The 71,613-nt window shown below is 46.1% G+C and overlaps 1 protein-coding gene and 1 long non-coding RNA gene across 4 annotated transcripts; one reads left to right on the top strand and one right to left on the bottom strand.

Moving 5' to 3' along the window:
- Positions 1-12,189: 12,189 nt before the first annotated feature.
- Pdpn (podoplanin) lies at positions 12,190-49,134 on the bottom strand. 2 transcript variants are annotated; one of them, XM_027399973.2, is made up of 6 exons: positions 48,803-49,133; positions 21,219-21,355; positions 18,762-18,903; positions 15,577-15,615; positions 14,107-14,218; positions 12,190-13,280 (listed from the first exon to the last, which is right to left on the bottom strand). In XM_027399973.2, the coding sequence occupies exons 1-6, from the start codon at positions 48,867-48,869 to the stop codon at positions 13,274-13,276; spliced, it is 504 nt and encodes a 167-aa protein (XP_027255774.1). In that variant the 5' UTR covers positions 48,870-49,133; the 3' UTR covers positions 12,190-13,273. The 2 variants fall into 2 exon arrangements, with proteins under 2 accessions (XP_027255774.1, XP_027255776.1); XM_027399975.2 differs by lacking the exon at positions 12,190-13,280 and having other exon boundaries at positions 14,103-14,218; positions 48,803-49,134.
- On the top strand, positions 36,096-38,757 carry LOC103158804. Of its 2 annotated transcripts, none has more exons than XR_003482085.2 (3): positions 36,096-36,750; positions 37,086-37,179; positions 37,963-38,757. It is a non-coding gene; the product is annotated as an uncharacterized LOC103158804 (long non-coding RNA). The 2 variants fall into 2 exon arrangements; XR_003482083.2 differs by having other exon boundaries at positions 37,062-37,179.
- Positions 49,135-71,613: the final 22,479 nt, after the last annotated feature.

The raw sequence follows: 71,613 nt of genomic DNA, 5'->3' as shown, positions 1-71,613 counted from the left end.
TATAAACATGTGGGTGCAAGTTACCCTTAGGGGCCAAAACAGGGTGATAGTTTTCCTCTGGAGTTGGAATTATAGGCAGTTGTGAGCTGCCTATCTTGGGTTCTGGGAGCCAAACTCTGGACCAAACTCTTAAGCTCTCAAAACCAAAGCTCTAGTTTAATGTCCAGTCCTTTAAAGTTTTGATTCTTCTGCCTCTGCCTCTCTTGTGCTGGGATTAGTGTTTCGCTGTACCTGGTTCTATGTTTTATTTATTCATTTGCCCACCAATAGGTGTCTAGATAGATCCCCTATCTTAGCTATTGTGAATAGGGTTTGCAATAAGCCTGGGATACAAACTTCTCTTCTGATTACAAGGTCCTCTTCTCTGGAGGTTGTCCGAGTTACTGTGTTATTGCTGTGAGGAGATACAATGACCAGAGCATTTAATTGGGGGCTGGGCTTACAGTTTCAGAGAATCAGTCCATTATCATCATGGCGGGAAGCCTGGCCTCAGGTAGGCATTCTAGAGAAATAGTTGAGAATTCACATCTGATCCACAGGATGCAGGCCAAAAAAGAGAGACTGGACCTGACATAGGATTTTGAAACCTCAAATCCAACCCCCAATGACATGCCTCCTCCAACAAGGACACCTCTCCTCCAAGACCACACCTCCTAATCCTTCCCAAACACTTCCACTAACTGGAAGCAAGACATTCATGTTTCCCAAATATCTGAATTTTATTAATGAAATTAACAATACCAAAGGAAATGTGTAAATGTATTGGCAATCTAAGAGTGGAGAAGTTATTGTTTGTTTGGAGACAGGGTTTCACACTGTAGCTCAGGCTGACCTTTTGTCAACTATCTTCCCTCCTCAGACTCCTAAGTACTGGACTGATAGACAAAAGTCACCAAAGCCTGACTCAGAAATTACTATGCTCCAGAACAGCCAAGGCTACACAGAGAAACCCTGTCTCAAAAAAACAAAAAGAAAAGAATATTATCATGATTTGCAATGTGGAAACAATAAGAATGATGGGGGTTCAACTATTAAAGAGTAACAATAGAATTATTTGAATGGCATTGGTACTACCAAAAAGCACCACACAGTAAACAGAAAAAAAAAAAAAACTGTGGGAAATGTTTGGTATGTTACAAAGAATATTAACAAAAGTGTCTTGTTGCTGAAAAAAGAAAGTTGCAACTCACAGAAAATCAAGGCAAGTTTTTTGTTTGTTTGTTTGTTTTCCACAGGGGACAGATTCCAGAGCTCTCTGCATCTTAGGAAAGAATTTGTTCACCAAGTGAATCCATATCTAGCAATTGTTCTTCCTTCCTTTTTTCCACCCTTCCATTTCTTCCTTTCAACAAGGTCTTACAGTAGTTAATCCTCCTGCCTCTGCCTGCCAAGGGCTGGGATTAAAGGTGAGTGCCACCATAACTAGAGCGAATAATCTTTAAATACACAAAGAGGTTCTACAACTCAGTCACAGCAGAAGAAATGAAAAATTACTGTTCCTCACTTCTTGGACTGGTAACTCTGTAGATGAGGCTGTGGAAGGAACAAGGAAAGACATGGTTAGTGGGTGTGGAGGTTGGCTGGGTCTGCAATAAACCAAATGTAAGCCAGAGGGCATTCCTGGGAGGGATTTTCATCATCAGATTATTGGTGCAGTAAAACTCACCCTAAATCTAGACAACAGCTTCTGGTGGCAGCCCACAAAAATAGACCATGGATGAAGGAAACTGCTTTTCGCCTGCTTGTCCTCAGTCTTGCTGGCAAATCCATCTATCCTGTGGCTGCATCACCCCTTTACCCACATTAGAAGCAACTTCTTTGGGATTCCAGCATAGACAGAATATCAACAGCTCCCCAGGAATCCCTCAGGCCTTCAGTACCAGATTGGGACTGCTAACATATGCAGCCTCATGAACTGAACGACTGCTTATTCTTATCAGCTCTGTTCCTTTAGAATACAGAATACAATGAAGTCGATAAAGGAGAATTCAGCAACATCTAACAAAATCCCAGATGCATTTATCCCTTAACTCAGCAACACTATTTTGAGGTTTATTTCCCAGGGTTGTTTGTGTGTGTATCGCACAGATAGTCAGAATGACATATTAAGTTATTGACTACAACAACATTTATAAGAATAAGATATTGAGCCAGGAGGTGGTGGCCCACACCTTTAAGCCCAGCACTTAGGAGGCAAAGACAGGCAGATCTCTGTGAGTTCGAAGCCAGCCTGCTCTACAGAGTGAGTTCCAGGACAGGCTCCAAAGCAATACAGAGAAACCCTGTCTTGGAAAAAAAGAAAGAAAGAAAAGAAAAAAGAAAAAGAACAGACAAACAAAAAACAAAAAAAGAATAAGATATTGGTGACAACCTAACGTCCACCACTAGAGAAATGATTGGCTGACATACGGAAGAGGCACGTGACAGAGACTCAAAGGGAAATGTGGAATACATATGTGCACATGAGGTGTTAAAAGAAGCACTGCAGATGAAACAAACTTGACAGAAGTGTCTGAGCCAAGAGCAGCTGGCAGAGAAGTGGATCAGAGAGCCCAGCCCAGCGAGTAAGCAGTGAGCGTCTGTTTACCTGATTACACAGCTGGGTGGTTGCTTTCCATGGGGATGGTCTGATGGGAGGTTCTTAGTTGTGTAACCAATTGACTAGCTGAGTGTTTGTAATTGGGGGAGTCACCCTCCGCCCCGAACTGCATGCTAGGTCAGATAGTAGACATGCCTTCTTGTTCTGGTGCCCTTACATGAGAGATCCAGGCCTTAAAACTATGCCAGGCTGACCTCCTTTCAGTGGAGTTAGTGGGAGTGTTAGTCAAAGGTATTTCCGTAGAAGAAACTTAAACCCACAAGATGTATGTCTGGTATAACAAACAGAGAGAGAAAGAAGCCAGGCATGGTGGCACACTCTTTTTGTATTTTGGGGAGTGGTCCCCATTGCCCAGCTCCCAAATAAATCACACAGAGTCTACCTGCCTCTGCCAGCATTCAGGAGGGAGATACAGGAAGATCTTTGAGTTCAAGGCCAGCCTGTTCTACGTAGGAAGTTCCAGGACAGCCAGAGCTATGCAGAGAAACTCTGTGTCAAAAAGCAAAACAAACAGAAACAGAAACAGAAGGGGAAAGAACACGGATGCCCACATGCATGTACAGAAATGTTTTCTCATATTTTCAAAAGCAAACAAGAAATATCAGCCAGAAGAAGGATGGCAGGGGGCGGAGGGAGGGAGGAAATAAGGTATTTCTGGATGTATCTTTCTGGAAAGCTTTGATTTTGGAATTGCTTAAAAATTTTATGCATTCAAAATTTTCAGAGTAAGTCAAAAGGAAGAGAAGAAAGCATTGCCTAAGAACTGAAAAGAAGTCAAAACAAGTACTAAATTATGTATCAAGTTGATGGTGTACTCTTAAGATGAAAGGCTTGTTTCAAGTTTCGTTCAGAACCAGCCTGTAGAGTGCCCATCATTAGTGGAATACATTCCAGGGCCGAAAGAGAGCTGCAAAGAAGATGTCAGCTGCCAGCAGCAGTCTTCATCAGTGGCAAAGCTGAAGTTTGCAGCCACTGTGTGCAAACAGCAGGTTCATAACTCATTTCAGCAATTAAAACTATTTAGGAATCAAAAATTTAGTCTCACCAGGTGGTGGTGGCACACACCTTTAATCCCAGTACTTGGGAGGCAAAGTCAGGTGGATCTCTGCGAGTTCAAGACCAGCCTGCTCTACAGAGTGAGTTCCAGGACAGCCACAGCTACACAAAAGAAGGAGGAAGAGGAAGAAGAAGAATTTAGAGTCGCAGAAAAGCCATACAAATGTAATATGCTGAAGTGACAGAGTCAGACTTCAGGTCAGATGTTAGGTTTGAAGAGGAAATGTTAACATGAAGTTTTGAGACCTTTGTATTTTGAAAACCAGTTAGTCTATAGAAGCAATAAAGACTCAGTAACAATGAGTACAATGTCCTCGCCCAAGCAGACCAGAGCACCTAGAGAGATGGTGTAGTCTGAATTGGAGACAGGATGCTTTGAGTTTTTCTGGGGCTGCTTCTTGTATAAAAAAAACCCAGGATGTTGAAACTGGAAAGAGGGCTCGGTGATTAAGAGCACTGGCCTCTCTCCTGGGTTCAGTTCCCAGCACCCACAAGGCAGCTCACATCTGTCTGTAACTCCAGTTCTGGGAGAACCCAGTACCCCCTCTGGCCTCTGTGGACACTGTATACACATAGTGCACTTAACATACATTCTGACACTCCCAAATATACATACAATAAAAATAAATAATGTTTTTTAAGTCAGGATAAAAAAAAAAAAAAAAAAAAAAAAAGACAAGGTGGTGGAGCCAGAGATACAAGGCATCTATAAAGTGTTCTTGCAAAGGGGGTTGAGCCTATGACACCCAATTTAAGTGAAAAATGATCCCATACCAAAACGGCAAACAAATGCAATGAGTGTCACAGACAGAGAGATTGATCCAGTTTCTAAAATGAGTCAAGAGCGTATGCAAAGCAAGGGTGAGACAGAGGTGGGGGACATGGAGCAAAAGCCCCAAGAGCCACGGAAATGCACCGAGGGGGGAAGTATGTGTATGTATTGGTTACCCATTCTTATTTAGTAATGTTAAAAGATTTTAAATTTTTAATTTGTGCGTGTGTGTGTGTGTGTGTGTATGTGTGTGTGTGTGTGTGCGCGCGCGCGCGTGCGCGCGCGCGTGAGCGTGCGTGTGCACACATGAATGCGCATGCATTTGCCCAGGTACATGGGCACACCAGTGCAGGTGCCCACTATGGCCAGAGGCATCAGATCCCCCAGAGCTAGAGTTATAGGTGGTGGTTAGATTCCACAGTCCTCCCAAACAGCACTCCAGCTGGGGACCAAGTATTCAAACACGTGAGTTGGGGGAAGGGGTTGTATTCAAACTACAGCATACAGCCTGATGTCCTGAGTTACTTGTCATGTGGACTCTGTCTTCATAAATTAGTGAGTTATCACCGGAGTGGATTTGTCATGCAATCAAAGTCTCTGGCGTGCTTGCTCTGTTTCCAAACATGTTGTCCTCATGTTACGTTGCGATGCAGCGAGAAGACCTCCCAAGACGCTGGCACCATGCTCATGAACTTCCCAGTCTCCATGGCATGACTGAGTCTGTGGTATTCAGTGACACTAACAGAAAAACAAAACAAAATTAACAAGCAAGCAAAAACCGGAAATACTAACTTTCCTGTACAAAGAGATCCAGGGCCCTGGAACTCAGTGCCTGTGGACCTTGTCTTCTCTTGGACACAGCGAGAATAGGACACACAGTTAGGTCCTGCATTCAGGAGTCTAATGCCCAGAATGTGTGAATGTTATCTTTTATGCCAAAAGAGGCAATTAATAAGGTTGATCAAGTTCATTTGTGTATGCATGGGGGTGGTTCATGTGTGTGTGTATGTATGCACATATGTGCATGAATACTCGTGTGTGTTGGTGTAGGTGTATGTGTGCACATCTGTGCACGTGTTCCTGGAGGTCAGAAGACAAGCCCAGGTGACATTCCTCAGGGGCTTTTTCCCTTTTTGTTTGAGGCAGGGTTTCTCATTGGCCTGGGACTTTCCTGAGTAGGCTAAGCTAACTGACCAGTGAGCGTCGGGAGTCTGTCTGTCTGTCTCTGCTTCCCTTCATGGTTCAGATTATAAACATCTGCACTGTGCCCAGCTTTTTATATGGGTTCTGAGAATCGAACTCGGGTCCTCACTATTACAAGACGAGTGCTTTACCTATTGAGTCATCTCCACAGCCCCAAATTAAGGCTCTTGAGGGGAAGAGCTTGGCCTGGGTGGTCTGAGTGGGGCTTCAGTGCAGGCACCTGTGTTCTGAGGAGGGTGATGAGGAGGAAGTTTGGGGACACACACAGGGGACAAGCACACAGAGAATAGGCAGATTGGAGAGTGGAGCAATACAGCCACAGGCCAAAGAACACCAGCAACAGCCAGACACTGACAGAGACTAGAGTCTCCCCGGTCTCCAATGGGACGGCAGCCCTGCTAACACCATGAATTCAGACCCATGGCCTCTGGAGCTGTAAAAGGACAAAATCTTGTTGTTTAAGGCTTTCCAATGGCCTTTTTGTTGCACTGGCCATAGGAAATTAATATGGGAATTTAGAGTCCAGCTGGGGAAAGGATATCGCATGAGTAAGCACCCAGAAAATCACAAGCACACAGCAGTGACAGTAGCTGTGAAGAAGCAGGGTGTGTTTATGCCTCTGAAGAGAACAGTAGAGAGGACTTTGAGGAAGTGACACTGAGAGACAGCAGAGTCAGAGGCTAATAGCTGGGTTCAAATCTCATCAAGTCAAGCAGATAGGAGCTCTGATCCCTGCAGCCTAGAGATTTACACTGTGCAGAATATGACCACAAGCACTGTGTAGTTGTTCCAGGTGTGGTCTTCCGAGCTGGCCTGTGACAGTATTCCTATTTTACAGACAGGAAATGCACTGTACATAAGCGGCACTCGAGTCTGCCGTACCCGACTCTGCTCTCTCTACTTACTCTCCCTTTAGCAGGATCCATTGGCAACCTACTGAAGATGGTGGGCTCCTGGCACCAGGCAACACCAGGAGTCCAAGGACAGTAGGGACCAATCAAGTGGAGAGGAAGGCAGCAAGGAAGTTCTCCTTGGCTTTTAGAGCCATCTTCACAAATGATCATTTCGTTAACTGTCTCATCCTGACTGGCTTTGTTTTCTCTGCCAATTAAGGCATCAAAAGGCAGTAAGCACCTTAAGCACAGAAGGCCACAAACTATTAAAAGGGAGGAAGCACCCATGCACACACACGGATGGACAGACTCCCCACAAATAGACAAGGGATTCAGAAACACAAAGCAGAGTCTGTCTGGAGGGCCTGGGTCTTTTAAGTACCTTTTGGTGTAAGGTGGGTCTCCCTCTCTTGATTTGGATTGGTCAGCTTAGACAAAGACAAGGGATCTGGTAGACATGCAGTTCTATGCAAGCTAAGACTCTCCTGGGCTGACCTTGGAGACATTGTGACCCATCAGGGGGAAGGGAGACCCTGCCAGTGGCACCTTGTTTTGAGTGAAGAAGCTAGAAGGTTGCCAAATTGCTTACCCTTGGCCTCTTTATCTGTCTTCCTGTCAGGGTGTTTATTTATATTCAGCTGTATGCTCCATGGCCTGGGCAGTCAACAATCACTTTTACAAGTTCACCTACTGAGGGCTTTGTGAATGAAGAAATTCCTCGTCCCTGAGAAACTTGCCTGTTAGCCACAGACCCAAAGGACAAGGGGTCCCACACACTTTGATTAGAATATGCCATTTCATCACTAACACCTTTGACATTGGACCTTAGGCAGTAACTGTTGAGTGCTTGTTGAGTCGATGTTGGAATTTTATTTACATCAGAATGTTTCATGGCATGACTCATACATTCAAACAGAGCTTTGACCAGGGACGATGACAAGTATAGAAGTTGGTGCAGTTTTGTCTACCCTGAATTCTACTACCCATTACAGGGTTGGCTATGCCTATTGTTCTAGGCCATATGTCTTTCAACATAGATTCCTCCGCCATTAACAATAAATTGGAATGACAGTCCGGTAAAGCCTAGTCAACATCTGTCGGTCACAAAGGAAGTACAATGCCTGCCAGCCCATTGTTTGGAAGCATCAGGTGAGTGGCTCAAGGTCAGAGGTGAAGAGGTTAGGATTGCTTTCCATCTGGGATGGGCTGGACAGGAGTGGGGAGCTTCCTCCCTGGAGGTGGGTTACTCACAGGGGTGTTGACTTCCCAGGGCATCTGTGACAGATGGCAACAGAATGAGTGGGGTGGAAACAACAGGAGTTTTCTCTCTCCCATTTCCGGAGGATGCGCACCTGCAGTTAAGAGTGGGCAGAACAGGGGCTCTAGGAAAGTGGTCCAGGCACATCTAGTTACTCTAGAGTTACACAAGAGTCAGTTTGTGATAGCCTTCCTCCTTTCCTGACATGGGATATCTTTCTCAATGACTATTTGTATTTTGAGACAAGGTCGCCTGTTCAACTAGGAGCCAACAGGCCCCAGGAATCCTCTCATCTTCACCCGCCCCCCCTTTCAACCCTCCCCATATTGCTGACATTACAGGTGCCCGATACTATGCCTGACTTTTTTGTTCTTTTTGTTTAATTTTATTGAATACTGTATTTATATCATTTCCACCCCTTCCCTCTCCAAATTCTCCTTGCCCCACCCTGCTCCCTTTTAAATCCGTAACCTCTTCTTCTATAATTATTAGTGTTACATTATACACCTAACCTAGAGAGTTCATCTGGTGTTGATTGTAGGTACTATTGAGGGTTGACCGCTTGGGATTAGACAACCTAACAGGACACTCATCCCTGGAAGAAAATCTATCTGTGAGAGTATGGATGAATATTTAGAACAGAGCTAAATGCTGCATTGATTTAGGAATGTGACAGTAGTATTTCTTCCTTTAGTGTCTGTGACCTCTGTAGCCAGATTTACTGTACCAGGCATGAATTCATGAATTTGATCAGTTAGCTGTTTGTTATACCCCAAACATAAGGGCCACTGCTGCACCTTTGGAGCTATGGTACTAGGCCCGTCATTGCTGTGGTTTGCTGGGTGGGACTAGAGTTTGCTTTTCTCCCTTGGCAGCTTGCTTGGCACTTTCTGATTCCCTGAGAGCTAGTCCTGAGAAAGAAGGCTTCCAGGTCAGTTCCTGCTCAATTCCTCCGTGTTCTGTGTTACACCACACAAATTCTCTCTCTCTCTCTCTCTCTCTCTCTCTCTCTCTCTCTCTCTCTCTCTCACACACACACACACACACACACACAACCCCTATGAAACTAAAGAAAATCTCTCCCAGTTTTTGATAAATTATACTTTAAAAGCAAATGCAGTCCTTCAATTTCACTAAGTTGTAATTATATTAAATTACCAGCTCAAAATAAATCTTATGGAATGTCAATGAGACATTTCTATCATTTTGAAAAGAAATAATAAGCATGTTTTATCCAAATAATTTCATATAAAAAGTCACACAGATATTCATATGCCGGGAACTAGAAAGGAGAAAGGATCATTATAAAGTTATTAGCTGTGGAAATCAAATTAATTCAGACCTTAGGAGCAAGCTTACAAGAAAGATGTTGAATATGTAATTTTATTTATTTATTTTAGTTGTGTGGCAGGTGCTGGAGATGGCTCAGCAGTTAGGAACACTTTTTGCTCTTACAGAGGACCTGAGCTCAGTTCCTGACAACCACCTGTAACTTCAGCTCCAGGGGATTCAACACTCTCTTTTGATTTCTGTAGGCACAAGATCACATGTACACAGACGTGTTGTGGGAACTTATTTAGCCAGTAGTCTTTGAGGTACCAGCTCCTTGGGGCCAGGTCTCTCAGGTGCTACATGAGCTTGGAGCAGATGGCAGCATCCATCACCTAAAGGCAGGAGACCTCTGTGGTTCTCTACCTTGCTTTGTTATTGATGAGATTCCTCAATAAATACCTGACTTCCCTTTATCCGGACTTTTGTGGATGTTATTACAATGGCACATGTCTGGGATGGAGGAGTAGACAAAGTCATTACCTTAAACATCCCACACCCTTGGAAGGCTGTTGTTCTGCTTTCTTGCACTCCCCTAGAGTGTTTACAATGGAAGACAAAAGCACACTAGACAAACAGGAGGGCCCCCTTTCCCTTTGGGGGCTGTGAGAGTAGGAGGCATGGTTCATCTTCCATGAGACAAGACCTTTCTGCATTATCTCCAGAAGTAGTTATAAATGAACCCCAAAGGTTAAATGGCCTGCCCAAGAAGTTGTGTCTATAAAAAAAGGCAATGGGTGGACCAAAATCTTAGTATTCCTTGGGAAACCAGGCACCAGGGATTCCTGATGTCCACAAATTCAACAGCCCCAAGTGAATAAAACCTGAGGACAGGTTGAGCATTTCAAACTTTGAAATCTGAAATGTAAAACAAACAAAAAAAACCAAACAAACAAAAAAACAAAACCCCGAAAAAGTGTATCAAGTTGACGTTATACATTAGAGTACCATAGATCTCAGAGTTTTAGGTTAAAGATACAATGAAAATATTCCACAGTCTAATGTCTGGAGCCAGGCATAGTGCCTATAGCCTTAGAACGGGGAATGCTGAGGTAGGAGGATTGTGAGTACAAGAGCAACCTAGGTTATGAGACAAGACTCTATCTCAAGGGGCTGGAGAGATGGCTCAGCGGTTAAGAGCACTGGCTGCTCTTCCAGAGGACCTGGGTTCAATCAATCCCCAACAAGCACTATGACAGCTCACTACAATCTAACTCCAGTTCTAGAGGATCCCATGCCCTCTTCTGGATTCCACAGGCACCAGGCACATACGCAGTGCAGATATACAGGTATACATGCTGGCAAAACATATACACACAAAAATAATAAACAATTTTTAGAATATAAATTTATGTCAAAACAATGGCCTCAAAAGCCTTAACACTTAGGATCCTAGGCATTTCAGATATAAGGGATATCCAATCTGTATTTCTCTTACTGATTTAAAACTTCCTTTATTATTGTGTGCATTTGTGAGTATGAGTGGTTACCAGAGGGATCCGCTCTCTCTTTCCCCCCTGGGTGCCAAATAGCAAACTCCTGTCCTCTGGCTTCTGTAGAATGTGCCTTTGCCCACCGAGCCATCTCAGCAGCCCCTGTCTTCACTCATTTTCAAAGAGGCATGTATGGAGAGGTACTGCCGACCACGCCGGCTTGGGGCTGGGCACAGGTACCGCTGACCACGCCCACTTGGGTTTAAAAAGTTGGGAGGCACGAAGGCGGGCATTTTTTTCTCTCCTCCACCTGACTGAGCAGACAAGCAAGCATCCAGTGTAAACCTGATCACTGACTCGGTTGCATGAGTACTTTCTTTATAAACTATCTGTTATCAATCTAGTTCTGACTCCACTTGGGCGTTTGGCTTTAGAGGCAAAAAGCCACTACTGCTAACATTCAACTTTTACAAGTGACCTTGCAGAAGGTCAACAATGTAACAACAGAATCCCAGCAGAGTGGTTAGGTACAGAGGGATGACTGACAGAAAGGGACCAGCCCCCTGTCTGGGACAGTCTTGTGTAGGGGGAACAAGTGAGAAGTGGGTTCAGGATGGAGGTATTGCTGGCCAGGTCTGTGGGGCCTTCCCTTCTGTCATTTCCTGTTCTTGGACAGCTGAGCCCTGGATCCAAAGTCAGGTTCCTAGGGAGGCCCTGAGTGTCCAAGGCAAGATAAAATTGCTCAAGACCCAAGATGTAACCTGGCTTTCATCCTATTTCTCTCCTTGGCCTTGGACTCTCTACTTCAGTAGAGATACTGGTGAAAGCCGTGGTTGTGTTTCTTTCCTGGGGATAAACTTCCTGTGATCATGGATACTCTCTCTCTCCCTTAAGTCAACAGGCAGCTGGATATAAAAGATATAATCTTAGCCGGCCGTGTTCAAAGCCAGCCTGGTCTACAAAGCAAGTTCCAGGATAGGCAGGGGCTACACAGAGAAACCCTGTCTCAAAAATCCATAAGCAAATAAATAAATGTGTGTTGTAATATTAGCAGAAATGACATCCAGACTCGGTGGATTTATCCCAAGGTTGGACTCATGTTTGTACACAATCATGTTTTATTTGAAAAGATTTCTACACTGTATTGAGAGCAACACAGGTGACCAAGACACCACAGCCCTGTCCCGGCAGGCACTGACTCCCATGTATAGCTTGGATTGGACTGTTATTTTTCTACAGTGAGGGGGTGGGGTGGAGGTGGGAAGGGAAAAGATAGAAAGAAGAAATGGGCATTCTTTCTAGCTCCAGTTTGGAATCTGACTGACGAGAAGGAAGATGATTCATTCACAGGATCCCTCTAATCTGCTTCTCTTAGCCAGGTGATGGGCGAGAGTCTGTAACCTGCTGGGCCAGCTGGGCCGGGTCAACACACAGGCACATTGGTCCACTTTTCTCCCCATCTTGTGAACTCTTCCTAGGCTAGAGGATGTAAGGATCATATCACAGCCTTCAGGCTAGTCCAGTGCAGACACAGTGCAGAAGAACTCAATACATCCACAGGAAGACAAGTGCCAAGCTGGGTGGAAAAGGCAGGGCGTCCCCGTGGACTCATTATTTGGACCTTTTCAATTGAACCCACAGAAAGATGGGGTATGTCATGAATATTGGAAGCATCTTTTATTTTAAAATCAGACCTTGGCATCCAGCCGCATAAAAGCAACTAAGATTACAAGAGATTATTTTTGCTTTCCCTGTTTTTCCTCAGAGGCAGAAGGCAGATGCTAGAAACTGGTTGGTTTATTCCCTACACCAGACCCCTACACAGGGGTCTCTTCTGCTTAAGGACCAAGTCTGTTCTTGGGGCTACAGTTGCTGAGCCTCTGGCAACCTGTGACATCCAACAGCCTTTTCAACATCTGGAATAAGATCTCCACAGTCCAGAAAGAAGCAGCTCATCCAACGTTTGAGTCTAGGGAGGTGAGGATGTGACTCCTTAACCTGGGGTTTCCATCACCCAAGGGAAGCGGAGGGGACAGACCTCTGGGCCATGAAGGCATCATGGCTTAGAGATGGTTTAGAGAATTGTAAACAGTGAAGTATCTTCCTGGAACTGAAGCCACAATGGATGCTTCTGAAATGGTCCAACTAGACTCCCATAAGGGGCAGCTCATCATGCCTGACTTTAAGTTTACATTTTCAACTCTATGACTCAAACACATTTAAACACAGACCCCACTACCCGAAATGTGTACATATCAACAGGTCAGCAACTGTAAAAAAGCCCGAGCCTCTTTGACGTAACACCGGAGCCAACTACTCCACAGATTCAATAAACATTTCCAGACTCCTTTGCCTCTTAACAGTAGTAGAGAATGGCCAGGATGAAGCCATGGTTACAGTCACTAAAGCCAACTGGTGATGCTGTCTTGGTTACAAGTCAGTTTAACATGGTTTTGTTCCATTTTCTATGCATGGTGTCTTTTGAATCATTTATTACAAAACATATATTAAAAATGTCTGTTTTCCAAAGGCATATGCTTTGAGGGGCCATGGCTTGTCATGTGTCTGTCCTTTGGCACCTCTGGCAAGTGGAGGAGTCGCCATGGCTGTGGGTGAGGGGGGCGTTCCATGGGTCATCTTCCTCCATAAGCAGAGGATGGGAAGCAGGGGATGTTGGAAGCACTCTTATTTTCAGGTATGTTGGGAGAACAGCTTGATCTGTTCAGCTCTTCAGGGCCTGTGAAAATAAAGAGAATTATTACTCCTTTTACTGTTGTTGGGACTAGTCACTCCCTGCCCTATAGTCATTGAGCCTATTGGCCTGTTCTGTGGTTTCTGTCCCAGAACCCTGTGTCCTTCTTCCCCAGACATTCCCTTCCACACCTAACCCTTACAAAGGCAGGGTCAGGAGTCCAGACATTTCCAAACACAATGCACTGACAGCTGCAGATCAGCCGCCTCCCAGTGGCAGATGGCTCATCCTCTCCCCTCCCCAACCAGCATCATCTTTCTCTGGTTTTTCCCTGGTGCTGAGTTGGAACAGTGCGAAGGAAGCTTAGCCAGGAGTAAGGCTCTTCCCTCCTAAAGTCAATGTCACTAAGATGCAATGACCTGATCTGTGTGGTGGTAGGGTGTGCAGGACAGGTGTGATGGAGTGATATAAATACAAAAGACACCCCCCCAACACACACACACACACACACACACACACACACACACACACACACACACTCCACAGGGGCCTGGCACTGTGACAGGTGCTTTCCCCCAGCACAAGGAGATTAGGAAACAAGTTAAAACTAGGTTTGGATTTTCTTTCAAGTTTGGGTTGAAAGTTAAGATGAGCGATCCAATTTGCTCAGACCTCAAAGGGAAGTCAGTTGGGGGCTCTGAGTGTGTTTTTAGAAACTCCTAAAGCCAACACTGATGTCTGTCCCTGGAAAACATCAGAGGCTGCACCTGTGGAGGTGATGAGTGCTGAAGACGACCTTGTGCAGAGGTTTCTAGAGTGGTAAGCAGGACTGCCTATGTTCGTGTATCACATGGGAGAAGAGGTTACTTACGAGAACCTTCCAGAAATTTTCCTCATAACCACAATGATGATCACTCCAACAAAGCCGATGGCTAGTAGGACTCCAACTATGATTCCAACCAGAGTCACTACTGCCAAGCCATCTGAATGGAAGGGAAAAGAACCATGACTCCCAGGAATTAATAGATGCAAGCTATGGCACTACCCTGCTGCGCTCAGCACTGAGTTGTCTCTGCTCATCTCCCAAGTACAGCTGAACCCGAGTCAAGTGTGGAAGCCATTTTTCTCTTCTTGGTGCCAGGGAGTAAATCCCGGCCTTGAGTGTGCTAGTCAAGCACCAGGCCACCAAGCCCCAGCCCCTGCCCCGCTCTAATCCCATCTTGTGAATCAAGAGATTTCAGAGTCTCTGAATTTGTCACAGATAATACGCTGGCTTCACTGTTGATGGCCATGCTTCTTTATGGCTTGTCAATGACAAAAGCCCCAGAAAACAGGAACATATTTCAACATAATGAAGGCTCTGTATGACAAACCTAGAGCTAACATTATTTAAGTGGGAAAACCTCAAATTATTCCCATAACAATGAAGAACAAGGATGCCAGCTTATTCAATACAATAAATAACACTAAACTGTGGTGTGTTGTCATTCTCCACAGCGGCCATTAAGTAAATGCACTGTGTGTGTGTGTGTGTGTGTGTGTGTGTGTGTGTGTGTGTGTGTGTGTGTGTGAGAGAGAGAGAGAGAGAGAGAGAGAGAGAGGGGAGGGAGAGGGAGAGGGAGAGGGAGAGGTGTCTGTGTTTGTGTGTGTGTGTGAGAGAGGTGTATGTGTGAGAGAGAAAGGTGTGTCTGTCTGTGTGTGAGAGAGAGTTGTATGTGTGTGAGAGAGACAGAGGAAGTTGTATGTGTGAGAGAGAGACAGAGAGAGAGAAAGGTGTGTCTGTGTCTGTCTGTGTGAGAGAGAGACAAAGATGTGTGAGAGAGAGGTGGGGGCAGAGAGAGAGAGTGTGTACGGGTTTGTGTAGTACTGGGGTCCTGTACTATCAAAGTGCTTTACAACTGCATTATGCCTGCAGTCCTACTTGTTTTGGATATATGGAATTTCCTTTTCTCTCTTAATAATTATAAAATTGAAGGTGCTAGGCCTGCAAGTCAGTCCTATAATCCCAGCTATCTGTGAAGATGAGGCAGGGGGATTGCAAATTCAATGCCAGCCTGGGCAAAACTTAGTGATACTCTGTCTCAAAGTAAAAAAGTTAAAGTGGGTTGGGGATGTTACTTAGTGGCAGAGCATCAGTTTAGTATGTATAAGGTGCTGGGTTGAATTCCCAGCACTTCCAAAATCAGGGAGGGAGGGAGGGAGGGAGGGAGTCATCTGTTTTGGAAGATGGTCCATTCTGTTCTTGTTTGACTGAGATCCAAGAAAGAATGGAATTCTTCTCAAAAATTAGGTTCAGAGTAAACTTTCTTTTTAGCTCCCAAAGGACCAAACTCTCATTTACCTCTCTTATCTGTTGTCTGTGTTTCATCAGCTGTGTTATCTGGAAAGAGAAAAATGCCATGATAGAGAACCATTAGGATCTAATGACTATAATTTAACAGTTGGCAGATGAATTTACCTTAAGTGGAATGTAACAAAACATATGCAAAGAGGGTAATTTCCTCAACAACCCTGATAGCGGGTTCAGAAGCCAGCTCTGACAGATTGCTGTCTTTATCGTCAATTTGCAACTGTTACTTCCCACCTACAGGTTCTTTTGCACCCATTGGATTTTATCAGTGTCAAGGTCACTGAGCTACAGAGCTGTGAAATAAAGTGGTTGGGAACTTTGAGACCCTGGGAGAGCAAAGGAATGCAGGTGTGGCTACTTCCTTCACCTTTTATCAAGATCCTGGCAAACCCAGGAAGCATAAGGTCATCTAACCATTTTCAGAGCAGGCTGTAAATTTGGGAAGAAGTGGCCCTGGCTGTGGGTCATCTGTTATCTATTCCCCTGCTCTTCTTTGGTGGTCAGTTCTGTACTTCGTGGGGCAGCAGCCTGCCCTGCTAGGATGAATGAAAACTGGTCCTTTGTGACTCCCACCTGTTATGTGAGGGTTCCACCAGCATTCTAATCCAGCCTGATAGCCACAATACAAGCACTCTCCACCCGAGTTCCTCGTGAAGAGTTTCCCACACTCCTCTTTCAGAACAAAGCTGCTTTACTTAATTTCTCCCATTACCCACTTTACACAGAGCCCCTTAATTCTGGGGAGTTGAGGGCGGCTGTTTTCCTCAGCTGTAGATAATGTCCACCATCCAGTGAAAAGCTGGAGAGACAGGAAGATCAGACTTTCCCTACAATCTTAGCTGACAGCTTTCAAAAATACCCAACGGGAGCTGGGCGTTGGTGGCGCACACCTTTAATCCCAGGGCTCGGAAGGCAGAGGCAGGTGGATCTCTATGAGTTCAAGACCAGCCTGGTCTACAAGAGTGAGAGCCAGGATAGGCTCCAAAGCCACAGAGAAACCCTGTCTCAAAAAACAAAACAAAACAAAACAAAAAAACCCAAAGGGGTCACATATCAGATATTTACATTACAATTCATAACAGTAGCAAAATTAGTTATGAAGTAGATATGAAATAATTTAGTGGTTGGAGTCACCACAACATGAGGAACTGTATTAAAGGGTCACAGCATTAGGAAGGTTGAGAAGCAGTGCCCTAGAGAGTCAACACTTTTCAAAAGTAAAACAAGCTGTGATGTGATATGGGGGGTGGGGGGCAAAGCTTTCCTCACAGGCGAAGGATACAGTGCAGCGATACAGTGCTGAGTTAGCATCCTAGCATGCCAAGCGCATCTCAGACTTAGCACCACACATGTGAGAAAAAAAAAAGTCCTAACTAAATGTAGTGGTTTGGATGTGAAGTCTCCCCAATAGGCTGGGGAGTTTGACACTGTCCCCCCATCCCCGCCTTTGGTGGCATCATTAGGGAAGTTGTGAAATCTTTAGGGCACAAGGCTTTGCTAGAGGAAGTTGTTTACTAACTCACTCCACTGCCCATCTGCGCTCTGTCTCCTACCTGCGGATGCAATATGGCTAGCTAGCATCCTACCCCTCCTGCCTCCACGCCTTGCCTGCCACAATGGACCACATCCCCTTGACCTGTAAGCAAACCCGTCTTCCCTCAAGCTGCTTCTCTCAGATAGTTTGAGCCAGCAATGAGTAACAATTAATCCAAACTCTAACCCTGCCCCCAGTTTTTCTATCTTGGAACAGACCATAAAGAAATTCTCTCTCCTTTTGTGTCATAGCAAGTTTTTTTGTTTTTGTTTTTGTTTTTGTTTTGGGGTTTTTTTTTGTTTTTGTTTTTGTTTTTTTTTTGTCTGGTTTTTCTAGAGAAGCTTTCTCTGCCTAACAGTCCTTGGCTGTCCTGGAACTCACTTTGTAGACCATACTGCCCTCCAATTCACAGAGATCTATCTGTCTCTACCTCCTGAGTGCAGGGATTAAAGCTGTGGACTACCATGCCTGGCCAACATTAATTCTTGGAAGCGTGCAGCTTAGTCATGTACAATCATCACCTCCATCCATTTACTGGACTTTTGTATGTGTGTGCCAGGGCTCGGACCCAGGACCTGGACCAGGCTAGGTAAACATTCTGCTACTGAACCACATTCTCAAAAACATGGATCCTTCCCATTTGCAAAGTGGAAACATTACACACACTAAATAGTAACTCTTCATGTACCCCTCCTTAGCTCCTAGAAGCCACCACTCTGCTATCTCCATCTACTGATTTCAGCACCTCTAGGTACCTCATGCAAGTGGGCTCACACCATATTGTCCTTGGTGTCTGGCTGAACTCGCCTCACGTATATTATAGCATCTGTAAGCATTTATTTCTCTTTTGGGGCTAAGTAATATCCCACTGTGTGTACATATTATATTTTTTCTCCATTCATTTGTTTGGGAATACTGAGTTGCTTCCATGTGTTAAATGTTGTGGATAGTGATCTGTACACAGGCATACCAATCTGCAAGGTTTTGTTTTGCACTTGAAGCAGCATCTCCTGCAGTCCCATGCTATTATTTTGTTTTGACAAATAAAGTCTTACTGGGTAGCCCAGGCTAGTGTCCAATTTGCAATCCTTGTGCCTCAGAAAATGAGCGTTATGGACATGTGCTACCACACCTGGATGTAAAATCATTTTGTAAATCCTTGCAAGTACTGTAGAGTTCTTAAAGCCAGACTGGCACCTGCACCTGGAAGTATGCATTAACACAAGAGTCTTTTTGGTTCTTCAAGGCAGGGTTTCTCTGTGGCTTTGGAGCCTATCCTGGAACTAGTTCTTGTAGACCAGTCTGGTCTCGAACTCATAGAGATCCACCTGCCTCTGCCTCTGCCTCTGCCTCTGCCTCTGCCTCCAGAGTGCTGGGATTAAAGGCGTGCACCACCAATGCCCGGCTAACACAAGAATCTTAACTCGGGGTCAGCAACGCAACACCCAGAGCCAGCGGCTGGCCCTTGCAGGGAGTTGCCACTAGTTACAATTCAAGGTTGAGAGATAGTCCCAGAAAGCCAGTAAACTAAAGTTGATATTGGATTCTGTACCCAGCACACAAAGCTTGGCATGGAATTTATACTTTCAGTCTCTGACTCTTCTGCTTCTGGGTTTCATGGGTTCCGTAAGAGTGGACCCACCTTTGTTGGGGTGACTTGTTTCCTTATCTGCAGAGTGGCTAGTCACCATTCTGACAGTGGTTGTACTCTTATGTTCTTCTCCATCAGGGTCTGAGGTTCCTGGAGTTGGCAGTTCCTCAAAGGGAATCTTTGTGTGTGGTACCTGTTAGGAGTGAGCAAGGCAAAAGAGAAAATAAAGGCTCGTATTTAAGACATACAGTGTTGCCGGGCATTGGTGGCGCACGCCTTTAATCCCAGCACTCAGGAGGCAGGGGCAGCTGGATCTCTGTGAGTTCCAGGCCAGCCTGGTCTACAGCGTGAGTTCCAGGTCAACCTCCAAAGCAATACAGAGAAACCCTGTTTCGAAAAACCAAAAAACCATACAGTGTCTGACTTCCTAAAGGAAATATTTTAAGGTAGCATGTATTCAAAACACACAAGAATAAATCCCAGATGCAAACAAACAAGAGTGCAGGTGGAGCTGGGCAGTGGTGCTGCAGGCCTTTGGGAGGCAGGGGCAGGTGGATCTCTAGGAGTTCAAGGCCAGCGTGGTCTACAGAGTGAGTTCCAGGACCACCAGAGCTGTTAAACAGAGAAACCCTGTTCTCGACAAGAAAGAGTAGAGATAGGGGTAAAACCAGGTTCAGTCCAGAAATGAACTTTTAAATGTTGGGCATGCAGACTTCCTGTCCCTTAGCTCTTGAAAACAAAACAAAACAAACAAACAAAAAAACAAAACAAAACAAAAAAACAAACTGGCTCACCTAATATTTTCTCTCCCTAGAATTGGAATAGCACTTTCCTCTTGTAGCACCGATTTGGCAGAACTACGTGGAGGGGGACAGCTCACTGTCGCCGACAGCTTCCTTTGTACCAGGCCCTTTAAATACGTTCTCAATATTCTCAGTAGACCACAGGCAACTTTCTAAAGTAAATTCAATGAACAAAGCTGAAGAGGTTTCATAATGTGAGCTGACTTCCTGCAGGAAAGATCCCTCACAGCCATTCCATGACGGCAGAGGCTAGGAAGTGGTTCTGGTTTTAAGAGTAAACGTATGTAGGGGAGGGGGTGAAGTGTTGTGGAAATTTCCTTCACACTGTGTAAAGATATGTCACTGTGATTGGTTTAACAAGGAGCTGAATGGCCAATAGCTAGGCAGGAAGAGGTTAGGCAGGACTTCCAGGCAGAGAGAGAGAAAAGGAGAGGGCACGAGAGAGACATGGGGAGACTGAGAGGAAACAGGAGGAGCAAGACGGAAGGGAGGTTACAAAGCCACAAGACATTGGGCTGCAGAGATGGCTCAGAGGTTAAGAGAACTGACTGCTCTTCCAGAGGTCCTGAGTTCAATTCCCAGAAACCACATGGTGGCTCCCAACCATCTATAATGAGGTCCTGTGCCCTCTTCAGGCGTGCAGGGATACATGCAGACAGAATGTTGTATACATAATAAATAAATCTTTAAAAAAAAAAAGAAAAGCCATGAGACAAAATGTAGATTCATAAAAATGGGCTCATTTAAGTTGTAAGAGTTATTGGGATAATCCTAAGCTCTAGGCCAAGTTTTCATAATTAATAAGTCTCCATGTCTTTTTTTTTTTTTTTTTTTTTGAGCTGGTGGCCCAAAGGAAAAAAAAAAATCATTCTACACAGTGGATGTGTGTGAATGTGTGTTTGTTGTTTCAAGAGACAGGACTCTCACTGTCTTGGGGCATGCTTATTGGGCTAGGCTAGCTGGCCAGCAGACCCCAGGGATTCTCCTTTCTCAGTATCTCCAGAGCGAGGGTTACAAGCAGGTACCATCCCCTCTAACTTTTACATGGGTTTTAGGGATCAAACGCAGGTCCTCATGATGGCAAGGCATGCATGCTACTGACTGAGCCATTTCCCCAGCCCAGTGTTGGCTTTTTAACTTTTTTATTGCTCATCACTGAGGATAGAGCAAATGATCTGGGTGAAGAGATACACAGTTAGGTATATAGTAACTGGCTTGGGGCTTTCATGCTCCCTCTAGGTGACCCCCTCCCACCTCCCCAGGAACCTACCAAACCTCCCGGAATCTAGTCCTTTTTAGCTTGTTTGTTTGTTTAATTGACAGAGCTTCACTATGTAGCTCTGGCTGTCCTGGAACTCGCCATGTAGACCAGGCTGGCCCATATTTACAGAGCTCTGCCTGCTTCTGCCTCCTGGGTACTGGGATTAAACACATGTGCCAAAACACCTGGCCTCATGAGGCTCAGGTTTGCAAACACTAAACTGATTTCTTACTACTTTGAGAAGATGTGTTCTACTGCTCTCAGATTGTCTGTGCCCACCACACCAGCTCCCTTGTCCCTGGATGAGACTTGGATGTACCTTCTGTCCTGAGCCATGCCACTATTTTGTTGTACAGCCGCTGATTTCACATATAAGTATACATCATACTGTGGCATGTCACAGCCTGCCTTTGGCGCCAACTCCCCCTGTCCCTAGGCACTCACCAGAGGTCCCTTGCCAGTAGATTCATCCAGTCTTCCAGTAGCCCCTGTGGTTGCTATTCTGTCTTCTAGACCTGGGGTCACCAGGCCATCTCTTGTACCCGGGGTCACAATATCATCTTCTAGTGGGCCTATGGCCGCTGAAAAAGAAAGGCCAGTCAGGGATTCAGTTTGCAAAGGATATGGGTGGAGCCAATTGGCCACCTACAGCCACACCCAATTATGTTTCTTACAGTGTGTACAGTGTGGTCCTTTCTGACCAGTCACAGTACCAGGGCCCACACCAGTGTCCTTGTGGAGCCTCTGACACACCCCATGATCTGGTTGTCTCCACTGAGATGCAAAGGAAAACGGAGACACATGGTGAAGCTGCCAGCTGGGGCTGGACATGTACATGCCTACCCTTCCCTTTCCGGTAAAGAGCCAGTGTCTTCCCAACTAAAGCATTCAGTTGGGCATCCTGTGTAGACCAGAAAAGCTCCATAGGATCATTTGAAAAGTTTTTAAAACATACCTGGCTGCATATTCTGTGTAAACCCACGATGTCCACCAAAATAAACGTCTGTTCGATTTTTACAATCAAACTCTCAGGGTGAGGGGTGCAGCCTAGCAGTAGAGCACATGCTTGCTTTGCCCAAGGCACTGGTCTCAATTCCCAGCACCAAAACATTAATTAATCAGTCAAAAAAAAATCATAGGGCTGGCAAGATGGCTGAGAAGGTAAAGGTGCTTGCTGCTAAGCTTGACAATCTGAGTTCAAACCTAGGACCCAACTTTTGCAAGTTGTTCTCCGATGGTCACATGTTGCCATGGCAATGCCCCTCCCCAATAAAGAAATAAGATGTAATAAAATTTAAAACAACAACAATGATCCTAATCTCCATAACCATTTAATTGAGATTGCTGCTCACTTGGATAATTCGTATCACCAACCCACTGACCTCATAGATTGATTTCAGCTTTTTTGAGACAGGGTTTCTCTATACATCTGTCCTGGAACCCATCATGTAGATCAGGCTGACCTTGAACTCACAGAGAACCATCTGCCTCTGCCTCTGCCTCTTGAGTGCTGGGATTAAGTACATGCACCTCCAAATTACATATGGAGTCAGCAGTATACTTAAAGATGTTGCAATTCCAGCAGGATGCTTAGTATCAAAAGCTAAACTTATCTGACCCCACTGCCCTAGCTTGTGTGTGTGTGTGTGTGTGTGTGTGTGTGTGTGTGTGTGTGTGTGTGTGTGGTGTGTAGGCAAGTATATGCCATGCCGCGTGTGTAGAGCTCAGAGGACAGCCCCAGGTGTCACTTCTCTACTTCTACGTGGTTTGAGACAGGGTCTTTTATTGTTTGCTACTGTTTAAGTTGAGCTAGCTGACCTGTGAGTTGTGGATTCTCCTGTCTCCACCTCCGATCTCTTTGTGGAAGCACTAAAGCCACAGATATGCACTACTGCATCTGGCTTTCTGTGGGCTTTGGGGCTTCAAACTCAGATCGCCATGCTAGCATGGCCTGCTAGTTGGTTTCTGTCAATCTGACACACAGCAGAGTCGCCCAGGAAAAGGGAATCTCAAACTAGGAATCGCCTCTGTCAGACTGGCCTGTGTGCATGTCTCAGGGCATTTTCTTGGTTAAAGGTTGATGTGGGATAGTCCAGTATACTGTGGATGGTGCTACCCCTGGGCAGATAGTCCTGGGTTGTACAAGAAGGCAGATTGAGGCCTACATAGGGACTTCCTGGCCAGCTAGGGGCTACACAGCAAGACCCTGTCTTTTTCTTATTTTTCGAGACAAGGTTTCCCTGTGTAGTCCTGGCTCTCCTGGAACTCACAAAGATATGCCTGTCTCTGCCTCCCAAGTGCTGGTGGGATTAAAGATGTGTGCCACCATCACCCAGAAACCCTGTTTTAGAAGAAAAGGGGGGGTAGAAAATGAGCCTTGGAGAGCAAGCCAGTAAGCAGTGAGGCAGCAGGGCTCCTGTGTCTGCTTCAGTTCCAGCCTCTAGGCTTCTGCCTTGAAGTATCCCTTGATGATAGTTGCAACACGTAGGCCGAATAAACCCTTTCCTCTCCACACTGGACTTTGGTCAATGTTTTAGCACAACAGCAGCGAGGCAAACTGAGACACATGGCAAGTGCTTCATCCACTCAGTCTTCTCCCCAGCTCTGCCCCTGACTTGTCTGAACTCACACTTGGATGGCAGAGTGGGGACTGGTGGATGGGGTGAGGCAGCCACAGGTTGAATTCCATTGAGATGGGGTGCCACAGCTTGCATCTATCTCCCCAGATCCCATGGGCTAGGAATTGAATTCCCAGATTCATAGGTCAACGGTGTTTGAAGCCAGGGCTTGGGAGGGTGGGTCATGAGGATTGAATGAGGTCCTCAGGATGGGGTCTGCAAGAGGTTGACCGGTGGGTAAGAGGAAGGTAGATCTGACTGACCTGACACATCCACTCTCACTGTGACATCTTCTGCAAAGTTATGACCTTAAGAAGGTGCTAGACACAGGCACCATGCTCATGAACTTCCCAGCCTTCAGAGCCATAGGGAGAAGAAACATCTGGTCTTCATAAATTACATGGTTTGGGGTGTTTTGTTACAGCAATGGGAAATAAGATGGACTCAAATGGTGTGCGAGATGAGAGCGTCCTCCTCTAACGGCCTCTGGACTAACTACACCAGGGCATCAGCTCTTACGTAATCCCTTTCACGAGTTATAAATCTGACTCATAGGCTGCCAGCTCCCTCCCTAGATGGAGCTGTTCTGGAAATGCCATGACAGATGCAGTTTCGAAAGAAGACCAGGCATCACAAGAACAGGAAGGAGGGGTACTTGGAAAGTGCCCGGTGTCATTAAGGAGCAGATGGTGGCCCATGTCTGGGATGTTACTCTGATGAGCAGTCCTTCGTTCCATACTTTATTTCTCCTCTGCTGAGAGAGCCCTGCCAGAAGCATGACTAATAACTATTTGGTCATAACTCCACTGCTGATGCCAACAGGGTGGGATGGGAGGCCTCTGGAGGAATGCTGCTCTGTTCCAGAGCCTTCTCTTTGCAGCCGGCCCCATAGCAGTTGCAGATGGACAGCTTCAGATGAAGCCTTAAAAAAGAGAAAGACCCCAAACAAACAAACAAACAAACAAACAAACAAACAACAAAACAAGAAAGCCAAAACCAAACCAACAAAAAAACTGTGTCTTGAGGTACATTGGTTCCCAATTTTCTGAGAAACCACCATATTGATTTCCAAAGTGGCTGTACAGTTTTGCACTCTCACCAGCAATGGAGCCTGCATGGGACTGACCTAGTCCCTCTACATATATGTGACAGTTGTGTAGCTTGGTCTACTTGTGGGAGTCCTAAAAGTGGGAGCAGAGGCTGTCCCTAACACTTCGGCTGCGTTTGCTTTGCCCCGCCTTAATACAGGGGAGGTGCTTAGTCCTACTGCAACTTGATATGCCATGCTTTGTTGAGACCCACAGGAGGTCTGCCCCTTTCTAACAGAAGCAGGGGAAGATGGGGGGGGGGAAGCAGGAGGAGGGGAGGGAGAGGAAACTGCGGTTGGGAAGTAAAATAAGTAAATAAATTTAATTAAAGAAAAACTCATAAATTTCGTTTTACAAAAACGCTCAGGAAGAAGCCTTAAAACCTTTAAAAACTCAGTGCATACAAATGGCAGGCCTCCTCTCGTGGTCATTTGCTACTGTGGGCTGAGGGCAGGGATTATGCCTGTGGAGTAGACAGATGTTTAATGTCTTTTTTCCAGACAACCAATCCCTACCTAAAAGCTAAGCATCCCGTGGGACAGTCACAGTCATTTTCTTCAGTGATGTAGCCACGGGTAAGGGGTACTCACACTCCCATAAGCAAACCCCCACCTGTTGCTCCTGTAGGCAACCCTGGTGAAACTCACTGGGTCTCTCTCTCTCTCTCTCTCTCTCTCTCTCTCTCTCTCTCTCACACACACACACACACACACACAGAGAGAGAGAGAGAGAGAGAGAGAGAGAGAGAGAGAGGGAAGAGAGCAGAGACTATAGAAGGACTGTGAAAGGGACCAGCAAGAGGTGAATATGGCCAGACACAATACTACATGTATGAAAATGTCATAATGAAACCTTTATCATGTATAGTTAATACAAGCTAATAGAATACTGACATAATACTAATAGAAAACACTAAAACAACAACGAAAAACCTTTATTCCCCTGGGTTGAATTGAGTTTTTAAAAACCATCAACTGTTAAAAAGTTTCCAGGGACCATTCAGAAAATTCATTTTCCATATATGGTGTCTCTTAACTTAAAACAGGCCCTGCTCTAAAAGCCGAAGTACTGAATGAAGCTGGCTTCAGTTCCTTCATAGAAAGCTCAGTTCACTGAAAGAGTAACTTGATAAAAATTCCTCCTTGTTCTTTCTTCCCCTTGGCCCACAGAGCCCAGTACTGAAGTCTCCCTGAATAGACAAAGGGTGTTTTATGAATGACCGTCAAGATTACGGTGCATGTCTTTTGTCTCTCTGGCCCAGCATTCTTTTTGGCTCCATGGGAAAGTTATCTTTACAAGATTCTCAATTATTTTGGCAGAAGGCTTTCCCTGGTGGAGAGTGTCTACTAGGCCAGCTGCCGAGTTTCCAGCCAGCAGTTGACATCTCCTTTTCTCTTTTCTTGTGACCTTCAAGTCATGGATTGATGTCTTCGCACTCACGTGTCCTCCTAGGATACACACCTCAGCACACACACATTCAGGGTTGCACATCCATGCTGGCATAAAAAGCTTATGTAATCAGAGAGTGAAGAATCTACAGTCACAACCAATGCTCACAGCCTGCCTTGCCAGGAAAGCTCTGGAAACATTTCTATTCCTTCCCGGTCACCTTAGTACACTTTCCTGACACACTCAGCTGCAGCCAGCATGGGGGTGAGAACCAACAATCCCTCCCTTGGCATTTTGATTGCTATTCTTTAAAAAGCTAGGTCAGGGGCTGGAGAGATGGCTTAACGTAGCAGTATCTTGCCTTGCCTTGCCACACCCTTTGGGCGTGGTTTCAGGTGTAGACATGACCCATTATAAAGTAGAGGAGGGGCTGGCTCTCGCTCTCTTGGGTTGTGGTAAGAGCATCAGAAGTGCAGCCCGGAGCAGATTTCTACAGTTATTTACTGTTATCTGTGTAAGTGCTTCCCTAATAAATACCTATTTATCATTTATCTTGGGTCTGGTGGACTCATTTAAACCCCACCTTCAGCTTAAGATCCCTGGCTGCTCTTCCAGAGGACTCAGGTTCAACTCCCAACACCCACATGGCAGCTCATACTATCCATAACCAGTTCAAGGGATTTGATGCCCTTTTCTGGCCTCTATGGGCACTGTACGAACTTAATCACAAACAGACATGCAGACGAACACCCACACATGTTTAATAAACAAGTCTCAAAAATTAGTTTTAAAAAGCCAGGCCAATGCCTTTAATCCCAGCACTCAGGAGGCAGAGGCCTCACTCTCTGTGAGTTCGAGGCCAGCCTGGTCTACAGAGCAAGTGCAAGAATAGGCTCCAAAGCTACACAGAGAAATCCTGTTTCGAAAAACAAAACAAACAAACAAACAAACAAACAAACAAAAAGGCTAGGCCAACATTAGAACTTTTTAGGAGGAGATAACTGAACTGATGCATTTTGCATTATGGCTTTTAAGTTTGGAAGCCAAAAACTTAACTATGCACCAGACTATTGCACACAGTTTATAGACTATTGTGAGCTGCTGCATGGGTGCTGGGAGCCAAACCCAGGTCCTCTGCAAGAGCAGCATGTACTCTTAACCACCGAGCCACCTCACCAGACCCTATGAGTGATTTTATCTTTATGTGTAATTCTAGTAACACTAAGTCAAATTTCAAGTTTATGGGCTGCCAAGGTGAGTCAGCTGGTAAAGGCGCTTACTGCCAAGCCTGGGAGTCCCACCCCTGGAGCCCACATGGCAGAAGGAGGAACCCACTCTTTCAAGTTGTCCCCTGGTGCCTCCATACGTATATGCCCTCCCAACAAGCAAACAAACAAACAATAAATAAATAAATGTAAAAATATTTTTAATAAACTACTTAAGGGGCTGGAGAGATAACTCAGCAGTTAAGGGTGTTTGCTGCTCACACAGAGGGTCCAGGCTCAGTCCCAGGACCCATATTGGGCAGCTCATAACCACCCGTAACTTAAAAATCCTGGGGTTCCATGTCCACTTCTGGCTTGAGGGCTTCTGCATACACATGGCATTCATCCACAGGCATACACATTACGCAAAATAAGAAAAAATAAATCTTAAAGAAATTATTCAAATAAGGACATATTTTCTATTCTTTTTTTCGGGGGTGGGGGGCTTGAAACACAGTTTCTCTGGGCCTTTGGAAGCCTTCCTGGAATTAGCTCTTATAAACCAGGTTGGTCTCGAACTCACAGAGATCTGCCTGCCTCTGCCTCCCGAGTGCTGGGATTAACGGTGTGCGCCACCAACGCCTGACTATAAGGACATATTTTTGAATAGCATTTTTTTTCATCGTTTCATACATCTCTCTATGTAGCTCAGGTTGGCCTTAAACTACTAGAAATCCTCCTGCCTCATCCTGTTAAGAGCTGGATTACAGGTTATCACCATACCTGGTGCTGATACTTGTTTTAAAAGTTGTAGAATTTGATAGCTTGTTATACTGAAGATTGTAGTAGGTACAATGTTGCAGTCACAATCTTTAATAAAAAATATTTTGAATGTTCATTCAGTGTGGTGATATTTTGTTTATTTTTTATTTTATTTTTTTGGTTTTTTGAGACAGGGTTTCTGTGTAGCTTTGGAGCCTATCCTGGCACTTGCTCTGTAGACCAATCTGGCCTCAAATTCACAGAGATGCGCCTGCCTCTGCCTCCCAAGTGCTGGGATTAAAGATAGATATTTTGTTTAAGATCGAAGCTTGCCTGAAGATCAGAGTGCAAACCTAGCCACACTAGTTAGCCATAGAGACCAGGCAATGGTGGCACACACCTTTAATCCCAGAACTTGGGAGACAGAGACAGACGGATCTCTGTGAGTTCAAGGCCACCCCAGGCTACACACGATTGAATCTGTATAAAAGAAAACATAACTCAAACAAAGGGGATCCCACCCCTTTTATCCCAGCACTAAGGAGATGGAGACAGGCGTGATATGACTAGGTGGAAAGGGGATTATAAGGCAGGAGGAGACCAGACAGACGCAGTCTGGGGACTGGTAGAGATGGATGCAGTCTAGGCAGTCAGTCTGAGGATTCCCAGAGACCCCTTTGGTCTGAGGATTCAACAGAGGTTAAGAACTAGTGGCTGGCTGCTTTGCTTCTTGAATTTTTCAGCTTCCCCCTTCCCTCCCCCCCAATATCTGACTCTGGGTTTCTTATTATTATCACCAATTAGAATTTGTGTTACTGTTCAGTCTTTTTTTTCCAGTTAAGTCTTTTGATTTGATTTATATTTCTTTAATTTGTGGTAACGGAGTGGTCCCATCTGGCTGCTGGCCATCAGGAATGTCTTCTTCAGAGACATTTTCTTTAGGGTTCTGGGGAGAAGGCTCAGTTGGTAAAGTGCTTGTTATGAAAGTATGAGGGCACTTGATCACTGATCCCTGGAACCTACATAAAAGCTGAAAATGGAGGTTGGCAGGTAGCTCAGTGGTTAAGGGCACTAGCTGCTCTTGACGAGAACCCAGGTTCAGTTCCCAGCACCTATGTGGCAGCTCACACCTGCCTGTAATTCCAGTTTGAGGGGATCTGATGCCCTCTTCTGGCCTCCATGGATATTGCACTCATCTGCACATACACATCACATAAACACACACACATACACATAAAATAAATACATCTTAAAAAAATAAAAAAGCTGAGTATAGCGATATACATTCGTAACCCCAGTGCTGGTGGAAGGAAGAGACAGGAGGATCCCTGGAGCTTACAGGTCAACCAGTCTGGCAGAACCAGTCTCAGTGAGAGACCTTGTCTAAAAATTGATACAGAGTATTTGAGGGAAATACCCAGTATCAGCCTTATACATGTACAAGTATACAGGCACACATACACACACACACACACACACACACACACACACACACACACACACACACACACACACACGATATACTCTTTATATTAGATACTATAGCCTGTTTTTCTATAGATGGAATTTACACCTCTTTTGCTAGAGGCAAGTTCAGCCAGTAATCAAACATCGTATATTCCCCCTCTGACATCACACTCACAAAGCCTTCCACGGGTTATGTAAATATTCACGTCTACTTGCCCAAGTCTCTGTTTGCATACTTAATAGTTTGATTGCCTTGTGTTTGCTTGATGTGGTCCATAAAGCAGGAATGTGTAGGCATGCCTTACATAACAAGACTCAGTCCACAACAACCTTTGTTGGTAAAATTATAATGGAACTCAAATGTGGTACCGTAGCTGTCATGTGTCACAGTGCCACACAATCCTCTGTGTATGTGGGAGTTGAACTAGAGGGAAGATGTTATTTATGCTAAAAGCTTGCACTTCTTAGAAAGACGGTCCTTTGCTTCTTTGTTCAAGTGAAGTCAGCAGTCACCATGAAGACCGGAGCCCATGGGACTAGACGTGCAGCTCATCTGTAGAGCCAACACTTGTCCAGCACATCTGGGTTCACGCCCTAGCATCACATGAGTTAGACCAAAAATGCTTGCTTGTGTGCATGCATACAATAAAATGAAAAAAAGCCTTTTTTTTCCTGCTGGGTGTGGTGACTGATGCCTGTAATCTCACAAGTGCTTAGGAGGCTAAGGCAGGAAACTTGTGAGTTTAGGATCACCCCGAGCCACGATGTGAAATCCTGTCTCAAAGCAAACAACAAAAACAGCTGGGTAAGGAGTCTTTTCTGTGCTACCTCCTGGACTGACAGCTGTGTCAGGATGAAGCTGAGTCTCTCCATCCCAGCCATGGCTGTTAAAGGCTCACTGAAGTGGGTGATGAATACAGATTTTGTACTTTCTATCATAAGTGCTTGGCCACAGAAGTAGCTGCTGATGCTTTGGGTGAAGAGCAGAAGGGTTATGTAATCCAAATCTGTGAGAATGACAAGCCAGGTTTTCCCACAAAGCAAGGAGTTTTGGCCCACTGCAGAGTGCATCTGTTAGAGAATGCATGGAGAATGCCAATCTGAGTGTTCTGGCCGGATGGTGGTGGCACATGCCTTTAATCCCAGCACTCGGGAGGCAGAGGCAGATGGATCTCTTTGAGTTTGAGGCCAGACTGGTCTACACAGCAAGTGCCAGGACAGGCTCCAAAGATACAGAGAAACCCTGTCTCAAAAAAACAAAACAACAATAACAAAATCTGAGTGTTCTTTACTTGGTTATTATTTAAAAAAATAAAAATAAAAGGAGAGAAGGATATTTCTGGACTGACTGATACTACTGTGTCTGGGTGGTTGGGGCCTAAAAGAGCTAGCAGAACCCTAAAGCTTTTCAGTCTCTCTAAGGAAGATGATGCCTGCGATATTCAGTCAGAAAGCCCATAATAATGAAGATAGGAAACCCAGGTCCAAAGCATCCAGGATCCAGAATCTTGTACTTCACATGTCCTGCAACAAAAACGCTGGTGTATTGCTCTGAAGAAAGAATGTGCCCGGAAAGAACTGGGCAGGTCACGGCAGGGGGCAGGGACTGTCATCACTCTATGATGTACAGAAACATACACATGGCCAGGAGCTGGAGCTGAGAACTCAGCCGCCTCAGCTCTGCTGCTAACATCTCTCAGGAGTGTCCACACAAAGCCAGCTGCCCTAAGGAGCCATACCGGGTTACTTAGGTAGGTTTCCTCTGATTTGAAAAGTTAAGTTTAGGGCTGGAGTGATGGCTCAGAGGTTAAGAGCACCCACTGCTCTTCCAGAGGTCCTGGGTTCAATTCCCAGCAACCACATGGTGGCTCATAAACATCTGTTATGAGATTTGGTGCCCTCTTCTGGTGTGCAGATATACATGGAAGCAGAATGTTGTATACATAATAAATAAAATCTTTAAAAAAAACATTTAAAAAAAGAAAAGTTAAGTTTAGATTAAACAACTCCAATTCTATTCCCAACTCCACATGAGGAGGGGTGCCCTAATATTATGTCTTTGTTTTTATATTTCTTAAAGTAACTATTGTTATTACAATTGTTTATTTACATGTTTGTTGCAGGGGGCATATGTATGCCACCACGTGCATGTAGAAATCAGAGGGTAACTTGTGGGTCTTGGAGGTCCAACTCTGGTTGCCCCGCCTATTAGAGGCAGGCACCTTCAACCCTCCCCCACACCGCCCCAGACTTGAGACAGGGGTTCTCTGTGTAGCCCTGGCTGTCCCTGAACTCGATCTGTAGACCAGGCTGGTCTCAAACTCAGGGACCATTTGCCTCCCACTCCTGAGTTCTGGGATTAAAGGGGTGAGTCACCAACGCTGGCTGCATCTCCACTCCTGAAGCCATTTCACAGTCTTCTGGGATCCTGTTGGTCATCCTGTAACTTTAGAATCTGACCACTAGAGGGGCAGTTTCCAAAGCATTGTATTTTGAAATGTAAAGATGGCTTTAAAAATAAAGAGTCAGGAGCTGGGTCACTCCCAGGATCTTCAAAGACAACCTGTGGTTGTTGGCCAACAGAGTGGGGTTGCCTTTCACATTCAAGGCTACACCGCACCTCAATGCACAGTCATGCCTGGGAACACTGGTGATTAAATGGCTTTGAAATGATTCTTGTGGTTATTGAAAGAAGTAGACTGCTTTAAAAAAAAAAAAATCCCGGCAAGTTTTGGTCTTGCATTTTAGGAGAAACGGTAGTCTAAACAACAACAAGAAAGCTATATGCTCCCAGTTGCATTTGGGATAGAGAAATGATTTTGAAAAGATTTTTTAAAAAAAAATTCTGAAGAAAAGATTTGAAAAATAGGCCTGGTGGGGTAGTTAGGCACATCTATAATTCCTGGTACTCCAGAGGCTGAGGCAAGAACATAAGGACTTCAAGGCAGCCCAACTCTTTTTCTAAACAAAACAAATATATGCATAAAATGAAGTTTATTAAATACAAGCTCATTAAAATAATCTTTATTCAGGGCTGGAGAGATGGCTCAGTGGTTAAGAGCATTGGCTGCTCATCCAGAGGACCCGGGTTCAATTCCCAGCACACACATAGCAGCTCACAACCGTCTGTAACTCCAAGATCTGACACCCTCACACAGACATACATGCAGGCAAAACACCAACGCACATAAAATAAAAATAAATTATTAAGAAATAAAAATTCTTATTCAAATATTTCAAAAGTTCTATTCATCCAGAGCAATCTGAATTCCAAAGTAGTGTCTTTGGAAGATGGCCTTGGTGGCAACTTGGAGGATCCCGAATTTGAGCCTAGTCTGGGCTACACAGGAAGAGCCTGTCTTTATCAAGACAAAACAACCTCCCTTGCAAAACCCCAAAACAATAAAATTAAAGGTTTGTTTTCAACTGGAAATTATTATGTTTAGTGAAATAAATCAACCTTAGAAAGACAAACAGCATGTTTGCTCTCATAAGCTAAACCGAAGTGTAAGGATTCTTTGTGTGTGTTTATGTATGTTTGTATATGTGTGTGTGCTTTTGTGTATTTGTGTCTGTGTTTATGCGTGTGTGGGGGTCTGTGTGTGTGTGTGTGTGTGTGTAGGTTACAAAACTTGAAAGAGAATGGTAAGGGGAAGAGGAGATCTTAGGAGAGGTGGAAAATGAAGGCAGCAAAGAAACACAAGCAATAGTAGGAGAGCAAAAGAGGAACTCACTGGGGGAGGAAAGGGAACCAGCTGGAGGGGGTGGGGACAGTAGAGAGGAGCATGAAAACAAAGCAAGTGGCACCATGGTGACGCCCAGCCCATCGATTCCTATGCTAACCTGAAATTTTTAATTAGGAGAAGCAAGTCCCCTGGGCTAGTGAGATGGCTCAGTGGATACAGGAACTTCGTGCCGTGAGTTTAATCCCTAGGACCCACACAGTGAAGGCGAGATGGCTCCCAAAAGTTGTCCTATGACCTCCACATACACACTGTGGCATACATGTGCCCTTCCCCCAGTAAATAAATAAATGTCTTAAAAAGTAAGTCTAAACTGGACGGTGGTGGCACACGTCTTCAACTCCCAGCACTTGGGGAAGCAGAGGAAGGCAGATCTCTGAGTTCCAGGACAGTCAGGGCCACACAGAGAAAACCTGAGTTGGGGGTGGATGGATAGATAGATGGATGGATGGATGGATAGATAGATAGATAGATAGATAGATAGATAGATAGATAGATAGATAGCTTGGTCCTGCTTTAATGTGATATGGCATGCTTTGTTGACTCTCATGGGAGGCCTGTCCCTTTCTGAACAGAGGATAAGTGGATGGGAGGGATAGACGGGAGGCGAGGGGAGGGGAGGTGATGGGAAACTGTGGTTGGTATGTAAAATATATGAAAAAATTCAATAAAGTATCTTGAGTAAAAGAGAAAAAATTAAAGATTTAGTTCAGGTTTTGAGAGATGTCTCAGTCATTGAAGTGTTTGCCACATAGGACCCATGTGAAAATCCAGAGTGGCCATGTGCCTATCATCCCAGCACTGGGCTAGCCAATCAGTGAGTTTCATTGAGAGACCCTATCCCAAAAAAATGAGGTAGAGAGGCTGGAGAGATGCCTCGGCGGTCACATGAGCACACTGCTCTTCAGAGGACCTGAGTTTGATTCTCAGCATCCAGGTTGGGTAATTCACAACCATCTGAAACTCTAGCCTGAGGGGCTCTGACTCTGAATTCCTTCAGTCATGTGTAACATAATTTTTAAAAAGTGGAGAATCATCCAGAAAGGCAACTGCCATGCATGTTTGGCCTCCATGTGTGTGCACAGTACACAGACACACACACACACACACACACACACACACACACACACTTACATCTCACACAGAGAATCCATTTTGAAAAACAACCTCTCTCTTCTGTTCCTTTACCCCCATAGAGGCTTTTGCATCCTATTTCCCTATCGTGTCTTAAAAGTGTGCCAAGTCTCCACATAAAAAACACCTCACACTGTAGATGGTATCAGCCTTGCTGGCCTCTCACTGGGGTGGGTCCCCGGGAGCTCCTGCCTCTCCCTGAGCCACCCTGAAGCGGGTTTGTGCAGCCAGCCAGGAGGAGAGCCTGAACTCTCCTCTGCTTACCAAGCTTTGATGCTTTTTTCCCTGCTCCTGGCCCCCGTTGAAGTCATTCTTTGGAATAAGAATGCAGCAGCAGATATTTATAGAGCTCCTCTGATATGAAAAGCTATTCATCAGAAGCCATGCTTCTCAACACAACACCAGGTCGTTGCTGAGTGTAGCCAGAATCAGTCCTGGTGTGGCCAAGGATTTTTTAAAATGTCTCTTCACTCTTTCCACACAATCTCTTGACCTGATCAAGAGATTGGCACTGGAAAATTTCTTTCTCCTCTCTCCTTTGAGTTCTGTGGGTATGTGTCTCTGTGTGTCTGTGTCTGTGTGTGTGCATGCATGTGTGCGTTCATGTCTGTGTGTGTGTGTGTGTGTGTGTGTGTGTGCGCGCGCGCGCGCGCGCGCGCGCGTGCACACACACATGTATGCTTGTGTGTGTGCTCGAGCGCGTGTGTAGAATAGATATCAACCTCAGGGTCATTCTTCAGGATAGTGTCTGCCTTATTTTTTGAGACAAAGTCTCTCACTGAATGGGGATTTGCTGAATCCATTAAGCTGGGTAGCCAGGAAGCCATATAAAGCCTGCCGGTTTCTTCCTCCCCCGAGCTGGGATTCTAAACACATTCTCATCACCGTGTCTGGAAGTTTTGAATTCTTCCACAAATTCTGGGGCTCGAACTCAGGTTCTCATCCTTTCACACCAAATGCATACCAACTGAGCCGTATCTCCAGCCCACTCTTTGCCTTTTTGAGAAAAGGTCTCGCTGTGGATCACAGGCTAGTCTTGACTTCATGATCCTCCTGCCACAGACTTTTGAGACTGGGAGCCAGCATACCTGGGCTAAACAACTCTATTATTCTAGACTCTTGGAAGGCTTGTTCCTGTCACCCTGAGCACCCACAGACATGCCTTCACTTATTGTCTCTGGGAGGCCATGGTGCCACCTAACAGAGGTCCCAGCCTCTGGAGCCTTGGTAGGTTCTTGGCAGGTGTTTGCCAGGTGGCTGATGGGTAAGCATATGTACAGTCAAAGAACTGGTTCCTTTCTAATTACACCTTGGATTTGTTACCCTCCAGGGTTGCATGGCCTTCACTGCAGAGCTTGTGAGCGCCTTTCCCTACTGTAGGGCAGCAGGGATGAAGGCAGAACAATTTATCTGTGATGGTGAGCTCTGCTGCCCTGCCTGTCACTCACTGGGCCATTGACTATTTCCTCTCTATGTGATTCTAGAACCTTCTTTTAAGCAACCTGCCATTCTTCTGAGTTTGCTGCCCAGTCACTCTCCCAGCCTGAGGACACAGAATGACTAGGTGAGTGATGGTTACACTTTTCAGGGCTCCAGGAAGTGAATCAGTGTACTGCTCACCCCTAAACGCCACCGCAGCAGTGAAACACAGCCAGCTGAGTGCAGCTTTCAAGTTGATTACTCAACTCGGGGAGACCATTCTGCTCTTGACTAAGAGCAGACGGTTTTCCTGTAAAAGGGGAAATGAATTCTCAGTTTTGTGGGCAGGAATCATAGCTCCCAAGAATTTTTCTGGAACCCAGCAGGAGCTGGATACATGCAGGCCACCTTCTGGGGACGATTGCTGAGTGTTGACCTCATAGGATGTTTTAAGGGTACTGCCCAGAGTATCACATGACAGTGGGGTGGGAGAACTTGCCATCTGCCGGGAATGGAGCAGGGATTCTGAGCTCTGATTACGCAGACACTGGGCTGAGTGGCTAGGATTTTGAAAGAGGGGAAGGGGAGCCCCTTCAGATGGGACCTGCGGCGTGCTCACCCCAGCTATGAGCACAGGGAAGCCTTTGAGAAGACACAGAACGTGGCCGCCCTTGGCCTTGATTCTCAGCCTGGCTTGGCAGCTGCATCTTGGGAGATTTTTATTTTGCATTAGGATAATCTCTCTCTCTCTCTCTCTCTCTCTCTCTCTCTCTCTCTCTCTCTCTCTCTCTTTGTTTCCATAGGGCTGGGGAATCAAACCCAGGGCCCTGAGTGTGCTAGGTAACCATCTCAGCCCTTTGTAGGTTAGATTTTTTTTTTAAGCTGCTTTGGCTAGTAGGGTGTCTTCTGAACTTCCCTTCGTCCTGGCACATGGGAAGTTCATGCCTCCAGCCCCATCTCCAGGTTCGCCGCTCAGAGCCTCTTGGAACACCGGATATCTTCCATCACCTCATAGTCTCACCCTGAAAAGCAAACACCTGCCATTCTCAGCAACCCTACCTGATTTTCACAGATACTGTGATGGGTTCCTTGTCAACCTGACTGGATGTGGAGTCAACCGGGAGACACATCTGTGGCTATGTCCTCGAAAGGTATTTATAGAGAGGTGTGACCCGGGAGGGAACAAGTACTCTAAGCGAGAGTAGCAGCACCCTGTGGGCTGGGGGCCCAGAAGGGCCAAGGAGGAAGCCAGCTAAGCACCAGCAGCCATCTCTCCCTCCCTCTGCTCCCCGACCACCAATGCAATCGGCCTCCTCGCACTCCTGTCCCCGTCTTCCCTCCCATGACGGATCCCACAAACTAAGGGCCAAAATAAATTCTTCCTCCTCTTAGTTGCTTTCAGTCAGGTATCTGGTCATAGTGGTGAAAAACTAATCACTGCATCTGCCTTCCTTTAAAATAGATTAATTTTTATTTTGTGTACAAGAATGGTTGCCTACATGTATGGATATGTACTGCACACGTGCCTGGTGCCGTCGGAGGTCAGAAGAGGACATCAGATCCCCCAGAACTAGATAGAGGTATAAGTAGCTGTGGCCTCTGTGTGGTTTCTGAGAAGTGTGCATCCGGTCCTCTGGAAAAGCAGGAAGTGCACTTAACTGCTGAGCCATCTCTCGCACTCCACTTTCCTCATCGCCTTTCCTAAAAGGTTTGGATAGCACCACTTCCGTGCTCGTCCTTCATCCCGACAGATGGTGACTAGAGTCTGAGCAGATGCTTTTACTCCGGGCCTCCCATGCTGGGCAAGTGGCCTGCTGTTGAGCTACACCCCAATACCTGGGTTCTTTTAAGGATTTCATTCTCTTAAGAGGCCAGAACGGGCCACAAACACTTAAAATATATTGATGAAACCTGGGCTCACGGGGACTCACAGAGACTGAACTGACAACCAGGGAGCCTGCATGGGTCTGACCTAGACGCCCCCCACCCCTCCCCACCCCCGAATATATATTACAGTCGTATAGCTTGGTCTTCTCCTAACAGTGGGAGCAGGGGCTGTCTCTGACTCTTTTGCCAGCTTTTGGGACCATTGTCATTCATACGGGGTTGGCTTGTCCAGCCATGATATGCCATGTTTGGAGGTTATCCATGGGAGGCCTGCCCTCCTCTGAATAGAAGCAGGGGAGTGGATGGGGGAGGGGAAGAGAGAAAATGGGGAGAGGGGCTGGGAGGAGAGGAAGGAAGGAAAACAGTGGTTGGGTTGTTAAAATAAATAAAATATATAATTAAATAAATAAAATATAGTGACAAAGCAATCCAGATGAAGGACAACGCGGAATAACTCATGTATTCTGATTTCGAAGGACAAAGCAGAAGAAAGAACTCATGGACTCTGATTTTAAAATGTGAAGCAAATCTTCAGAAAGAACGGCTGATTATAACTGGGCACGATGTCCCTGTGGACCCAGCAGGAATTCAAGGCCAGCATATGCAGCACAGGGAGAGCCCTATCTCAGAAAAATAATAAAATATAAACAGGCTCGGGGCAGAGCTCGGTAACAGAGCACTTGTGCAGCTTGTAGAAGCCCAGCATTTATTCCAGCAATGGGGAAATGCTTTTACAAATGACTGCGGATTTTGCATAAGGGTAACCGTGTAGACCAACAGAATAGAATGGTGAGTCCAGACATAAACCTTTAAACACACAGGCAGCTGATTTGGGGTAAAAACACCAAGCTGCTTCAGTGGGGAAGAGTTATCTTCTCATCTCAGAAGGTGCTGGGACAACTGAATAGCAACAAGGGAAAGAGCGGAGCTGGTTCACTACTTCATGGCTCACACGAAAATCCATAAAAAGACATCAACGCCCGGCTGCCGGAACTAAACCATACAATGTAAGAGTCAACCTTTGCAGCCTCCAAATGATACCAACTGTTATAGTGGAAGTTCCACCCAAGCCCCCTCCTCTATCTCCCTCCAAACCCTGCTACATCTCAGAAAACCCACCAAATGATGACCCGTGCCCCAGAGATGCTCAAGACCACTCCCACAGGGTATTTAAACTGCCCCCCAGAAAATAAACAGGCAGTTTTCTGGTCTCTCTGGGGGGCTGAAAGGCCATCTGGGAGTGTTTTATCCATTAAAAATGGGCTTTTAAATTCGGTTTGATTTGGTCTAATTTGGATTGCTGTATTGGCGGAGAGGCTTACAGAGTACAGAAACTTTTCACCAACAGCAAAAGCTGAAAAGGAGATGAGACAAGCCAGACTTCACATTCTTAAAAACTTGTGCTTTAGCCTGGGTATATACAAAAGCAGACTGAATCCTGGGCAGTGGTGGCAAACACCTGTAGTCCCAGCACTTGGGAGGCAGAGGTGGGCAGATCTCTATAAGTTCAAGGTCAGCCTGGTGCTTTAATGAATACTATCAAAAAAATAATAATAACCCAACTTGTGGAATGGAAGAATTGTCTTTAGCTATCCAATAACAGTCCAGTAACTTTTTTTTTTCCTTTTTTCTTTCTTGAGATGGGGGGGAGGGATCTCACTATGTTGCCCTGGCTGATTTGGAACTCACTATATAGACCAGGCCAGGCTACCTTTGAACTCACAGAGACCTCCCTCACTCCCTCTGCCTCTCCAGTGCTAGAATTAAAAGCATGCACCACCACACATGTCCAGTATCCAGTGTGGCTTTATGACTAGCAATTAAAAGACATCTCATTTTTTAAAAACTGAATGCAGCTGGGTGATGGTGGCATGTGCCTTTAATTCCAGCATTCACAAGGCAGATCTCTTCGAGTTGAACGCTAGCCTGGTCCACAAAGTCAGTTCCAGGACAGCTAGAAATAGTTTACACAGAGAAACCCTGTCTCGAAAAACAAAGCTAAACAAAAAATTGAATGCACATGTTACTTCTTTTACTGAAGTGAAATTCACAGGGACACTTTGAAAGCATTTTCTCTTAGCATTCACAAAGTGACACGTGTGTATGTGTGGCAGATGTTGGTCAGAGGAGCATATCAGTTGTCCTGCTCCATCACTTTTGCCTCATTCTCTTGAGTTAGAGTCTCTCACTGCACCTGGAGCAAGGCTAGCAAACCAGCAAGCCGTAGAGAGCCTCCTGTCTCAGCTTCCACAGTACGGGAGTTACAGGTACATTGTGGGTATGAACATGTAGTCACACTCAGCTTTTTATGTGGGTTCTAGGGATTTGCACTCAGGTCCTCACCCTTTCACTGCAAGCGCTCTTAGTCCTTCATCTGTTTCCCCAGCCCCCATTTTACCCATACAAACCAGACCTCAATAATTCTGAAGTGAAAAGCTGTGCAGTGGTGGCACACACCTTAATCCCATCACTTGGGAGGCAAAAGCAGGCAAATCTCTGCGTTCAAGGCCAGCCTGGTCTATAGAGTGAGTTCCAGGACAACTGGAGTTACCCCAATCTGAAATAATAAACATTGGAGATAATCTCTTCTCTGGTTTCAATAAAATCAACTTACAAATTAACACTAAAAGCAAACAAAGACACATAAAATTTTCCTATCTTACAACTAGAAATGATCTATAGAACTCTTGTTCTAAAGAACACAAAGGTGCATTATTTATTGATAATGGAAGGGCTAAAGGTCAAAATGTGCAGCGAGGAGGCAATATGCAAAAGGGAAACTAGAGAAATAAATTGATTACCAAGAAACTCATTTTCATTATTTGTTTCTTTGTTTTGTTTTTTTTTTTAACAGTTTAGTCCCCATTTCCAGTTTTAATACTATTCACTGGGAGTGTGCAAACCATTGTCCTATTCATAATCACCTGACATAATTCTCTTAAAAATGAATGGAGAGAGAGAGAGAGAGAGAGAGAGAGAGAGAGAGAGAGAGAGAAAGAGAGAGAGCGAGAGATAGTATGCAGGCATTTGTTTCTAAATTTAAGAAAGATTAGGGTTGAGGATCTGTCTCAGTTGGTAGAGTGCTTGCCTAGCATGCATAAAACCCCAGGTCCCATCCCCAGTGCCTTGTAAACTGAAGAGAGAGGCAGGAGAATCAGGAGTCTAAGGTCAAGTTTAATTACATAGTGAATTTGAACTACATAGTACAGCCGGCCTGAGCTGTACTAAGTCCCTGAGCTGGAGAGATGGCTCAGCAGTTAAGAGCACTTGGTATTCTTCCATAGAGACCAAATTTGTTCCCAGCACCCTTTTTGGTGACTTACAACCTCCTATAACTGATGTCCTTTTTTGGTGCATGCTTGCTTACACACACACACACACACACACACAGGGAGGGAGGGTGGAAATAGCATGGATACAGTATTCATGTATAAAATTCTTTTTAAAAGAATAAAATTTGGGAAGCAACGCTTTAAAAACAATAACAAAACCAAAAAAGAAAGGCCGGGAAAACAAAATATAATAATAATAATAATAATAATAATAATAATAATAATAATAATAATAATAATAGTTGATACACCTAAATCTATTTATGGGGTACAATACAATATTTCAATACTTTTCTATAGTATGTAGCCATCAGAGCAGGACTGCTAGCTTCCATCATCTCAAACAGGTGTCACTTGGCAGGAACACTCAAAATGCTCTCCATCGTCTGCATCTACATACACAGGTGATTGCTGCCAATCATAACTACCCCTCTGAGCCACAGAACTCTAGAACTCATGCCCATGAATTACACTCGTGCACCTATTAATCAGCCATCCTCTCTCCATCCACCTCTGTCTTGGTTACTTTTCTATCATTGTGACAAAACATGGTAACCAAGGCAACTTATAAAATAAAGCAGCTCATTTAGGGACTCATAGTTTCAGAGGGTTAGAGTCCACCCATCATGGCGGGGAGCATAGCAGCAGGCAGGCAGGCAGCCAGGGCGCTGGAGCAGAAGCTGAGAGAGTGATTATATCTTGATCCCCAAGCATAAGACTGAGATGGAGATTGAGCCTGGCATGGGTTTTTGAAACCTCAAAGCCCACCCCCAGCGACACACTTCCTCCAACAAAGCCACACCTCCTAATCCTTTCCTAAACAGTCCCACCAACTGGGGACCAAGCATTTAAATATATGAGCCTATAGGGGCCATCCTCATCTAAACCACCAGACCCTCTAACTCTAATCCCTGATATGTGCCCTGTAAACACTTAAGGGGACAGGGACAGCATTTTTAGTTTGGTACTTGTTGTTAATTGCTGTGATCTCAGTTGCTGTGATCAACACCACAACCAAAAGCAACACTTGAGCTAATCATCCATCCCTGAGGAAAGTCAGGACAGGAACTCAAGGCATGAACTAAAGCAGACAGCCCAGAGGAACACCATTATGGGCTTGCTCTCTGGCTCATACTTAGCCAGATATTTTTTTATACAGCTCAAGACCACCTCCCCAGGTTATGGTGTTGCCCACAGTGGGCAGGGCCTACCCTCATCAATTATCACAATGTCCCATGGATTGGGCAATCCTGGGCAATTGTGTAACTCAGGCTTCCCCTCTTTCTTCCCAGATGACTCTTAGTTGTGTCAAGTTGACAATAAAAGCTACCCAGCATAGTACTCTTAACATCAGTTACATAATTAAAATCATGTACGTAACAAACAGAATGAATTAAAAACAACTTGTGAGTGTAACAGTAACAGATGGTGTTGCTGCCATAGAAGCCTTGGAGGGATCACACGGCTTACTTTTCTGGATATCTTCAGGGATACCAACTCCAAGCACTGGTGGCCACTTAGCTAAGTGGCCAGCGATGTATGTGCCCAGAATGTGTACTCTTGGTATACTCCAGCACTTGAGTTTGAGCTCATTGTTGCCGCTTACTGGCTGTGTGTGTGAACCGGGATGAGCCTCTTAACTCATCTATCTGCAAGAAGTAAATAGTTCATCCCTTGTAGTCGTTCTGTGAGGACTGAAACAGGGCTTGTGAGTGGCTGACACACTCCAGCTCAGCAAATGGATAAAGTGGTCATTGCTATTAGCCCCTCCCCCATTTGGAATCTAGTGTGTGGCTTTGCAGCTTCACATTTAATCTTACTGTGGAGTCACAGTCTCACTGCTTTCCATGAGTTGATCTTATACGATGCCAGGAAGCAAAGGTCACTAAAAACGGACACAGGAGTGAGGGGAGAAGGTCCAGTCAGGAAAGTACTTACCTTGCAAGCATGGTATCTTAGTACTTTTCTATTGCTGTGAAGAGACACCACGAGCAGGGCAACTTAGAGAAGAAAGCATTTGTTTCGGGCTTACAGTTCAGAGGGTGAGCTCGTGACCCACACGGCAGAGAACATGTCAGTAGACAGGCAGCAATGAGCGACAGCTGAGAGCTTAGGTCTTATCCTCAAGTAGAAGAGAGGCAAAGAGAGAAAAAGACAGACAGAGACTGGGAATGGTGTGACTTTGAAACCTCAAATTCCACCCCAACCCTGTGGCACACCTCTTCCAACACCACCATGCCTCCTAATCCTTCCCAAATAATTCCACCAACTATGGGCCAAACAGGGCCATTCTTATCCAAACCACCACATACGGAAAGCTCATTTGGAGCCCCAGAACCATGCCAATAAGTAAATAAATGTGCGTGGTGGTGTGTGACTTTTATCCTAGTTCTGAGGAGGAAGAGACCAGATGGCTCCCTGGGGCTTGCTGGCCACCCAGCCTGATGTACTTGACAATGAGAGAGCATGTCTCAAGGAAACCAGGTAGAGGCTGGAAAGATAGCTTAGTGGTTCAGAGCTCAAACCATACTTCCAAATCACCCACTTTGTATTGCTCACAATTCTCAGGAACTCCATCTCTTAAGGGATCTGATTCCTCTCTGGGCACCTGCAATCATGTGCACACAGACACATATGCGTACACATAGTTTTAAAAAATAAAAGCAAATCTTAAAAGAAAAACAAGGATAACAGTATAAAGATTTTCATCTCCCTCTCTCTCTCCACACTCACACACACACACTCACACACACACACACTCACACACACACACAATACACACACACTCACACACACATACTTTATGTACATATCTGCTACCTGTGGCATTGCCCTTCTTAAGTGAAAAAATGGTTCCTGGATGTGTAGTCTTCTGTAGAACAAACACATTGGATGGAATGTGTTGCCAGCCTTAGGGAATAAAGATCTGTGATTCTCAGGGACCCACCCAAACTGAGGTCAGATCCCCAAGGCTGCCAAATAGGACAGCGCTGTAGGAGCTCAAAGCAGGACAACACCATGCTCCAATGCCTGAACACACAGCAAGAGCTCAATAAATACTTGTCAAGTAAGCAAATTCCTTGGGCAGGGCTGCTTTCATGGCAACAAACAGTGTTCCTTGTCTCTCCCTTTCTAGAGATCCCAGGCAAACTAAGTCCTCTCTCCCTCCGGTAGGGCATTCTGCTCTGGCTCCCAGCTTTGTTTGTTTGCTGTGTTTTATTATCTCTGATGGAAACACAACGATGGACTCTGGGAAATACCCTGATCTTGTCAGTACTGTTTACACATTTTGCACCCCCCTTCCCTGGCCTCCAACTGTACTCAACGCTATTGGCATTCCCCTGTACCCTGCCAATTTAACAGAGGCTCTCAGAGCCCTGGTGTGACGTGGATTGACCTGCCCATACCTTTCCGGGCATTTCTGCAATGTCTGTCCCTCTGGATAGAAGTCACGAGCTCATCTTCATCTGGGAAGGCAACTGTCCTCTTCATATGTTTTTGTTCTTGAAACGGCATCCGTTCCGCCTTGCCTCAACAATGTTTGTCTTCTGTTTCTCCAAGTAAGTGACCAGCTGGCCAAGGCTGAAAGTCTTCCTCTGAACTTAGCCTGACTCATCTCCAAATACAAACTGTTCTTTGAGACACAGACACTGGACCAGGCACAATACAGACATACCCATCTACTCGTGTGTGTGTGTGTGTGTGTGTGTGTGTGTGTGTGTGTGTGTGTGTGTAGTCAAGTGATAACCTCAGGGGTTTTTGTTTTTATTTTTTGAGACAGGGTGTCTCAATGGCCTGGCACTTGTGGACTGGACTAGACTGACAGGCTAGAGAGCCTCAGGGATCCGCTGTTTCTTGCACTCCTAGCACTGGTATTACAAATCCTTGCTGCTACCCAGCTTTTTTACAAGGGTTGTGAGAACCAAACTCAGGTTTTCACGTTGACACAGCAAGCAGTTCACCCGCCCAGCTGTCTCTCTAACCCTGCTCTATCTACTCTTTCCGTTGATGTTCAAGAGTTTCCCATCACCTGGCTGGCCATGAATGGGCTGGGATGACGGACAGCCAGGCGCTGTGGTTAGACATGTGGGAGGAAGCAGCCACCTCTATTTCCTGCCCTGGAAGAACTTGGCAGAATGCCAATTGTTTCCTAACCTGGCTCTATCGTGTATTAGATCTTGGGTGAAAAGCCTAATCACTTTCCTTTCCCAGAACATTCCAGGGGATGGAGAGATGGCTCACCCCGTAAAGTGTTCTCCATGCAAACATGAGGATCTGAGTTCCAACCCCGACTTACACAAAAAGCAGGGTTACAAGGTGTGCATCTCTTACCTCAACACTGGCAAGGTAGAAGCCACCAGGTCCCGAGAGCCACTGCCCAGTAAGTCTAGCAATTGGTGAACTCCAGGTTCAATGAGACAGTGTCTCAAAACATATGGTGGAGAGTAATTTCGGCAGATCTGACCTACACACACACACACACACACACACACACACACACACACACACCTTCACACACACACACACACACACACCTACACCTACACACACCTACACACACACACACACACCTTCACAACACACACACACACTCACACACACACACTCACACACACACACACACACACACACACACACACACCTTCACACACACACACACACACCTACACCTACACACACCTACACACACACACACCTTCACAACACACACACACTCACACACACACATACACACACACCTTCACACACACACACACACCTTCACACACACACACACCTTCACACACACCTTCACACACACACACACACACACACACATACACACCTTCACACTCACACTCACACACATACACACACACACACACACACACACACACACACACACACACTCTTCAGGGAATCTACTAAGAAATCCCTGAGGACCGCAGGCAAGGGGAGAAGGGGAGCTTTCTCTGCTGTGGTCCCCACGATAATCCTAGGCGCAACCTCATCAGCTCTTAAAGCTTAACCAGGGCTGGCCAGTGGCTCTGTGGTTAAAAGCACTGGCTGTTCTTCCAGAGGTCCTGAGTTCAATTCCCAGCACCCACATGGCAGCTCACAATTGTCTATAACTCCAGTTCCAGGAGATCTCACATCAATGCACATAAAATAAAGTTAAATAAATTATTTTTTAAGGAGTATCTTAACCCCTCACAATCATGGGCCCTCTACTAACATGATTCCATTGGCTTCTTCCCTGAGGGGTTTCAGGACAGCAGTGTTTCCTTGAATGATGGGATGATGGGATGGGATGGGAGCCTCTGCAGGTTTCCAGGAAAGATTGGTATTTGATTTTGCTCCCTCCTCAGCCTCCCCCGAAATACTTCCACAAGTTGTAACCTGGAATGCTTGCTCTCAGAAGCCAGAACTATGACAAAAATTCAGATAAGCCCGTGCAATCCGGAGCACAGGTTCATTCTCGGTTTCGAGGATGGCAGAGCACTCTCAGCTTTTCTGCACCCAGTAACCTGCCACACCCTCTTGGGAGGTATTTAGCACCTGCATGCAGGATGAGTTCAGGCAATTATTTTTATGCACTGATTCTAGTGTGAGGAGTGTATAACTGAAGGAAATTTAGAGAGTTTGTATTTGTGTTTAAGGGACTGAAAATGGTTCCACCTTTGGTGTCAAGTTCAGCCTTTTTTTTTTTTTTTTTTAGATCAGCAGTGGTGAAGAGCTTGACTTTGCTTTTGCATCCTGGTTCTGGCAGCTTCTGAGATAATAGTGTATAATTTACAGGCGTTGTTGGGGATTAAAGGAGGCAGTCTGGTGACATTCCTAGAATGTTGTGGGGGATGGGAATGCCACAAAGTGGTGTCCTGCCCACTAGGTAGGACCATACTCAGTCATGCCAAGATTTGGGTCTCTATCCGTGCCAGCTTTGAGTTAGTGGCCATGGGCACACCCAGCCTACTGCTGCCGGACACATGTTATGTATGTGCTTTCCTCATCTGAACTCAGCCTGGGGTCAGAAGCCCAAGCTTCCCTTGAAGAACCAACTTTATTCAAGGCCTCTGCCACATAAACCCTTCGCAAGCCGGGAGGATTCCAGGGCCCCCAAAACTGGCAAGAACTTCAGGGAAATCACAGGATAATTTCTTTACTACATGATTAATCCTGTTTGGACTGGCCCCGGAAGAGCACTCATGGGTTAGCGGCAAGCAGCAGCTTTCAGAATCTTACAAAAATTAATTGTCTACCGGACAGGCCCTGCGGTACAGGCTTTGGATGAAAGTTCAGAGTGAGGGTGGAGCCTGGCAACTGAGGAAGACGACAGATGTGAGGACAACAGGCCTCTTTAGGATCCACTACCGCCTTAGAGATGGCAAAGGGAGTTGGATTATAATAGTAAATCAGAACGGCACATGACCCTAATAGAAGAATTAGCACACACAATCACCTCCAGTCTGGCTCCCCAATAACAGCTCAGCTCAATGGAGCTACTCATCCATATTCATTATTCTCAGACAAAAACCCTGCAGGCCTCGGTCTTGCAGCAGAACAGCCTGCAGACAACCAGCCACATGGCTGTCCCTTTGGCCACCCCTTTCTTTACAAGGCCTCTTTCTTTAGCCATACAGTTTCTAGCATAGCACAATGATGACTTTTTCTAAACAAAACGGAACAGCAGTTACATTTTAGGAGCACCTTGGGGGCTGGCTTTAGAGAGTCGCAGCCTACCCTTGCCTGGGAGGGTGTTAGCCAGCCTCTGGCTTTCCTCGGATGTGGTTCGGGTGAGTGAAAAGTTGTGTCATTTGCACACATTGTCTCGCCAAACGGGAAATAGAACTGAAATACAGAACTGTATATATCGCAGTGCAAGGAGAAGCTTCAAAGAAAGGGCTGCCAGGAATAGCCCAGGGCCCCATAAAGAGTAGCTTCGAGTCTTTGCGCAGACAGCCCCACCCAGTGCATGCTGTATAATTTCCCTAAGGTAGGTGTTGTCTGTGGAGAATTATAGAAGCCGAGGCTAGGCCACTTCCCTCACCAGGAAGGGCTGTGCTCCATCTCTGAAGACCACTAGTTTGCTGAGGAGGCTTCAGTGGGTATTCAGTGAGCACCTGCTACTGTCAGGTGATGTTTTGGATCAAGGTTAGAGCTTAGATTCCACCAGGGAAACAGACACAACTAAAACCTCAGGGCAAGAAATAAAATAGGGTGGGTACAATCCGGAAGCCCAGGCTGGTTTTAAAAACTCTCATTCTCCTGACTCCGTTTCCCCCATGCTGAGAAGACACAGGTGAACATCACTAACTATGCCGGGCATGAAACCCAGAGTATCATGCACGCAAGGAAAGGACTCTGCCAACATTTAGGCTCCAGTGGTCTTTTACTAACGCTAATTCCGCCATTGAGTCCTTGGCCAAGTTCAATACATGACTTCAAACACACACCTCAATGCTCATAGCAGTCCTCCAGGTTAGGAGGTACAGCTTCAGCATGCTGGATGCCCGGGGCTCCGTCCATTCCCAGTCCTGGGAAACAAGTAGGAAGGAGGCAGAGAAGACAAGGCTGCTAGGAAGAGGCAGCCTTAGGGTTTCCCCACTGTTCCCCAAGTTGTTCATCCTAATTAGCTAGGCCTCTTCAGGTCTGTCCCCAAGGATGGGACCCCTACTTCCAATCTATGTCCTCCTGCCTGTTCCTCTCTTCTTCATTACTCTAATACATTGTTCTTTGGGCCAGTCCAGTCACCATCCCACCCTATGTCATTAGCGCGCGGCGGGAGGGGGGTCGGGGAGGGGCAGGACACGGGACACGACACATTCTGCACCCCCACCACCTGTGGTTCCAGAGTACTCCCGACAAACTCACTGGCCGTTCCGGGGACTTGGCCTCATCTAAGCTGCCCCAGCTCTCTCCTGGGTACTCTCAGATCCCAGGCGTCCCCCGCCTCCCTCCATCCCCAACAGCAAGTGCCGGTAGCCACTCATGCAGGGGCGCTTACCTCCCTGCGCAAAGTGCCACAACCACGCGCTCCCCAAAACCCAGAACAACGCTGGCGCCGTCCACATCTTGATCTCTCGGGAGCCTCAGCAGCAGGTTTTTGTGGTTGTGGAAAGCTGAAAAGGGCTTCGCAACTACAAACCCAGCCGGGAAGAACTCGGCCGAAGGCTGGAAGGCGGTGAGCAAGAGTCGCAGCGCCGGAGAGTGCCGGGCTTCCTGGGCTTGCCGTAGCGGGCACACAAACTCGGCAGCTGGCAACTTCTCCGCGCAGTCAGCATTTATGTCTCCCGACCGGGGCGGGAGCGGGTGGGCATCAGGTGGTCCCAGCCCAGAGATCTAGGACCGCCCCCCGGACTCTGTTTGGCCAGCATCACAAGATGACCTCAGGCCAGGTTTAAAGTTACAGCGCCTCAGCCACTGGGGCCCAGCCCAGCCCAGCCCCCCCCCCCCCCCGCCCCAAAAAAGCTTTTGACTGCTTTGCAATTTTATTTATTTTTCTACTATGTTTGTTATTCTGTTTTGAAGGGGAAAGCACTAAACCTACGTTTTCTTTTTTACTGGGCTAAAGAGAGGCTCACACGGTGGCCTATATGGCTTCTTTGGTTTTAGAACCACACATTGGATTTTTAGCTTTTTTGTAAATACTGAGTCTGATGTTTTGAGAAAAACAATGATGGTCGTTTGGGTGGGTCAGAGGCGGTTCGTGTTAATTAGTTGAGCCTTCAAGTAAGGCACTTGGATGTGTGGCTGGTAGTACCTGTCCACCACACCCCCCTCCCCCCAACACACACACAACTGGCCACCAGTGCTTGGCTTTGTGGATATTTGTCTCCGAGGGGTACTGGTCTAGGTGGGCCACCTGGCCTGGTAGGGTGCTTGGCCCTATTGACTTTGAAAGGCAGAGCACATGACGCCTCCTGATACTGGGGACATTGTGGCTTCACCTGGAGAGGTAGCAGCTGTGTCATCTGGTTACGAGTTCCTCCAGCTCATCCATGTAATCTCAGGGTTTAGCCAGTAATCTCCCTTTCTTGTTTAAACAATCTCTCCTTGGTCTCAGGGAGTGGGTATCAGCAAGAGAACTCTTCTTCATTGCCTTCTAACCTGTTGGAATTTAAGAACAGGATTGGGGAGGTGGTCTTGGCGCCATGCCAGATGCCATAAATTCCATTCAACAAAAGCATCTGAAGATAGCTCCAGAGATGGCTCAGTCACCAAATCTGGTGACCCACAATGGAGAAAAGAAAAAACTGACCCCAGAATGGTGCCTCTGCCCAGACAGCACTCTCTCTCTCTCTCTCTCTCTCTCTCTCTCTCTCTCTCTCTCTGTGTGTGTGTGTGTGTGTGTGTGTGTGTGTCTGTCTCTCTCTTCTCTCTCTCACACACACAATGTAAAAAAAATGAAAATAAATGAAAAACAGAACTTAAATGTGAATGTCCTCAAAGTGTCCCAATGGTGGTGTAAATGGGTTGTTTCATCTTTGACCTGGGTTCCAAACAGACTTCATCTTAAGAATTGCAAGAATAGATTTTTAAAATTACGGTGTGTGCGCGCGTGCGTGCGTGCGTGCGTGCCTGCGTGCGTGCGCGTGAGCGCGCAGGCATGTGTGTACATGATGTGTGTGGGCACCCATGGCATGGAATATGTGTGCAGTCAGAGGACAGCTCTGTGGAGTCAGCTCTCTCCTACCTTTACATGAGTTCTAAAGTTCAAATCAGGTTGCCAGGCAAGCCCTTTTATCTCCTGAGCCAAGATTATTTTAACAGCAGACACCCAGTAGGAGGCAGAGGCAAACAGATCTCTGAGTTCCAGGCCAGCCTGGTCTAGAGAGTGAGTTCCAGGACAGGCAAGAAGCTACACAGAGAAACCCTGTCTCAAAAAAAAAAAAAAAGAAAGAAAGAAAGAAGGAAGGAAGGAAGGAAGGGAAAAAGGAAAAGAAGGAAAAGAAAAAAATAAAAAGCTCAGACTCAGCTTCCACCCCACTCACTAATTAATAAGACCTTTTGGGGAAATGCTAGTTCAAACAAGTGTCCCTGGAAAACTTGCTCACAGGGACAGTTAGCAAGCTGTGCCCTTTAGCAGCACTTCTGTATCCAGCAGCATGGTGAGAGTGAGGCTGCCCACCCAGCAGCGGCAGGTGTAACTGGGCAGCCAGGAGGTTTTCACATCTCTAGGGATTGCTCAAGGGACAGTGGCTTGTCCTGGGGCTACAAGATAGGAATGAAGTGGACTCGGGAAGTGAGAAAGAGAACCCTGCTGGATTGGTGTTGCAGCATCATTTCTGCTGCATGAGTAACGCGTGTGGTAGACTGGGTGCCACGCACATGGCCTGTGTGGCCTCTTAGGCACGTAACAGAGGCCAATGGCCTCCATCGTGGCAACTGAAACATTAACACACAGCTTATAGAGAGGGAATCTTAGGGGCAGATGGAGAACCCAGGAAATAAATCCATCCCCTGCTCCTCTCTCACCATGTCCTAGGGATGCGTCTAGGGATGCCTCTAGGCTGCAGAAGGCTGGTCCCCTGCCTTCACATAGAGAATGGAGGAGGAGGACATAAGTGGAAACAGAATCCTGTTGGGGGCCTGGGGACAAGGAGGGGACTGGAGAGAGGACACAGGACTGCAGAAGTCTGCAATGGTTCTGCATGTTGTCCTTCTGAATAACCAGGTGTGTGGCTGGCCCCAAGAAGGGTCACTAAAGAACAGGGGTCGGGGGAGGCAGTTACAATCCCACAACAAAGCAAACAGCAAGTTAAAGATGCCTTGACCCTGGGCAGAATGATGCCCAGGAGTGATACAGAGCCAGTAAAGCCTCAAAGGTGAAATCCAGCTCAGAGTAGCAGGGGACTACATGTGACAAGGCAGGGGACCACAGGGACAGGCCTGACTACGTGCAGTGCAGAGGGATCCTTCCCACTTGTGACACAGCTGTGTGAAACCTAAATAAACAAAAGGTGGACAGGCGCCTGCCTTGAGATAAGGCTCACAGACCTACTGTTTGCAAATCTTACCTTTCAATCTCATCTGACGGTCCAGTGACCTTTGATCTAGGCTCACAGTATTCAAGGAAAATGGCTTAGCACTGATTCACCTGGAGGGCTGCCTAACACACAGATCATTCCGGTCACTCCAGAGTTACTCATTAAAAGGAAAGCTGGGGTCCCACGTTGAGAACCACTCTTCAGATCAAACCACAAAACTCATCAAGTCCCACAGAAATGAATGGGGAAGGAGGGTGTGAGTCTCTCTGTGGCTGATAGGTCTGGAGCCTATTGCTAATGCTGAGTTTTAAGTAAGATAGAAGAAGCTGAGATGACACAGCCAGCATGGGACCCTTTGTCCTGGGGGATGCTAGAGGTTGGTGTTAGGTCTCTGGTGCTTGGATGCATTCTTTGGGGTCTCTGCCCATCCTGGAGAGGAGTCGGCTGAACTTTTTTTTTTTTTTTGGTGAATTAACAAGTTTCATTGGCGTTATTTACAGTAATACAGATAAAGGGTTAATTCCAAGAACAGAAATGACCTACAGACAGCTGCATCACCAACGTCTGCTCCAGCATGAATGACAACACACAAATTTCAACTTCTTAAAGAAACACAAATAATGCAGGAAAGTTTCCAAAAATTGCTGAAAAATAAAAGAACTGCTGAAGACATCACCATCCCCCACATCAGATTGTACTACAGAGTTATAGTAATAAAAATCACACACTATTGGCACAAAAATAGACACGTTCATCAGTGGACTCAAATTGAACACAAATCCACACACCTATGAACACTTCATTTTTTTTAAATTTTTATTTTATTTTATTAGTTCAAATTAGGAACAAGCTTGCTTCACATGTCAATCCCTTCTCCCTCTCCTTCCCCTCCCCCCAACGTCCCACCTGCCCCTAGCCATCCCCCCTCCACTCCCCAGGCAGGGTAAGGCCCTCAAAAGGGGCTCCCCAATGTCTACCACATCATCCTGGGCCAGGCCTAGGCCCTTCCTCATGTGTTCAGGTCAAGAGAGCATCCCTTCACATGGGATGGGCTCTCAAAATCCCTTCTTCATTTTTTTTAAGACCTTACATATTTAATACAGTGCATCACCCCTGTACAAATGGAAAAAAATTAAGTTCAACATTTCTAGAACAATATGGGTGTTAATATTTGTACAATTCGGCTGAACTTTTGCAGGCTGCCTGGGGAGACAGAGTTCTGGGACTGAAACTCCTTCAACGGACTGTCCAAGGACATAAAGCATCTCTGTGATCCCTTGCATGTGTGTGTGTGTGTTGGTTTTTCAAAATAGGGTTTCTCAATAGCTATGGAACCAGTCCTGGAACTTGCTCTGTAGACCAGGTTGGCCTCAAACTCACAGAGATCCACCTGCTCCTGTCTCCCAAGGGCTGGGATTAAAGGCCTGTACTACCACAGCCTGGCCAGCATCTGCGTCTGCATTCTTAAAACGGGTGTCATTCCCATTCCAGAGAGCTCTGCATCCAGCTAGTACCTGATCCTGATGCTGGCTGCATCTACCAGGCCCTGCTGAGTTCTCAGTCTCTTTCCTCCTCTATTTGTGTCCACCAGGAAACTCAGTCACCAAACACTGGTGTCTGGAGCAGAAGTTGTTAAAATGGCTCTATGGGAACTAGTTTCTCTGACCTAGGGCATGGATAGTCACCGAGAACCAAGTTAAGCATGGGGGTCATTCTCTCTTCTTGGCTGTCCTTCACCTGAGCCTGCCCACTCCTGGGGAACTGGATTTATTCCCAGTTCCACCCTTGAACTGGTACTCTACACTGAGACCCCAGCCAGGAAGTCAACTTCTGCTGTTCCATGAGTGGGAACTGGCTTGAATTCTAACCCACTGTCCTCTAAGTGCCAGAGAGCCCATTGCTTCTGTGAGATCTCCCTGATGCCAACTGCTCCTCCTGCTGTCAAAGTCATCTCATGCCTCCATTCCTGTGGGCTTGCACAACAGTTTCACTTTCAAACTCCCCAAAGAAATTTTGAAAAGCTGGGTACCTATTTGCCATCACAGAGTTGGATAAGCACAGTCGTCCTTCGGTGTGTGTGGAGGTGGGTTCCAGGGATGCTATAACCGGAAGATACTCAAGTCCCTATGGACAATGGGGTTTGTTGTGGAATATTATTTTAAGGTGTATCACATTTGTTTCTGCTGCTTTTGTTAATGATGCAAAGACATGATACATTTGTTTGATTAAATAAAATGAATAGGGTGTGGACACATGGGGAAGGGCCTAGGCCTGGCCCAGGATGATGTGGTAGACTTTGGGGAGCCCCTTTTGAGGGCCCTACCCTGCCTGGGGAGTGGAGGGGGGATGATGGCTAAGGGCAGGTGGGATGTTGGGGGGAGGGGAGGGAGAGGGAGAAGGGATTGACATGTGAAGCAAGCTTGTTCCTAATTTGAACTAGTAAAAAAAAATTAATAGGGTGAAAGTCAGGAGGCCCAGTCAACAACTAGCTGACAGGAAGTGGTAGGGAGGAACCATGTGTAGCCAGGGTTCTTTAGTGGGGGCTAAAGAGAAGATGCCCCCCACCCCCCACCCCCGGGTGGGGGCAGAGAGATGTGAGCAAGGAGAGAAGGTGAGCTACTTGTTATTCAGCCTCTTTGAGCTAGCAGGATTTCACCTCCACCTTTGGATCTTGAGTTCTATAGGGTAGAGATTTGGATAAGGTTTCCTTCCTTTAGTGGCTGTGATAGAGCAGGTACCTGAGGGAACAGAATTCCTGACTGGCTACAGCTCTGCGGCTGAACCGCTGCTGGTAGCTGTGGAGTTGCAATTCCCTGCTGGGACCGCACTTACTTAAGGTGCAGTCATTGTACTGCATGTGAAACAAGGGAGGGCTGTATTTGCAGGTATTATATGGACTTATAACTAATATGACGCCAATACTATGCGTTAATAACTAGCTACTGTAATATATTGTTTAGAGGGGAAGGGAAAGAGGAAAATGTCTGTATAAGTTCAATACCCAATCCTTTTTGAGACAGAGTCTCACTGGAGCTCTGACCAGCCTGGAACTTCCTATGGAGACCAGTCTGGCCCTGACATCCTGGAGATCTGCCTGCTTCTGTCTCCCTTACGCAGGGATTAAAGGTGTGCACCACTATGCTCAGCTCTCTAAGTATTAATCTGAGGTTAGTTGAACACATGGATCCAGGGGAGTCATTGAACAAGATGTCTTAGGCATTTCATAAAAAGAAATAGGGTTCAAAGGGAGGGATGGCTCATCAGGTAAGATTATTTGCTGCTCTTCCAGGGGACGGACCTAGGCTCCGTTTCCCAGCCTCCAATGGCAGCTCACAGTCCCAGAGGAGCTGATGCCCTCTTCTTATTGAAGTTTCTAGACCTGGATAAGCCTGTCTGACGATACAGCAATCCAAATCAGACCAAATCAAACCAAATTAGAAAAAGCCCACCTTTAATGGATACAACACTCCCGGATGGCTTTCCAGCCCCCAGAGAGGAGACCGGAATGGGAGACCAGAAAAACCACGAATCTATTCTAGGGGACACAGTTTAAATACCCTGTGGGAGTGGTCTTGAGCATCTCTGGGGGAGGGGTCATTACTTGGTGGGCTTTCTGAGATGCAGCAGGGTTTGGAGGGAGATAGGAAGGGGGCTTGGGCGGAATTTCCACCAAAACATCCCAGACTCTTTGGGTATATGGCTGCCAGGGGCTGGGGTGAAGCTTCCACATAACATTGATCTCTGCAGACACTGCACACACGCAATACACAGACATACCTTCAGGCAATACACTGACACACACAAAAAGGAATTTAAAAAACAAATATGGTGAATAATGGCTATGATTGCAAAAATGTTTTACTATATGATTTGGTAAAACTAACCATTAGAAGTTGTGTAGAATTTTATCTGTGGATTTTAATACATATGTGCTGATAATCTTGATACAAGACTCTTTTCATGTTTCTTTTTCCTTTATTTTATTTATTTATCTATTAATTATTTATTTGGTGCCATGGATTGAACTCTGGGCCTCATAGCAGGCAAATGTTATTCCATTGAGCTACATATTCAGCCTCTCAGCTTTTTCTTCTGTCATGATGATAAAGTTTGGGCTTGCTTAAGATGTGTAAGATCCTGGGTTCAGTCCTCAGCACCACAAAAGAGAGGAGAGGGGAAGAAAGGGGAGGAGAGGGCAGGCGTTGTGGCTTGTAGGGGGATGTGCTTGCTTAGCATGTACAAAGCCCTGGGTTTCAGTCCCACTGCTGCTTAAACTGGATGTGTGTGGTAGCTCATGCCTGCCTTCCTCGTGCTTATAAAGAGAAAGCAGGAGGATCAGGAGCTCAAGGCCATTCTCAGCTACATAGTGAATAGGAGGAGACCCTGTCTCAAAGAGAAGAGGGAGCAGGGTGGGCTGGGGAGTGGGAGATGGAGGGTGGGAGGGAGGGAGGGAGTTTGAACCTAGCTGTGGTGTTGCATGCCTTTAATAACCATCGGGAGGCAGAGGCAGCTAGATCTCTGAATCCGAGGCCAGCCTGGTCTACATAGTGAGTTCCATAACAGCCAGGACTATACAAAGAAACCCTGTCTCAAAAAACAAAACAAAACAAACCCAAAAACCCTAAATAAAGAAAATAAAAAATCCTCACAAAAAAGAAAGAATTTGAAGGAACAATTTCAGAATCCCCAAATACCCTTTCTCTACGTTTACTGCTTCTATTTTGCCTTATTCCCCTAGTGTCGGCTTTTACTTGTAGTTAGGGCACTGATGTATTTCTGAATCATTGGGAGAGTCATGGAGATATTATGTCCTATAGTTCTTAATTCTTGCTTGCAAATTCCTAGAATCAAAGACGTCCTTCATAGCCACAGCAGAATGATCTCACTTAAGAAAGGTAACCTTAAAACACTGCTTTTGGCTGGGGATGTAGCTTGGTGGTCAGCATTTGCCTGGCATGGAGAAAAGCCTGTGTTTGATCCTTAGCATGCCTGTCGTGGTGGTGGTCACCTCAAGTCCCAGCTACTCAGGAGTCTGAAACAGGAAGATCACTTGAGCCAAAGAATTTGAGATTGTTGTGCCCAAATTCTGAACCCCCAAAATCATCAAGAGACCCATTCCGATGCAAAAGCAAAGAGTCTTTTATTGTTTAACGAGCTAACCCCATTAACTTGGGTCTTTTGTCTGTCCGTGGCAGCGGATAACTGGAGAAAGACTGGGGGAACCACAAGGCAGGGAACTTACAGGGCAACCTAAGGGGAGTGCCTAGGGGTTAGCAAGAGTCTCAAGATTGGTGTGCTTCCAGACTTGGGCAGCCTGTCCTGTGTTGATTGGTCAACTGGTTGTTATGGCCTATAGGCCCTCCCAGGGTGGTTGCTATGCTCTGCACTTGTGCAATTTTTACAGCACTCTCCAGAGCCAAGTAAGGTACATCCAGAGTCCTGCCAGTTAGCTTTTTATTGGTTCCTTGCCATGAGGAGGGTATCTGACCTCCAAGTCACTAGGGCAGGCCCAGCATGTGCTGAGTCAGAGGCCTACATGCCTTTTCTGCAGCCTGTAATGACTGCTTAAGCGGGGGTGGGGGGGTGAGGGGATGTCACTGGTCCCTTCAAGATCAGCTTGGTCAAGGTAACAAGATCCCATGTCTAAACAAATAAAAAATTAAACATTGTTTTTGTTTTGTCCCTGGTCCATATTGCTGTCATGTCTTTAGAAGATTCCAGAACACTGAGCCTTTCTTTGTCTTTCATGACCTTGGCATTTTGTGAAGGAGTGCCATGGTATCCTTCTTACACATCACCTATTGAGTACCACCTTTGAGCCTTTAACCTAGGCTTTTGAACTTAGAAACCCTACCTGGGTGGACCTCCGCCCCTGCCAGTACACATGCCCCATCAGCACCCTGCACTAAAGTTACTTTTGTCCCCCAGCAATGGTGTGGTAGCACTCCCAATCCCTGTGCCTTTGTTTCCATCCTAGGAATGCTCTGTAGGGAGACAGAGAGTTAAAATGCTAGGGATAAAAACTTGACCTTGTTGGGCTCAAGCTCAGCAGGTAGAGTGCTTGTCTAGAATACACAAAGCCCCAGGTTCGATTCCCAGCACCTAAGAAACTGGTTTACAGGTGCACACCTGTAAATCCAGCACTTTGGGAGGTGAAGTCAGGATGACCCAAATTATAACCCTGAAACCTTTGATTCTTCAGCCCATCCCAACCGTCTGTATTAGCTACCCTGCTGTTGCTGTGATAAAACACCACAGCCAAAAGGACTTATTTTAACTTACAGTTCCAGAAGAACAGAGTCCATCAGGGTGAGGAAGGGGTGATTGATCACATTTTATTCACACAGTGAAGTCGTTCACTTTGGAGGTGTGTTTTCTTTTAGGAAGGCAGAGTTCCATGTAGCCCAGGCAGTCTTGAACTCACAAATGTGGACAAGGTTAGCCTTGAATTCATGATCTTCCTTTATTCACCTCCCAAGTGCTGGAAATACTAACACTGCATACCACACCCAGTTTTATCTGGTACTGGAGAGTGAATTCAGGCCTCCTGCTTGCTAGACAAGCCCCCTCCCATCCACGTTACTTCTCCAACCCTGTGGTGAGTCTTCAGGAACAGTCTTTGGTGACTGAGGTGGGTCCCCGTGGCTGTCATAAAACAAGGAATGAGGTATTGTGTGGAGTCTTTCTATGATCTACTAAAAGAGTTTGGTATCTGCTTGGGATGACAAGGAAATTATTCAAATCCAGATCAACGGATCTCTGTGCTGTTCACGCTCCTTGGAAGCCCTTGATCCTCGAGGTGGGACACATTTCATGGGCGTCACACATGCCTCTCTGGCCAGTGAGGTGAACAGAGCGGCTGAAGAGAAGGTGAGAGAGACCCCCGCCCCCAATCTTAGAGATTCAAGGTCCCAGGCTGGCTTCTCGGGGGCACTAAAGAAATGCAAAGACTCCCTTGACTGTTGATGGTTGTTGTCGTAGCAACTCATGTTTGTTTACACACTACCTTCCCCCAACTGAAAGGAGAGCTTGTCTGAATCCACTTTGAATTCAGAGGTCTCTGATGATTTGGGTGGAAAGAGTCACTGGAGTAGGTTGGAAGCCAGTCAGGCTGGGTTCGCTTTGTGAAGGTGAATACTAAGTTTGTGGTTTTTTGCTTTGAGAAATAAAAAAAAAAAATCTCATTCTAGTCTGGAGCTTCCGCTTTGCTTGCTTTAGCCTTCCCAATCCTGGGATGATGGGTGTTCACAGCCACACAGAGCCAAAGCTGAGTTCCAATGGACAGACAAGCGCTGGGGAGGCAGACGTTTGTCACAGTGCAGAGCTAAATCAGAGAAGGCTCCTGTTGGTGTGAGGTGAAGACTTAAGCTCTGCTGAGGGAATGTGTCTGGGTGTGTGAGGTTGGGAGAGCACTGGGACAGGCTGGGGAGCAGCGGGGCTACTGTTTACTCCACTGCTCTCTGGAAAGGGAGAGACTTCACGCTTGGAATCTTTGTTTCTCTGGGTGGAAAGGGCACTTGTGAAAATGAACACGGCTCGACTCTGTGTCCCCAAGGATGTCCCCCTTGGAGGAGCAACTGCATACTGAAGGCTTGGTTCTGCCAGCAGCTGTCTGTCACAAGGACAGCTGAGTGCTGGTATCACAGACCTCATCCCACCCTGGAGGGCCCTCCCCAGAGCACACACAGTCTTTCTTGCCTGACCCCCGCTGTTGTTGTTTTAGAACCTCCTTTGTTAAGGGCCCAAATCTGTTTTAATCACTGCTCAGGAATCTGATTCAAGCACTCAGACTCACTGTCTGCCAAGAGGTGGGCTTGGCCATGACAGGCAAACAGGAAAAGGCTTAGAAGTTAATAAAGCAGGGAGAAAAGAGCGTTGTGTGAGCAGGGTCCTTGCTATCCAGCTGCCTTCAGGCTGCAAAGTGAGCAAGGCCTCTCCTTGCTTTGCACAGCCCCAGTGTGTTTACTGGAGACGATCATGAAGCACCAGGAGTCTTCTGGGAAATGTTATTTAAGTGATTTTTTTTCTGTTTTCCTTCCCTGGTGCAGAGTGTGTGTGCAGCAGTGTACTGGGCTCCCGGGACATGCCAGGGGGCCAGACTTTCAGGTTCCTATTTCTGAGCCTCTTGTGTTTCAAAGAAACAGATGATGGGGTCAGAAACAGAAAAGATAAGCAAAAATAATAATATAAAGCAATAATAGAAGTAATAAGAAATGCATCAATGGAGTGTTGGGTACCAAATCCCTAGAGGAGCATCAGCCCCCTAAAGGTGTTCACAGGCAGGGAGAAGTCAAGGTCATCTGTTTTAGAGTCTCCACTAATCCACACTCTCTTTTCTAACGTGTATCTACTTCCTGTTCTTTTTCTCTGGACTCAGCTATGGAAGCACAAAGCCCTCAGCTATGATTAATCCTAGGATGAAGAGTGGCCCCAGGCATTGCAGATCCCACTCAGGGCATCTAAAGTACAATTTGAAAGGTTGTTGTGTGCTGTGGTTTGGAAATTGTCCCCAAATGATTCCTGTGTTGAACATGAATCTCCTCTGGAAGGTGTTGAGAGGATAAACGAGTGGATTGTATCATTCAGAGGTGGGTCCTTTGGAAGGCAGTGCAGAAGTGTCTGTCAGGGTGGGGCCTCTGGATGGAATCCTGGTGATTTTGTAACAAGGAGCGCCCAAAACATACACCACACACACACACACACACACACACACACACACACACACACACCACACACACAGGCGAATACACACATATCACACAAAAACACACACAGATACACATAAAACACAGACACTCACACAACATACACACACAGAGATACACATATTACAGACATGCACACCACATACACACCACACAGGTATGCACACACAGAGAAACACACACCACACACAGGCACCACACATACCACACAGATACTCACAACACAGGTGTGCACAGGGAGAGCCATAGACATACACACCACACACACACACACACAACCCAGATGTGCACAGAGAGTCAGACCACACACACATACAAGCACCACACACACAACACAGGCATGCACACACACACAGAGACAGGCACCTCATGCACTGCTTATAGCACACATTCATGCCACATGGCCACACACACACTCACCACACAGGTATGTAGACACTCACACACAGGAGTGCACACACACTCACTACATAGCATACACGTACACCACACAGGTGTGCATGCACACACACGGCTGCACACACAGGCACCTGAACCGCATGTGCACACCAGCACAGCCTTGAGTCCTTCTCTTTTTGCAGGTCACATACAACCTTGGGATTCTGATGGTAAGTTAAGAAAGCCATCACCAGACACAGCCCTTGACTAAAGTCCATTTCCCTAAAGCTTTCTTGGGCTGAGGGAACACAGTGTCCCAACAGCCTCCATTGGCTGGGTGTGTGTGTGTGTGTGTGTTTCTTGGCAAGTAGATGTCCCTGCTGAGTGTGAAATTAGGCTTTGAAACAGACACTTTTTACCAAGGTTGGGTTATTCTTAATGCAAGAATGGCAAGAGTGACTTTAATTTTCACTTTGTGTCTTGGCCTCTTCTGTATCTTGGCTCTGGACTCTGATGACCCGTGCTAGCACCCTGGTGGCCAAAGCAGAAAGGATGACAAGAGGCCAGGAAAGGGTGGAGCAGCGTGGCTCCACAGGAGCAAGCACGCAGTGCTGTTCCACCTAACCCGTCTGTCTTGTGGAAAGGCTCAGAAGAGATGTAGCATGCCATGTTGGACAGGAAGTGAAGACAGACTGACAAGGGGACAGTCTGATCTATCAGTCCACTTGGTAAGGAAGATTACTTTGCCAGCAGAGTGTTAGGAAGAGAAACTTCCTACTGTTTCATTGAACAGAATCTATGGCTTAATGGGTAACTAAGTGGAAAGTGGGTGGGGAGATCAAACCAACTTATGGGCTAAGACCATCTGGTTAAAATGTTCTAAGCCGAAGAACAGTTACTAATTCTTAATAATTCTTGGGAATACCTTTCTCTGTATGTTTTAATTTTTAAAATTACTTTTTTTTTTACCTGCATGCATGTGCCATGACCCACATGTGGAGTTAGAAGACCATTTGAGGGGGTTGGTTCTCTCCTTCCCTGTGGATTCTGGGAATTCCCACCTCAGACTGTCAGGCTTGCTGACAAGAACCTTCACACACTGAGCCATTTTGCTGGCCTGGAGTATGCCTCCTGGAAACTGAAAACAGCGCATGACTTAGTAATGTATCTTAATGAAAACAAAGGGTGCCAGGTGGTGGTGGCAATGCAACCTTTAATCCCAGCACTTGGGAGGCAGAGGCAGGTGGATCTCTGAGTTCAAGGCCAGCCTTGTCCACAGAGTGAGTTCCAGGGTAGCTCAGTGATTAGGAGCACTGGTCATTTTTTTTCCAGAGGACCTGGGTTCAATCCCAGCATCCAATTGAGAGCTCACAAACCGTCTGTAACTCCAGTCTCAGGGGATCTGGTACCCTCTCCTGGCCTCCACGAACCCTGCATGCACACGGTGCCCAGATGAATGTGCAAGCAAAACACTCAAACAAAAGTAAAGATAATAAAACCCGGAAGAATAATTGTCAAAAGTCTAATTGTCATCTGAAGTGACCATTCAGTGACTTATACCATGCAATCTCTAATAAATATGCGCCTTTGATAAATAGAGATCAAAGACATGAGGTAAGACTCCTTCCATTTCAATATTCTTTTCTTTTCCCCCTCTGAGTTCTTGGGCTTGAGCCCTGAGCCTGTGCATGTTATTCAACTGCTTAACATTAGCCTGTGTCCACAGCCTGCAGCATTCTTCAGCTGGCATAGCTCCTCACAAGTTAAAAATGTACAGAAACAGTGACTTCTACCTTATTCTCCTAATGAGAACAAGACTTCCACAGATGTGTGACTAGGGGCTGGAGAAAGGGCCCAATAGTGAAGAGCACTGGCTGCTCTTCTAGAAGATCTGGGTTTGGTTCCCACATGGTGGCTCATAATGGTCTATAACTCAAGTTCCTGAGCACCTGAGGCCCTCTTCCGGCCACATTATTGGAGTTCAGAGTGCTGACCATTACACAATGGATCTAACCCTCTGTCTGGTCTATCTTGATTAATTATTTATTAGTTTATTAGTATTATTAATTGTACTCTATTTTTAGGTGTGTGTGTGTGTGTGTGTGTGTGTGTGTGTGTGTGTGTGTGTGTGGTGTGACATCTGTGCTTGAAAGATCCCCAGAAGCTCAGGCCTCCAGGATGTCAGCCCAGGACCTCGGCCACCCCAATCACCATGCGGAGGCAGAAACTTGATGCAAACAGCAAGAGGCTTTATTGCAGTTGTTTAACAAGCTAACCCCATGTTAGCTTGGGCCTTCCATCAATCCACCATGGAGGATGGCTAGGAAAGACAGCTCGAAGCGTCTGCATAGACATCTTATAGGGCAGCATAAGGATAGTGTCTAGGGGTACGCACAGGCTCAGGATCGGTGTGCCTCCAGGCTTGGAGGGTTGCCCTGTGTTGATTGGTCAACTGGTTGTTATGGCCCATAGGCCCTCCCAGAGTGGTTACTATGCTCTGTGCATCATTGCTGTGCACTTGTCTGTAAAGCACACCCAGAGCCGTAAAGCATAGTGCCACCAGCTAACTTCTGATTGGTTCCTTGTCACGAGGCAGGCATCTGACCTCCTAGGGACCAAGACAAGGTCAGACAAGCATGTGTTCGGCTGTTATGGCTGCTGAAATGGGGAGCTGGTCCCTTCAGCTGGTGCCCAGAGGCCAGAATAGGGCACCAGATCCCCTGAAGCTGGTGTCAGAGGTGGTTGTAAGCTGTTCAAAGGAAGGGCTGGGAACTGAATTTTGTTCCCCTGGAAGAGCAACAAGTGCAATCCAGGCTGTGAATTGTTTATTTATATTTTGAGACAGGGTCTGGTATAGTCCAGGGTAGCCTCAAATTCACTTTGCAGCAGAGGGTGACCTTGAACTCCTGATCCTCCAGTCTCCTGATCTGGAGTGCTGGGATTCCAAGTATGTACTGTCTCACCTAGTGTGGTGCAGTAAATGGAACTGGGGGCTTTGTGCATTCAAGGCAAACATTCAACTGCGAGCACTCCTAGTCCTAATATTATTGGTATTATTTTATTTTCTTGATTATAATTGTCAATGTTTACATGATTGTGTATTAACTGTATAATAATACATCTATAACATTTTAGCTTGGACTATTACAAATATTCATTTCAATTTTACACATGCTCTCTAGATCTATACTAGCATCATCAATGTAAGATTTTTTCATCACAAAAAAATCAAAAGATTTTAAATGGACAAGGAGAGGTATCATATTGCTATGATTTTTTTTAACAATTATCTTGGATGCATTTGAAAGAGATCATTTTGAAGTGTCCATATTTATACTATAGTGGGATGTCTATATATATAGAGGTGTGTGTGCGTGTGTGTGTGTGTGTGTGTGTGTGTGTGTGTGTGTGTGTGTCTGTGCATGTGCTCATACTGAGAATCCAACTCAGGGGCTCATATACATAGGTCAGGATACCACTACCTTTTTACTGAGTACAGCTCCTCACAAGTGAAAGTGGTCAGAGAAGCAGGCAGCTCCTGACATCCATGATGGACTGCTGATGTACAGGAGGACTTGAACCTGACTAAGCTGTGATACGTGCCCAGGCTGGGAGTTCCATCTTTTCAACTATTAAACTTGTGATGAAGCAGTCTGTCTGTCTGTCTGTCTGTCTGTCTGTCTGTCTGTCTGTCTGTCTGTCCATCTGTCCATCTTTGAGACACGTTCTAACTTAGGCCAGCCTAGGCCAGCCTGGCTTCAAGCTCATTATTGCAGAGGATGACCTTGAACTTCTGACCCTCCTGCCTCTACTTCCCAAGTGGGTGTGGGGATCCCAGGTGGATGCCACACCCAGTGTTTGCAGTGCTGAGGATCTGAAGGGTTGTTTTTGTGCGCTGAGCCGTGAATTCACAGGCAATGGGCTGCAGCTGCTCAGGCTTCTTTCCTTGTCACAAAGGCTGTTCCTCTGTGAGAAGCCGGCTGGCACTTCAGCCCAACTCAGATGCTTTCTCCTTGACTTTTTTTTGTTTTTTGTTTTTCCCCTTCCATTTATGGAAGCTGCCTCAGTTCTTAGAGGCCTTAACATGCTCAATCTGCACATTAATTCTCCTGGCAAGAAGAATTAACTTGCTTGTTTACAGTGCCATCAGCATGCTGAGTGACACTGTAGACTCCTCCAAGCTTGCCTTGGTGGCATTTATGGGGTGTTCCTTTTTGAACAGTGTGCATTCCCCTGACATCTTTTTGAACAGTGTGCATTCCCCTGACATCTCTAACATGAGCCCTCTTGTCTCACGTATCTGTAGCCAAAGGAATAACTCCATGTTTTCTAAAGGGTCTAGAGAGCATAGAGTGGGAGGGGGAGCAGGGGGGCGGGGAGGGGAGCGGGAGGGGAGGGGCTGGGGGGTGCTCGGTATGCATTTGTTGTTTTGTTACATTACAGGAAGATAGCTGCCACAGCCAAAAAGCATCTGCAAGGATTTTTTTTTTCCTTTGGTTTTTCGAGACAGGGTTTCTCTGTGGCTTTGGAGCCTGTCTTGGAAAGAGCTCTTGTAGACCAGGTTGGTCTTGAACTCACAGAGATCCGCCTGCCTCTGCCTCCGGAGTACTGGGATTAAAGGCGTGTGCCACCACTGCCCCAAATCCATAAGGATTATAAAGTGTGCACAGTGGGTATGTAACATTTAGAAATTGCTAGAAAATGTTTCTAGGTAAAACAAAGCCCAAGCTGGAGGTGGTGGCCCACGCCTTCAATCCCAGCACTCGGGAGGCAGAGGCAGACGGATCTCTGTGAGTTTGAGGCCAGCTTGGTCTACAGAGCGAGTGCCAGGACAACCAGAGCTGTTACACAGAGAAACCCTGTCTTGAAAAACCAAAAACAAACAAACAAAAAAAAACAAAACAAAACTAAGAAACCTTTCAGGGCCAGACCCTGCTTCTCTAGTTGAACTCCACCACCTAAGGAGTCCACAACCTTCCCAAACTGCCACCAGTTAACAATCCACTGTTCACACCAGGACAGTTTCTGGGGGATGTTTCCGAGTCAAACCATAATAGCCAAGGCTGGCTTGAGACCCTCATGCCGCAGCCTCCTAAGTGCTGGGTTATTGGCACTCACCACCACGGTCAGGCTTCTCTCCAGTCTGTTACTAAACACAGCTATTGTTACAAGAATTCTAGTTTTCTTTTCTAAACTTTAAAAAATGTTCTGTCATTATTTATATTCGTGTAGTGTGTGGTGTGTGTGTGTGTGTGTGTGTGTGTGTGTGTGTGTGTGTGGTGTGTAGTGTGTGTGGTGTGCGTGTGTGTCTGTGGTTTGTGTATGGTGTATGTGTGTGTGGTGTGTGTGTGTTGGTGTATGTGTGTGTGTCTCTGTGGTGTGTGGTGTGTGCATGCATGTGTATGTGTGTGAGTGTGGTGTGTATGTGTGGTGTGTATAGTCTGTGTGTGGTGTGTGCACGCATGTGTGTATGGTGTGTGTGTATGTTGTATGTATAGGGGTGTGTGTGTATGATATGTGTGTGTGGCGTGTATGGCATGTGTGTGTGTATGTGGTGTGTATGGGATGTGTGTGTGTGGTGTATGTGTGTGTGTCTGTGATGTGTGGTGTGTGCATGCATGTGTATGTGTGTGAGTGTGGTGTGTATGTGTGGTGTGTATGTATGGTCTGTGTGTGGTGTGTGTGTATGGTCTGTGTGTGGTGTGTGTGTATGGTCTGTGTGTGTGTGTGTGGTGTGTATGATATATGTGTGTGGTGTGTATGGTATGTGTGTGTGTGTGTATTGGTATGTATGGGGTGTGTGTGCATGTGTGTGCGTGTGTGTATCAGTTCTCTCCTTCCTTGTGCATTTGGACAAGCTCCTCTATCCACGGAGCAATCCCACCTGCCCTCTAAAAGTTGTGTTTTGTTTTGTTCCTTCCTCTGGCTGCCCTGTCGGTTTTTATGGGCTCTTGCTCTCCATTCATTTGATTTTTGTTATTTTAATTTTAGTAACATTTTTATTGATTATTTGGGAACCCCGATTACACCCATTTCCCAGTCCTCCCACGTGTGCCTCTCCACCCTTGTGACCTCCCCACCTCAAAAAAAGAAAAGGAAGAAAGAAAGAAAAACAGGTTAAATTTGTGTTGCCCATATCTCACAGGAGCATGGTCAAACTCCCCGTGGCCAGGCCCTGAAAGAGAACTGAGTTCTTCCCCACCCTCACCCCTGCCAGAAGCCACCATCCTTATCACAGTTTTTAAGAGTTCTCTTCAATGGCTTGCTGTCTAGGTTTTTTTTTTTTTATGACATTTTCTATAAATGTTACGTACTCAATACTTCATATTCTTAAAGTCTCTGAGTTGGAAGTCATGAAATTCTAAAGCTGTCATTTGTTACTTCTGGGGTTCCTGCTAGGACAATCCTTTCTCTGCATATTTGGGGATTCTTTATTGGGAGCTTATGTTGGTTGAACACAATCAGTAGGGTTCTAGAAAATTCTCATCAGGAGGCTTTCTTCCTGGAAGACTTATTCTGTCTTTTCTGATGAGAGAGATACTGTCACTATGCCAGGGCACACTTGAGCTGTCATCAGAGCCAGGGCTTAAGAGAAGAGCCTCAGCATTTGCTTTCACCCTGACAGGAGCTCACCGCTTGGCTTGAGGATCCCAGGGTGCTTAGTCCCCTCTACTGCCATGCCGGCTGACCGCTTCCAAACCGCTGTCAATTCCGTGTGCCCCTTCTGTTCTGCACTGTCCTTGGACATTGTTCTTATTTTCTTCCAAGCTAACAATACACAGAAAAACATTTGTGGCTGTTTTCCCAAGGTCCTGAAGCAGGAACATCTTTCAGGCAAATCCACCATATTGCCAGAAGAGGAAGGCGTGCATTTTCATTCTTTGTATTGCGTCAAGGAGAAAGTCCAGTCCGGGCTGTGAGTTGCGGATAGAACCCAGGGCCCCAGTACTCTGCACCTGAACTGCATTCACAAATCTGTCTCTGTGTCTTTAACCTAGCTTTTGGATCTGTCAAGGGTCAAAAACTTAACTAGCAATAGCATCAAGTTTGGATTCACTTATTTTGCTTTCTTTTTGATTCTGGAGATGAAGTCCAGGGCATGGACACTTGGATGCTAGGCCAGTACTCTGTGGCTGGGTTATACGCCAGCCCCTAGAACCTAACTCCATTGTGTTCTTGTTTCATTTTCACCCGCCGCCGCCGCTGCCACCGCCATCACCACTGCTGAGTTTTAGACATGGTCTCATGATATAGACCAGGCTGGTCTTGATTGAACTCACAGCAATCAGCTTGCCTCTGCCTCTGAGTGCTTGAATTAAAGGTGTGTACCACCACACCTAGCTGTTTTCATCTCTATGCTGTGTGGCTGTGTCTCCATGTGACAGGTGTTACTGGTTTCCCTTTTACCACAGTGATTGGAAGTGTCCTTCAAAGAATTAATTTACATTTAAAAAGTGACCCAGTGTAACAAAATCTTGGCTCTAACTCACAGAGATCCACCTGCCTCTGCCTCCTGAGTGCTGGGATTAAAGGTGTGTGCTACCAACGCCTCTTTTTCCCAATTTTAATTTTTTTCCTAATGCTCGGAAAAACTATCACACAGAATAGCTTGTCTTTGGAACGGTCTATGCTTCAACAGTTTTACTTATTTGGGCTTTCTTTCCTTTCCCCCCCTTCTTTTTAGATCAATATCTATTTTTCAAATCTTCTATTTCAATAAATACGTACAAAACAGCCTCTCTCTGGCTGGAGATAAAGAGTGAGGCTGTGGGGTCAGACTAACTGGCTTCCAGCCCCAGGTTGGCCATTGGTTAACTGTGTGACTATGGACATGCTGAGGTAATTTATTATTGAGTGATGGGGGTTGTCCTTCTGAATATATGTTTCTCTTATTGGTTGATGAATAAAACACGGACTGGCTGACTGGCCAGGCAGGAAGTATAGGCAGGGCTAGGAGATGAGAAGAAACATAGGCAGACAGAGTCGCCATGTAGGCTGCCAAAGGAGTAATAGGTCCAGACCATTCTCCCATAAGATAAGACCACATGGAAATACTTAGATTAATAGAAATGGGTTAATAATTAAGACAGAGCTAGCCAATAAGAAGCCCAAGCTACCGGCCAATAGTTTTATAACTAATATAGCATCCATGTGTTCATTTGGGGCTGAAGGGCGGTGGGACCAGCCAGGACAAAGAGCCTCTCGTTACAATTGAGATTGAAGATCACAGGGGAATGTGCTTCTCACACTCCAGTTGTGTGTGTGTGTGTGTGTGTGTGTGTGTGTGTGTGTGTGTGTATGCATGGGGATGCATGTTTGTATGTACTTATGCATGTGAAGGTCAGGGACCCATCATATTTTGTGAGACAGAGCCTCTCACTATTGTAGAATTCACCAACTAGGCTATTTCCCAATCCACAAAGACCATCCCTTCTGTGTCTCCACAGAACTGGGATTACAAAGCGTGTGCCACCACACAAGGAGGCCCATTTCAGGTCCTCATGTTGGCAAGACAGGCATACTACCCACTGAGCCATCTCCATAGCCTTTGCACTGACCACTAATGTTCAGGCCTATCGTGAATTATCAGTAGGCACTGGGGAACACCCCTCTTCATTGCACACCTCCATCTGTTCACCCTCTGTATGATGGGAGTCAGGACAGAGGAGAGCCTTGGTTTTAAAAGCTAAGTGGATGGGATATGTTCATAAAATTAGATATTCAAAACTCTTTCAGAAATCATTCTGGATCTCACTTTAATCTGTGCATACCTGGTGTGTGTGCCATGGACACATAGACAGATCTTCTCACTGACTTGGCTGAGAAGGTTTGGGATAACAAGTCCTTTTATGAGCAGCACCCCCTTCTCCCCTAGGAATGACAGAACCTGATTATTTTATCAAGAGTCTGCCCTGGGCGACGTCTCCCTGTCAGACAGATACTCAGGCACTTGAAAGCAAGAATAACACCCCAGTGTTCAGTTCACTTGGCTAATTTTAAAGCTCTGGACATATATTGTGTACTTAGCTCTAAATTACATGTTAAATGTGGGTTTTTCTGAAGCCTCATCCACTCAGCAGGTAAATAAAGGAGTTTTGTCAAGGGGGACATTAAAAGCGGCTTTAAAAGGCCCTGTGTTCCCATCCTTGGATCAGAGCTGCCTGTCTAGGATAGGTCTCTCCCAGCTATTGTGAAGGCAGCCCTGGGATTTTGATCCAACCCAAAGGGTAAAGAGCAGTCCAGGCTAATGGAACCCACCGGCCTGAGAGGCCCTTACCATGGCTCACCCTTCTCTCTGGGTGAAACATTTACCTTCACCTCTGACTGCTTTTTTTGCTTTGGAGGTCAGTGTAGTTCCCATCCTGGCCACAAGGAGGCAACACGAACTCACTCTGCTAGAGGCGCTTGGGCCAGAGAAGTCAATGGCTTGACATTTTCCTTCCTGTCCCCAGGATGATGCCTGGAGACAGGACAAATATAGCGTAAACAATAGTCACAGCCTGCAATTTGGGTGCCACAGCCTCGGATTTCAGCTTCTTCTCTTTCTTTATGTGACTCCTTTTTTTTTTTTTTTTTTTTAAACATTTAATGAGAGGGAGAGGTGCTGGGTGTTTAGAAATAAACTCTCCTTTTCCAGGTCAAGGTCTAGGCTCAGATCTGCATGGCTAGAGCACAGCCCTGTTTCTTGGCCTGAATCGACAAATGTCTTCACTTGATGGCAGTGATGGGCCTTGCATGGCTGTGCGGTAGATACTCTGTGGCCACAGGGAGAAGAGGGGACTCAGAGCTGGGGAGATGGGTGCTTGGGAGGAGCTGTGGTCCTTCAGGCAGGAATGCAGAATGAGACTGTGTGTGCAAAGTGAAGGTCCAAGACGTCAAATACCTCAGAGGGGAGGAGGGAGGGGAGGAGGGAGGGGAGGAGGGAGGGGAGGAGGGAGGGATGAAGAAGAGGAGGGTGTAAGTGAGAACCCTAAGTGGACACCAGGAGCTACAGGCAGTCAAGTGTTCTAATCCCCACACCCCATTAGTTACTTTGTTTGTTTTAAGAAACTGGGTTTCTAGCCTGGCATTGGTGGCGCACGCCTTTAATCCCAGCACTAGGGAGGCGGAGGCATTCGTATCTCTGTGAGTTCAAGGTCAGCCTGGAATACAGAGCAAGCTCCAGGACAGGCTCCAAAGCAATACAGAGAAACCCTGTCTTGGAAAATCAAAAGAAAAAAAAAGAAAACAAAAGAAAAGAAAAGAGAAACAGGATTTCTTTGTAGCTTTGGAGTCTGTCCTAGAACTCACTCTGTAGACCAGGCTGGCCTCAAACTCACAAAGATCCACTGGTCTCTGCCTCCCGAGTGCTGGATTAAAGGTGTGCACCACCACCATCCAGCCTTTAGGGTTTTTTTTTTTTTTAATGCTGAACAAAATTTCTAACAGAAATAAGTTAGCGAAGAAGGGTTTGACTCACAGTTCAAGGTGACAGTCCACCGTGACAGCGGAAGCACGAAGCACCTGCTCGCACTGGGCCTGGAAGTCAGGAGGCAGAGAGAGATGAATGCTAGGTTATATTAAAGTAACAAGCTCAATGTCGTCCCCACCTATCAGGTTTGAGGCTCTCCAGGGCTACACAAGACCCTGCTTCAAAAAACCACATTAAAGGAAAGAAGGAAGAAGGTGGGGAATGCCTGGATTGGTTTCTTTTCCTGTTGCTGTGATAATATGTCCTGACAGAAACAACTTTCAGAAGGAGGGGT

This window comes from Cricetulus griseus, chromosome 2 (genome assembly GCF_003668045.3).
Source record: "Cricetulus griseus strain 17A/GY chromosome 2, alternate assembly CriGri-PICRH-1.0, whole genome shotgun sequence".
Lineage (NCBI taxonomy): Eukaryota > Metazoa > Chordata > Mammalia > Rodentia > Cricetidae > Cricetulus > Cricetulus griseus.
This window is presented reverse-complemented; position numbering and strand designations above follow the sequence as displayed.

What these genes read in the sequence shown, in the direction of transcription:
- Pdpn (XM_027399973.2), bottom strand. Translation starts at nt 48,869, where the DNA reads ATGTGGACGGCGCCAGCGTTGTTCTGGGTTTTGGGGAGCGCGTGGTTG. An exon ending in GTGGCACTTTGCGCAGGGAG is followed by an intron (nt 21,356 to 48,802) that starts GTAAGCGCCCCT and finishes TTTCTTTTTCAG; the next exon opens with CGGCCATAGGCCCACTAGAA. An exon ending in ACAGACAACAGATAAGAGAG is followed by an intron (nt 14,219 to 15,576) that starts GTAAATGAGAGT and finishes CCTTCCATTCAG; the next exon opens with ATGGCTTGGCAGTAGTGACT.